At 36.8% G+C, this 72,089-nt stretch overlaps 3 protein-coding genes across 4 annotated transcripts; all 3 read right to left on the bottom strand.

The window, feature by feature from the left end:
* Nucleotides 1–10,581: 10,581 nt before the first annotated feature.
* LOC136205705 (uncharacterized) lies at nucleotides 10,582–13,177 on the bottom strand. Its single transcript, XM_065996427.1, has 3 exons — nucleotides 12,871–13,177; nucleotides 12,611–12,732; nucleotides 10,582–10,930 (listed from the first exon to the last, which is right to left on the bottom strand). The coding sequence occupies exons 1-3, from the start codon at nucleotides 13,145–13,147 to the stop codon at nucleotides 10,766–10,768; spliced, it is 564 nt and encodes a 187-aa protein (XP_065852499.1). The 5' UTR covers nucleotides 13,148–13,177; the 3' UTR covers nucleotides 10,582–10,765.
* A 2,166-nt stretch (nucleotides 13,178–15,343) lies between these two features.
* Nucleotides 15,344–16,425, bottom strand: LOC136205713 (glutathione S-transferase F9-like). The gene is made up of 3 exons (XM_065996438.1): nucleotides 16,226–16,425; nucleotides 16,093–16,141; nucleotides 15,344–16,013 (listed from the first exon to the last, which is right to left on the bottom strand). Exons 1-3 carry the CDS (start codon nucleotides 16,367–16,369, stop codon nucleotides 15,553–15,555), a joined length of 654 nt encoding a protein of 217 aa, XP_065852510.1. The 5' UTR covers nucleotides 16,370–16,425; the 3' UTR covers nucleotides 15,344–15,552.
* Nucleotides 16,426–33,614: 17,189 nt separating this feature from the next.
* Nucleotides 33,615–43,952, bottom strand: LOC136205720 (translation initiation factor IF3-1, mitochondrial). 2 transcript variants are annotated; one of them, XM_065996461.1, is made up of 10 exons: nucleotides 43,130–43,952; nucleotides 43,017–43,055; nucleotides 41,499–41,810; nucleotides 41,239–41,329; nucleotides 40,468–40,535; nucleotides 40,081–40,179; nucleotides 38,703–38,759; nucleotides 36,047–36,115; nucleotides 35,374–35,535; nucleotides 33,615–35,269 (listed from the first exon to the last, which is right to left on the bottom strand). In XM_065996461.1, the coding sequence occupies exons 3-10, from the start codon at nucleotides 41,703–41,705 to the stop codon at nucleotides 34,124–34,126; spliced, it is 1,899 nt and encodes a 632-aa protein (XP_065852533.1). In that variant the 5' UTR covers nucleotides 41,706–41,810; nucleotides 43,017–43,055; nucleotides 43,130–43,952; the 3' UTR covers nucleotides 33,615–34,123. The 2 variants fall into 2 exon arrangements, with proteins under 2 accessions (XP_065852533.1, XP_065852524.1); XM_065996452.1 differs by lacking the exon at nucleotides 43,017–43,055.
* Between the last annotated feature and the right edge of the window lie 28,137 nt (nucleotides 43,953–72,089).

Consider the following 72,089-nt stretch of genomic DNA (forward strand, 5'->3'; position numbering starts at 1 on the left):
TGCAAGAGTAATTGGAGTGCCGCTTAGTTTTGACAAGAACACAATCAACGGGGAGTTCGTTCACTTTGCAAGGATCTTGATTGATATAGATCTTTCCAAGCCATTACAGAAGGAGATTAGAGTTGACACTGATAATCTAATGGTTTGGACACAAGTATTTTATGAAAACTTGTCGGGTTTTTGTTCGGAATGCAGTTCTGTGGGACATGTGATAGCCAATTGCAGAAGAGTGCAGGACAAAGGGAAGCCGGATAGCAAAGCCCCTCTTGATAAAGGCAAAGCAATAGCACGATAGGAAACAAGGAAGGAGCCTCCTAGACGCCAATTTTGGCAACGTATAGATGGTGCCGAGGGTTCCAAAAATCCTACCTTGGATCATACGGAACCGCAAGCCTTGAAGGCGCAGCCGATGCCGCCACTCTCTCTTGCGATGGAGGGTGAACTCTCTTCTCCTCCAGTCGACCCAAACAAACCTCCTAGAGTTGACCCTATTCAGAAGCAGACAATTGATAATGACTCCTCGGATTGCGATGAGACGGAATCGGTGTATCACGGAGTAATGGATACTGCTATAGCTAATGATGGGCAGATGGTTATTTTTGAGCCTCCGAAAGCCATTGAGCATCCAATGCCTTTACAATCAATTCATAGCACTGATGAAGCTCCTCTTCAGGAGGTGACTGCGACTGCAAAATCTAACTGGGTAGATGAATGCGATTTTGAAGAGGAGTCAACCAAACCTGATAAAGATGATAATGATTGGACCCCAGTTACTTCGAAAAAGAAGAAGCGCAACAAGAATAGGAATCAGCAGCAGCAGTTGGTTCCTCTGCGGACTTCAGGTAGAACTACCCAGTCACCTCTCCGTCTCCGATGATTGCAGGGGAATTGCTAATGCCTCCACTCAGCGACAGCTGCGTAACATCTGTTTTGCTCACAAACCTGATGTTCTGTGTCTTGCGGAGCCAATGGTTAGTTTCAGTTCTCTTCCTCCTACCTTATGGATGAATTTGAATATGGATTTAGTTTTTATAAATCCACATAATTCTTTGTGGATATTTGTCACATGCGATACTCCCGTTTCTTTAATTGCTAGACATGGACAACATATTACTTTTAAAGTTACGGTTGACGATATGGAAGTTTCTCTCTCTATTGTTTATGCTACTAACTGCCATGTTGCTCGACGTGATCTTTGGGATAGTTTGATTTCAGTTGCTCAAGTTTGTTCTGGCCCTTGGGCAATGATTGGTGACTTCAATGTGGTGCGTGGTTCCCATGAGAAATTAGGGCTTCCCCCTAACCGTTTTGCTTGTGACGATTTTAATAATTGCATTGCTCAGTGTGATATGTCTGATATTGTTACTAGAGGTGCGTTTTATACTTGGTCTAATGGTAGAAGAGGTGACCAACGTGTTGAATGTAAGCTTGACAGGGCGGTTGGGAACTTTAATTTTTCAATGTTTGGACCTCTGTGCACTGTGTTGCTCTACCTAGACACTGTTCCGATCACACACCATTGCTTCTGGATTGTGCGGTCAACACTAATATTATCCCTCGGTTTCGGTTTCTTCAAATGTGGGTCACTGACCCGTCTTTGCGGGATAATATTGTTTCTAGTTGGACCGAACCCACCTCTCCTTTGCATCCCATGCAGCATTTGAGCTATAAGCTTCGACGACTTAGACCGATTATTTGGGATTGGAACAAAAACAGCTTTGGCCATTTGTGCATCAAAATTGATTCTACTGCTAGGGCTCTCTCCGAGGTTTAGGAACGAATAGCCAGAGAAGGTTTTTCTGATTCACTTCATCAGCAGGAGCTGCAGGCTCATGCTAACTATGAAGCGTCCCTTTTACAACAGGAAATTTTCTACAAGGAGCAAAGTAGAACCAAATGGCTTAAGGAAGGAGACCGTAACACAAATTTTTTTCATCTGAAAGTGGTTAGGCGCAAATCCAAGATGGGGATTCGTCATCTGAGAATCAACGATGAGCTTTGTTATGATAGTAGTATAATCGAACAACATATCCTGGGGTACTATTCGGAACTGTTTACTGCCCCTGATATGGGGAATCAGGATTTTACTATTGTCAGGGACATTATACCTAATTTGGTGTCTGCTGCTGATAATGATATGCTTACAGCTATTCCTAACCCTGAGGAAGTTAAGACTATTGTTTTTCAAATGGATGATCAGAGTGCCCCTAGTCCTGATGGTTTCACTGGGGCTTTCTTTAAAACTTATTGGGATATTGTCGGTGCCGATGTTTCCGCTGCAGTTCATAGTTTTTTCTATACTGGTTGGATGTCTATGGGTTGGAATTCTAATCTCATGGTACTTTTACCTAAGGTGTCTGATGCAATTACAATTGACCAGTTCCGCCCCATTGTCCTGAGCAATTTCTGCTTTAAAATTGTGACTAAAATCCTGGCTGCTAGACTTGCTATCATTGCTGAATCTATTGTTTCTCCTCAACAATTCGGGTTTATTAGAGGTCGTTCTATTTCTGATTGCATCTCTGGAGTCTCTGAAGGGGTTAACCTTTTAAATAAATCCACGTTTGGGGGCAATATGGCTGTTAAGGTGGACATCAGGAAAGCGTTTGATACTATGGATTGGGATTTCTTGAGGGAGGTTCTGGGTTCTTATGGCTTCAGTGATAAATTCAGAAATTGGGTGCAGAGCATTTTTAATTCCTCTAGAACCTCTATCCTAATTAATGGGGCTGCCAAGGGTTATTTCTCCTACACTCGTGGTGTTCGATAGGGGGACCCTCTTTCTCCTTTGCTTTTCTGCATCGCAGAAGACTTTCTAAGTAGGCTTATCACGCAGAGAGTGGATATTGGGACAATTCAGCCGTGTATGTATTCCAGGAATATAAGTTTTCCTAGCCACCTTTTATATGCAGATGATGTCATTTTGTTCCTGAGGGCCACTAAACGCAATGTTAGAGCAATGACAGATATTTTTCATATCTATTCTACTCTTTCCGGTCAGAACATTAATTTGAATAAGTCCACTTTCTTTGTGGGGAACACTCTCTCTTCCTCTCGGGCTCTTGAGCTCCGGAATCTGATGGGTATGTCTCAAGGAAGCTTTCTGTTCAATTATTTGGGGGTCCCTCTCTTTCTAGGTGCACCTAAAAAGTGTTGGTTACAATCTACTGCAGACAAAGTTATTTCTCGTTTTGGGAATTGGAAAGGTAAATCTCTCTCCATGGGTGGCAGGCTTGTCCTTATTAATTCGGTAATTAGCAGCTCCTTGCTTCATTCATTTGCTGTTTATCGTTGGCCCCGTTCTCTTCTTAAGAGAATTAATCAGGCTATGCGAAATTTCTTGTGGTCTGGGGATATTCATTCTAAAAAGCTAATCTCGGTTACTTGGAGTACGGTTTGCACTCCTCGGTCTGCCGACGGTTTAAATGTCCCCAATATTACCGACGTCAATACGGCTATGCTCCATAAATTATCTTGGCGGGTTCTTCATGAGGACAACTTGATTCCTAAACTGTTAAGGGGTCGGCTTCTTACTGGAACCATTGGGGTCTCTCTTCGTTTCAGTCTCATTGCTGTACGGAATAATATTTTTTGGACCATCGGTGTCAATTCAAGACTTTGTTTCTAGACTGATAATTGGATTGTCCCTAATATTGCTACTCAATTGCAAATTCCTCTCTCTGCGCAAAAGGCTTTGAAGGACAAGGTCTCAGATTTTATTGCTGATGGCACTTGGAGACCTAACCTGCCGGTCAGCGCCAATATTGCTCTCTCTGTTAACCAGGTCCGACTTGGTAGTCAGGAAGACGATGTCTGCGCTTGGAAACTCAGCTCAAATAGGGTTTCTACGGTGAAATCTGCTATGTCTATCATCCGTCCTGCCCGTTCAGTTGATTGGGCGCGTTTCCTTTGGAAAGAATTTTTGCCACCTTCAAGATCTATTGCTTCGTGTTGCCCTCTATGCGAAAGGAGTGAGGAGTCTATCGCTCATATTTTTCTTCATTGTCCGTTTTCTTCACAGGTTTGGCTGAGTATCGGAGATGCTTTTGGGACCTCTGTTAATTGCACCTCGACTATTAAAACTTTAATTATTTCGGCGAACCTAGCAAATTTCAGCAGTCAAATTTTTCAATTATGGAATTCGGCCATTGTTAACGGTTTCTGGACTCTATGGAAGGTTAGAAATGACATCGTCTTTAATGATGTTAAACCTTCTATTATTTCCACACTGAAGACTATTTGGAAGTGTGTGAAGGAGGCTAGCATCGGGATGAAGGGATATATGCACAATACCGTTCTTGATAAGAAAATCCTGGACAATTTCGGTGTCAAGGGAATTGCTCGGCCGGTTCTTACTATTTTCTCTCTGAAATGGCTGCCCCCTCCTCAGCGGTGGATTAAAGTTAACACCGACGGGGCAGCAGGCTTGATGGGAGCAGGCGCTGGCGGAATTTTTCGAACTTGCCGTGGTTTTCCTTTAACTTGTTTTGCGCATCCTTTGGGACAACAATAAGCTTTCATGGCAGAGCTGAAAGCGATGACCATTTCTATCCTCAAAGCAGCTGAGCGGAATTGGTTTCCTTTGTGCATTGAGAGTGACTCAATCTATGCGGTTAAGTTACTGAAATCGAGATCGAGAAATGTTCATTGGAGCCTTCTTTCGGATTGGTTGATTTGTCTTGACATTATTCGTACTCGTGCAGTTCGAATTTCTCATGTGTTTAGGGAGGGGAATGCAGTTGCAGATTGTCTCTCCAAGTTTGCTGTCACAGCTACCGCTGACTGTTGGTGGAACTCTTTTCCTTACTTTTGCTCTAATACTGTGTTTAGAGATGCAAATAGGACATAATATTTTCGCTTTGTTAAGTAGGCATTTGCTTACATTGTACTGTACTTTTCTTTTCTTTTTCTCTTTAATAAAGCTTTTTTGGTTTCTTGGTTGGGGTTTGGTTGCTTGGTTAATGTCAACCTAGTTGGGATTAACCTTCTTCCTTCCCTCCTTGAAACTCAGTTTCACTAAAAAAAAAAAATCAACTTTTTTACAACATGAATTTTCAAAAGCAATTAATCTTCTAGCTGCTCGAAACTCACAGCAACAACCAATTCTCAAACAATCAGTAGAGAATTGATCAAATGTTCATTTGTTACCATTTTTCGGTTCAATACTAAATATGAGATAGAAAGTGTTTGGTAAAATTTCGAAACACCTGCTTTTTTACATAAAAAAAACAAGGGTAATTAATTTATTAGTCCCTATATTTTAACAAAACACACTGTTTAGTCCCTGTATTTTCAAAAACACATGATACAGTCCCTAACTTTTTTCCTAATGAACTGTTTAGTCCCTAACGTTTTTCTCAGTGAACTGTTTAGTCCCTACCGTTAGACTCTCATGAAGATTTTGTTAGTCAATTTGGATTTGCGTTCTTCTTTTTTTTATTTTCCTTTCCGTTACACTCTAATGCATCTGAAATCAACTTTGAGTATTCTTCTTCTTGATGTTCTTCTTAATCGTTCAAATTCGTAAGCATTGGATCTGTTCTTTTTCTTGTTCTCCATACAAATAGCTTCTTTTTCTAAATTGGATTTTCTCTTATGAAGTTTGAAGGTAAATAGTAAAGGGTAATTTAGTCATTTCCGAAGTCATAAACAGTAAAAAATCTAAGAAACAGACGGAAGGACTAAACAGTTCACTGAAAAAAAGGTTAGGGACCTTACCATGTGTTTTTCAAAATATAGGGACTAAACAGTGTGTTTTGTCAAAATATAGGGACTAATAAATTAATTACCCAAAAAACAAGTGAAAAGTACAAAAATAAACATTGTGTTACATCCATTTTTGAACAACACCCATGTGGTTTAAAAGTTTGCAAAGTGGTGCCATGTATCTCATTCCGTTAGCAAACACATACCAAATTGACTAACGGTGTTAAAAGTCAAAGGGCAAAGAGTTAATTTGGTCCTTATATTTATTTATTTTTATAAATTGACCCCTTTATTATCTAATTATCACAAACAAACCCTAAAATAAAAAATAAAAATCAAATATACCATCTTCTCCAACTCTCTTTAATTTCTTAATTTTTTTTCTTCTTTCTCTCTCATCTCTCTTAATTTCTCTCTCTAAAATAAAGCTATCCCCATCAACACTTTCAAAATTTCTATATATATATACATTTATTAATCTCCCCTTCAAACACTTACATACATTTGGTCCATAATTAAATAAAACTCTCTCTGAAATTTAAACTAAGAGAGAACCAGACCAATTTCGGAAGACCATACAAGCAAGAGGGAATCAGACCAGTAAATAAGTTATCAGATAAGTCAAATCTAACTACACTTGAAAGATTACATGCTTCGATAGGAATGCTTCTGTGATAAGTTTAACCAATTGAGTTTCGTGAGATTAAAAATGGAAGATGGCAACATACCACTGAAATTGCTGCTTTCAAAAGATATATGGAGTAGATTCCTGAGATTCCCGAAAACATTTGATATCTCCCCTGTCCAATTGTTATTCGAAAGATCTAGCCTGATTAGCTGTTCGAGGTTACCAAAAGACACAGAAATTGAACCAGTGAAACCGCAGTTATCAAGGTCCAACACCACCAGGGACGTGAGATTACCAATTGAATTCGGTAATTCTCCGGCGAAACCGGTGCTGCTGAGACTCAAAAGTTGTAGAGGAACACTCCAGTTTGACTTTGGTAAATGGCCTTGTAAATCAGTGTTAAGAATTAGATTCAGATACAGAAGATTCGGAGACCAGAGAACTGTTTCAGGAAATTCACCATAATTATGGACTAAATGTATGCAAGTGTTTGAAGGGGAGATTAATAAATGTATATATATATATAGAAATTTTGAAAGTGTTGATGGGGATAGTTTTATTTTAGAGAGAGAAATTAAAAGAGATAAGAGAGAAAGAAGAAAAAAAATTAAGAAATTAAAGAGAGTTGGAGAAGATGGTATATTTGATTTTTATTTTTTATTTTAAGGTTTGTTTGTGATAATTAGATAATAAAGGGGTCAATTTATAAAAATAAATAAATATAAGGACCAAATTAACTCTTTTTCCTTTGACTTTTAACACCGTTAGTCAATTTGGTATGTGTTTGCTAACGGAATGAAGTACATGGCACCACTTTGTAAACTTTTAAACCACATGAGTATTGTTCGAAAATAGGTGTAACCACAAGGTTTATTTTTGTACTTTTCCCAAAAAACAACAACTAATATCTAATGACTATCAGCAGTAACAAACAACAAGCAGCAAATATGAACAACTGAAACAAACGGACCCGATTCGTCCATTGAGTTTTTTTCCCCTAAATTAACTGACGAGAAAAGCATATATATAATTCTACTTGTAATGATCGCGATGGTGAAGGAAAGAATTTAACATGATTATGCATCTTATTTTTTTAATCATCTGATAATTGTCATTTAAGTTAGGGAAAATTACAAAACTAGGTCAAATGGGAGACCCATTTACATATTTAACTCATTTACTCAACCTACTACATATCTAGACTGTTTTTGTGTGACTTTCCCATAATACCCGTAACCTTCCCAGTTCCCACAACGCGAACGGCCGCTCCCCCCCTTTTCCTTGGTTACGTAAAAAGTTGGCTCCTCCATTAATGATTTCAAGACTTTTGATCTTCCTATCTTCCTTTAAATTGCACGAAATCTGCACCATTTCGCCAAATCACAATGAATTTCTCTTTTTCCTCTCTTCATCTCTTGATTCTGCAACTTCCTAATCCTAGAAAACGAAGCCATGGTTCTTCATCTTCCTGATCCTGCTCGTTACTTGGTTTCTTTCTTCTTGTTACCATCAAAGAAATGGTTATTCTAGGTTATTTCAATCGTTTTTCCCGGTTTATCATATTGTTATTGTCGCTTTTAAGGGTGAAAGGCACGAAAAATGTAAGTATCTACTGTTTTAACTGCGTTTTTTCATGAATACACTTCGCGTAGTTGATGATTTCGCGAAGATCTGCGAAGAGAAAGAGCTTGAAACGTGACGATCTACTTCGTGAATCGATTAGTTCGCGAAGTCTGCTAGTAGAAAGTTCATGATTTCCCTCGCAGACTTCGCGAAAGCATCTATATGCGACGTAGATCGTCACGTTTCAGACCTCGCATACCTCGCAAAAACATCGATTAGTGAAGTAAAATCACCTCTTTCCCTGCACATTTACATTCGCATGCTTCGCTAATCCTCATTTCCCGAAGCCAAAATCGTCTTTTTCCCTGCCTAACACGATTAATTTTTTCTGAAGGTGGTTGATTACATAACATCCATTTCTAGAAGGCGGCGTCCTCGGATGCAGAGGAGATAACTTTCCTTCCTGTACAAGGAGAAATTTCCCTCAAGATTGGCACATTCACTCCTAAAATGGTTGGTTAGGAGAGATTGTGCCAATCTTGGTGTGCACCATGGGACACGTCCATCCCAAAAGGTCCGGACTTCCATTTCTCATCCCAAAAGATCTGGACTTCCTGTAGAGAGAGAAATTACTCATCCGCTTCAAAATTGGTACCGGATTAATTAGTTCACTTTGAAGTGATTTGTTAGGAGTTTATTGTGGCAATCTTGTTGTAAATTTTGATAATATTATGATTTTAATGTTGTTATTGTGGCAATCTTGTTGTAAATTTTGATAATGTTATGATTTTAATGTTAGAATCCGTTGTTGTTTGACATTTTTTTTTTGTTATATATCACTTCGCGAATTAGCTTCAAAACACATTCAGGCTTCGCATATGCTAATTAAATTCATCAAGTAAACCAAACATTAGCTTCGCAGGCTTCGCATATGCTAATGAAATTCATCAAGTAAACCAAACATTAGCTTCGCAGGCTTCACATATGCTAATTAAATTCATCAAGTAAACCCAAACATTAGTTTCGCAAGCTTCACATAATATCGAATCTGCGAAGTCAGACGGGAGGAGGCGAGACGCACGTAAATATTGAGGGTATTATGGGAAAGTCACACAAAATCAGTCTAGATATGTAGTAAGTTGAGTAAATGGGTTAAATATGTAAATAGACCTCCCATTTGACCCATTTTTATAATTAACCCTTTAAGTTAAGACCAGAATACATATAAAATTAAGCACTTTTACTAATACTCACGTATATGATCATTGTTATCACTCACCATAAATTGCATCTTGTGGATATTTGTTTAAGTCTTCTAATTAGCTTTTGCTTAGTTTTCCTTGTTTCGAATTTTCTTATAATCCATGTTTTCTTTGTCGGCTTAATACATGCTCCATTAACTTGTTGAAGAACCTTTAAAGTGTCTAAATATCTCTCTCAACTTGTATACAATGTAATCAATTTGTGACTCGGTTGTAGAAAAGTAAGTTAAATGTGAAATATATATTACACGCGTCTTAGAATGTTATTACATAATTCACAGAATAAATTAAAATGGAAATTCTTACTTGCTCAATTATAAAACTTGTCTTCTTTAATATTAGAACGACATACTCCGACCTTACTTGTTTTTTTTAAGATGCGGATAATACATCTTCCGCACTTAACTTATATTTTTTTTGCAACCGAATGATCAATTGGTTATATTTTACGCAAGTTTAGGAGGCTAACTAAACATTTTATGTATATTGAGGGCACCATCGGGATAATTTGAAAATTCAGGAGCCAATCAAGTTTTTTGGACAAATTCAGAAAGCAAAAGATATATTAAACATTTTGAGGCTTCGTCCTGCCTTTGAGTATCTTAATTTCTCCCATATTTTTAGGGAGCAAAACCGCGTGGCGGATCGCTTAGCAGCTGCTGGGCATGGGAGAATGTTAGGTGTTTCTACCCTCTCTGTTCCTCCTTCTTTTCTTTTGCCTTCTCTCCTAGAGGATAGGATTGGGGTCAGCCTTCCTAGACTGATCCCGGTGTAGGTTTTTTGTTGGTTTTGTTTTTTTTTCCTTTCCTTTCTTACAAAAAAAAAAAAAAAAAACATTTTTTTCCATTTTTCATATTTTACCTTTTTCTTTTTGTTTTTGATGTTTTTACTAGTTCTCTTTCTCTAGTTTTTTCCTATTTTTACCGTTTTTTAGTTTTTCATATATTTACCATTTCTTCCATTGTTTCACATTTTTTAAATATTTTTTCATGTTTTTACTTTTTTTTTTCATTTTTCCCATGTTTTTATTGTTTTCGTGTTTTTACTTTTTTTTTTTTTCATTTTTTGCATTTTAACTGTTATTAATGTCTTGCATGTTTTTACCATTTTCACTTTTTTTTTTTTTTTACATTTTTACTGTTTTCCACATTTTCCTCGAATAATGTATATTAAATATTTATATAATTAATGCGAATAATTAAAGTTTTAAAATAAACTAGTTGTTTCATCTTATTTCATTCTATCAACCAAAAAATAAGAATAATTATTTCCAAAGAATACACATTCTATTAATTGGCAATACATATATTTTATTCCATTCCATGAACCAAACGACACCATAGTGATTTAAGAAGTAACTAAAAGTTTGTTGGAGTTGAATTTCGTTACAAACTACTCAAGATTTAATTTAAGAGCCTAATATAATGAGTGTCTCTCCTCTTACTGTTGGTAGATAAATAATAAATAAAGAGTAAGTATGAAAAATATTGCTAGAGAGTAAACTTGATAATGCTCTAAGAATCAATTGTCTCTTAATACTATTTTTAGAATGAAGTAAATTTAGTTTGAACCTCAAAGCAAATATGGAAACAGCAGCATGAAATAATTAGGCCACAGATTTTTTCTTCTCTTCGTCAATCTTCTGTAGCTCTACTAATCTCTGAGCCCATTCTCTTTCTCTAGCCACTGCAGCCATCTTACGCTCTACTCTCTTGGTCATTTTCTTCCTGTTAGCTTCTTGTAACTGAGCCTTTCTCTTCTTTGCTTCCGACTGTAGATATTCAAGACCCATACATCAGTTTCTCAATAATATCTACTTAAATTCTCATGTTAGATAAGTACATATCATCAAGATCAATTCCTGAACTTGACATAAGGGTTTGAGTGGAAGTATAAACCATTGTTAGTATATTGTATATAGGATGTTTATATATTAGCGTCTGTACAAATAGTTCTACTTACCTTAGCTTTACCTTTATATTAATTGTTTTGTATATATATTTGTTTACTGTGATTAACAAAGTTATCAGATCATTTGTATCCATATTCGTACACCCATGCGTACAAAGACAATCAATCCTATTCCTATCCTAGTAAACAAAAAATACTTTTAAGTTTTCACCTATGTTTTCATAGAAAGAAACAGAGGATGGTAGGTATATACAAAGAGAAACAGAAAAGCAAGATTGTATGAGGATTACGTTTCATTTCTGACTTTAATCTTGTGACTGTGAGCATTTGTTTGTATTCACATACATGCACTCATTTACGAAATAAACAGGGATAGGCCTATGGCTATTGGGGTGGAGCGATTTAGACCAAACATACAAACTGATGCAATCTGAAGCCTACGTTCACTAACAGAGCAATTTCAAGCCTCATTTAGCGCCATGTCATGCCTTCTTTGTCTACGTTGCATCCCAACTTAACACATCATCCATATCACATGAGATGCACACATGCCAAACCCTTCCTCCTCTCATCTTCATGGATCTGATCCATCCTCCTCTCTCCTCTCTTCCCTTTTTCTTTGCAATCTCTCATCTAGAACATGGAACCCTAATCTTATCTCCCTCTATATTCATCTATTGCGATTGCATAAAGCCCTAACCTCGAGATGAAGGTTTACTGTTTTATGCAATCACCAACCTAAATTAGTTTTGACTTAGAGTTAATGATGTCAAAATATTCCTTTTTGGTGTCTATTAAACACAAATTGCAATTGTGGCCAAGGACAAATTTCTGGCCACAATTGAAGCATAGACCTTTGTCATGAACGAGTTGTTGCTGTTTAGAGTCCTAATTAGTAGTCATGCATTAACTAGTTTCCATCTAGGATCTGTTTCAAATCACACCATTTTGTACCTTAGGTCAAAATCCGCTCTCCTGAATAACCGTAAGGCTAATTCCCTAATAAATAAATAACAGCTTGAAGAACATAGCCTAATAGTCTCCTACTATTTCTAGAACATAATCAACAGCTCATGTTTGCATGTATATGTGAAATCAACCTAAATAGTTAATGCCTATCGGGATTTATATCATTGGCCATTAGAGCTGACAGCATTTAACAGATTGTCAACAACCAATGTAAGTCTGTTGTAATTTTCATCAAATTATTTCTCGAGGTTATTAAGGTACTACAAATTCTAAATCACATTTAAATTCTTTTTGTTCATTCAAGTACACATATAGCTCCTATATTCATCCACTGGTCCAGAAGCTCACAAACTACTGTGATATCAGAACTGCAAAAACTAAAACTACAACTGCAATCTATCATTCATTCTCAGTAATCAAATCTCATATATCCTTATATCAGCTCTCTCTTAAACATAACTGAAGATATGTCAGTCAAACAAATATAATGACTTCATCAACAACAACCATAACAAGAGCACCACTTTTTAATCAAACAGCGATCATTTATTGATATAAGAGGAAGACAAACCTTCACAAAGGCGTGGTGCAGCTTAATGCGCTTTTTTTCATTCCTTCTCTTCACACTCCCTTTATTCGGATTATTGGGTTGAATAGGTTGACCCTGTTCATGCTTAAGCCAAGCATACGGTCCTACATTCAATTAGGTATTTAAATCCAGAAACACTCTAAATCACTTTCATAACCCCATTCTCATTACAAAATTAAATAAATAAAATGAATCAAAGAGCAGTTCAAATTGAGAATTTAAATTAGACTAATAAGCAGTACCTGGAGGCTTTAAGCTCGATCTTTTCCGACGAGACTTATCAAGGGGTCTACGCTTTGGGAAGCGGGAATCAGTCAAGCTGTCAAAATGGTTCGACTCAGAGAAAATGCTGAAATGGCGCCAACTCCGGGTGATGAAGGAGCTGTCACGTAGGAGTCGGAAGTCGATTATCGGAGACGGAGAAGAGCGAGAAAACGATGTCGTTGAGAGAGTAGTAGTACGCGATATTAGGGTTGTCGACAGTGAACGAACTGTGCTTCTTAGAGCTCGAAATCCCATTTTTGAAGCGATGGCAGATTGATGGACTGGAAGCGAGACGAGGAGGAAGAGAGTGACAACTCTATGGGCCTAATGGGCCTTCTTGCATATTGATTTCAAAATAACGGGCCTTCTTGCATATTGATTTCAAAATAACGGGCCTTCTTGCATACTGACTCTTCAACTGTACAGGTTTTTCAAATAGTTTTTGTATTGAATTAATGAGAAAATTACACAGAAATTCATCTTTTAAAAACTATTTCCAACTATATCAAGCATTAATTTTGGATTATATCAAACTAGTAAAATCAGTAATTTTAATATATTTTAAGGATTAGAATTTATAAATTAGAAATCTAGAATATATTTTCTAGGGTTTATGATTTATGAATTGGAGTCTAGATTTCTTAAATTATGATGAAAAATTATAATATAGAGAGAATAATGACATATTAAGAATTAAATTTGGTGATTGACTTAGTTGTAATTTTATACTTAATTAAGATATTCATGTATTTGACTCATTATTAATTGGTTGTGAATTGGTTTTAACGGATTAATTGTTTTATCCAAAGTTCTCCAATCCGACCAATTCCACGTAATTATCAATATGATTTTCATATGTCATATGCCTTGAACCCTCCGATGTACTATAATCCCGACGATTATTTTCCTCCCATGAGCGTGTATTCATCCAATGATATCAAGATACTATACTTGTACCCCATATCTACAAGAACCGTATATGGTTCTTGAAAATACGAGAAGAGACAGTTTCATATCATCCATCGTGCCAAAAGAATCTCCAAATACCGGTTTCGTTGCTGAGTCTGATGTTCCGGTAGTGTAGGAACCAAATGCAAACAATAAAAAATCAACGAAAATGAAGTGGAACAATGTACGTGATGTACATTTATGCAGAGTTGGCAGATCATAACCACATATGCAATTGTGGAAACAGATCAAACGAGGAGGAAAGGTTATTGGAAGAAAATTGCAAATGGATCATAATTTATAGATGTAGGATGATTTACTTCTAAAAATTCAAAATTTTCATTATTACTTCCAAGATTTTAAAATTTTCATCGTATTAGAAACACAATTTCCATAGAGTTTTAAACTCTGACAAAAATAACAATTACCAAATTAAATCAGTAAAGTATTTAATTTAAGAATTAAATTCAATTGAAAGTAGGATCTAAAAGTTACTTGTATAAATGCGTATATAAAAGCATTTTGAAATTAATAATAAATAAGTTAAGTTTTACCCGTTAAGGTTCGTGAAACTTTTGAAATCATCCTAAAAAGACATGTCATCTTTTATTACTTAATATTGTGTGTTGTTTTTGTGGGTTAAGGTGCAAAAATACCCCAAACGTTTTGGGTCAGGAGCAATTTTACCCCTAACGTTTGTAACCAAGAGCAATTTTACCCCTAACGTTAATAATTTGGGTCAATTTCAGACATTATTATAGAACACATACATTTTTGTTCTTTATTTTGCACAAATTGCATATCAATTCATTCTAAAAAAAGGATTTCATGTTTTTTGTAATTTAATAATAGAATTGGAGATTAATATTTATAAATTCGGTGATTTTTTTGAATTTTTTTGTCTAATTCGTACAAAAGACATTATATTTTTTTATATTTTTTATATTTTTTTCACATCCCAACATATGTTTGTGATTTGTTACTGATAAAATGACACGCGTATGAAGTGTAGATGATAATATTCAAGGATGAGACGACAGTTTGATGAATTATTTATCAAATTGACCCAATTTATCAATGTTAGGGGTAAAATTGCTCTTGGGTACAAACGTTAGAGGTAAAATTGCACCATTTTAGACGTTAGGGGTAAAATCGCTCCTGACCCAAAACGTTAGGGGTATTTTTGCACCTTAACCCTGTTTTTTTTTTTCATTTTCAATTTGAATTTTGCGAGAAGTTCATAAAAACTCCTTATGGTATAGTGGTCTAATACTTTTCAGGATGTGTTTCAATTTGCAAAAACTGCTGTGTTGTTCCATTTTGTGATAAGGTCTACTCTCCTTTTATTAATGATTGTCAAAAAAAAAAAAAAAAAAAAAATACCTTCCTAAATTAGCACATGAAAGATTTAGAAATGAAAACAATAGAATTATCAGCTGCAAATGGAATTGAATAATACATAATAGGCAGCAAAAACAATAACATTATCAGTCACAAATGCAATCAAACAAAATAAGGAGCACACCATTTATTTATGTACATTAAGGATAATCTCATTCATCCATTAAGCAGTTGAGAGCTGGTTCAGCACATAAAAGAAATAAGTAAAAATAAAACACACCATTTATATATCTTTCTATACTAATTAAGTATATATATAACCAAGCGTAATAATTCCACCAATCAAAAGAGCGCACTTGCTGCTTCTCGGCTCATTCATCGAAAGGAGTAGTTGAGAGATGGAGGACCTTCTTCCAAGATGGTCTGTTGCTAATATCATCCCACCAAGCACTGAGGTGCTTTCTATTCCTTATCATATACTCCTTTTTCATTGGACCAACTAAGTAGTGAGTAAAGGGCAAATGACTCAGATCTGCAAGGCTAAAGAAATCCCCACCTAAGTATTTGGTCTTTGATAATCTTTCCTCATATACATCTAAAACCTTTCCTAGTTTTTCTTCACTATCTTTGATTAATTTCTCATCTGCTGTAAAACCTAATGCTGAGGCAAACAAAATGTGAAGGGTCATATCGTAAATAGGAGGATGGAAGTTTTGTGCTTCAACCTCTAGCCATTGTTCAACAACTCCTCTCTCTTCTATTGTTTTTCCAAGCAAATCACTGCCCTGTGATTTGAATTTTTCCGAGTAGTATCTCATGATTGCTCGCGATTCTATCAAATTCAATGGTTATTACGATTATTCAATTGATCTGAAAATTAGAGAGAGAGATAGAGTGATTAAGGATTTTACCGAAGAGTGTGAAATCTCCATCTTCAATTACGGGAACTGCTCCGAAAGGCTATTCGGTTGGAGAACAGATGAGGAAATGAATTTCAGAAGAAAAACGTTAGGGTAAAAGAAAAAGAAGAGAAAAAGGGGAAACCTGTAACTTGAGGAATTCTGGAGTTCGATTATCTCCTTTGATGAGATCAACAGGAACAGTCTCAAATTCGATTCCCTTCTCAACAAGGCAAACCATGACGCGCTTAGGAGAAGCATAAGCCGGACCGTACACCTTCACCACCATTTTTTTGGTTATCTTATCTCTCTAAAGTGACGAGTGAGGAAACACTATACTATATATTTATTTTTAGAAACCTATACTATATATATATTTGGGTAAATAATTATAACGTCTTGTAATACACTACTTAGTTTTTTATATTTTTTTAAAAAAAATTATATAGTCTTGTCAAAAAAAAAAAATATATAGTGTTCTAATTTTTTTGTTAACTCCTGGGTCTTTATGCTTGGGTCAATGGTTAAATTATACTAAATAAATTTTAAAATATCAAAATTATCCTTTACTTTATGTTTTAATAAGGCAAAAAGCATATTTAAGTCCCTGAACTTTATCTGTTTTAAGGATCAAGCCCCTGATCAATTATTTTTCCACATTGAGCTCCTGAATATTGATTTTGTTATGGTTTAGGCCCTTATTTAACTTTTTTTTCGAGTTTAGGAGATGAGAAGATCGATTTGGCAATTCTAATGTTGAAAATCACAAAATGGGAGAGAAGAAAATCGAGTTTGGAAGAATATACTGAAAATTAGTTTCTATAATTTCGTTTTAATTTTTAATTTTTATCTCTCCTAGTCAAAGAAATCTTTTTTTTATTTATCCATGTCAACAAGCCGAATCGCCCTAACGATGTATGCAGTCCAAACTCGACAGAAAAGTTAAATAATGGCCTAAACCATAACAAAATCAATGTTCAGGGGCTCAATGTGGAAAAATAATTGATCAGAGGCTTGATCCTTAAAACAGATAAAGTTCAGGGACTTAAATATGCTTTTTGCCTTTTAATAATAAAACATCTAATTTTTCTATTTTCTATATTTTTTCTCTTTTTTCCTACATAATCACGATCTTTCCATTATAAACTCCAATATAAAGTAATTGATTTATTAATTTTTATAAAATTATAGAACTTTAATTTAATAACGTAAAATCTTCTTTCAAAAAAAAAAAATTAATAACGTAAAATCTATTGACTAAAAAAATAAATGAAAAATATTTCAAAAATTATTAAAATATGAGTAAGACTATTATTGTAAAAAGGTTTTACAATTCTAATAAATTTTACGAATGAAGAAAAAAATATATGAATTTTAAAAAATTATAATAATATTTAATGTTAGTTTAAAGATATTATATCAAAAAAATAATTACAATTTAAGAAAATTAATAATACATTTTTCAAGTATATTAATTTCGGTGTATATATAGTTCAAAAATTTCATTAAAATTAATTAGATTAAATTTGAAACTAAAAGATTAATTTTTTAATATATATAACTAGGAGTAAATTTGGACTTTCATTTACAAAAACAGATGGAAGGATTAAAGAATTGATTACGATAAAACTTAAAGACCTTATAATAATATGATGGACTTACTAGCGTGTTAAGTAAAAATGTAAGGACCTTATAATTATTTACCCTATATATTTTAGGAATACTATATACTTTTTTTTTTTTTTGATGAAGGAATACTATATACTTGAAATACGTAGTATGTATATTATATATATATAAAAAAGGTTTTATTGTATAATTTCATTCAATAACAATTATTCCTCCAAAAAAAAAAATCTAGCCGCCAAGAACATTTTTTCTTTGTTTAGGTTTAGAAGATTTTTTCTGAAGATTTTTGCTGACTTTTGGGGTATGAAAAACTCATTCTTTATTTTATTTTGTTTTCTTTATTTGAATAATTTTTTCATTATGCTAGATTTAATAGTTCTTCTTTATTTGTAACATCCTTATACTGGTCGCAATATGTCTCTCTATATGAATGCTATCATATTTTTTTCATAAAAAACAGAAGTTTTTTTTTATATCATCAGATACATGTGGCTCATTGAAATATCACAATGTCATTTTTAGAGAAAAAGACCATGAATTCGATTCTAGGTGTAATGTGTTTCTCACCATTCGATTTTGTCTGCTTTACGGAGTACGAGGTCTCCCACATTCAAGTTTACAAGTTTGGCATTCTTGTCATGATAAGATGCGATCCGCTGCTTATAAGCCGCCATGCGTACGTATGCCTTTTCTCGCCTTTCCTCCACTTGATTAAGACTTTCTTTCAACTTTTGGTTGTTTTCATCCTCGCAATAGAATACAACTCTGTCACTGGGGACCTGTATTTCGACCGGAATTACAGCTTCGACGCCGTGACAAAGGGCGAACGACGTCTCACCTGTGGCTGTTCTGGGAGTGGTGCGATACGCCCATAGGACGCTCGTTAACTGATCCGCCCATTTCTTGTCATGCTCTCCCAATCTTTTCTTTATTCCTTTAACGGTCATTCGGTTCGTAACTTCAGTCATACCATTTGACTGAGGATAATAAACTGAGGCGAATCTGTTCAGAATGCCCAATTCTTCACAGAAAGTTTTAAACTCTGCACAGTTGAATTGCGTTCCATTGTCAGCGATAATCGTATGAGGAACTCCATACCTTCCTACGATGTTATCTTTGACGAACTCCACCATTCGTTCGGCATTGATAGAGGAGACAGCCTCAGCCTCTACCCATTTGGTGAAATGATCCACAGCCACTACAACATACTTCCATTGTCTTCTAGTGGGAGGAAATGGTCCAACTATATCAATACCCCAGGCCGCAAAGGGTCGACCTTCGATGATGGGCCTTTGAAGGTGTTTAGCGGTGTGTGATTCATTTGCATGAATCTGACAATTATGGCAAGATTCCACCAATTTTTGTGCATCAAGTTCCGCTGTTGGCCAATAAAATCCTGCTAACCTGGATTTCTTCAAGATGGAGGCGGATGCCTCATGGGCTCCACATGTTCCTTCATGTAGCTCCTTGAGCACTTGTTGTCCCTCTTCTGGCAAAATGCATTTTAACCAAGGGTGGCTAAAAGACTTTCTGTAGAGGCAACCATTTATCATGGAAAAATAGGCCGCCTTCCTGACTATCCGTCGAGCTTCTTCCTTGTCCATAGGTAGCGTTCCATCTATCAGATATTGGTGGATTGTAGATCTCCAATCATTTTCTACTATTGTGAGTATGGTTACCTCCTCCAAGGCGAATGCGGGGGCTGCTTTGACTTCGAATGGGCATTGTCGATCCGCCCAGTTCTCCTTGCTGGAAGCCATTTTAGCTAAGTGATCCTCTTCTGTGTTTGATCCTCGAGGTACATGAATCAGTTCCCACTTAGTTTCTTTGGCTTCAAGGTGATCCAGCAATTTTTTGACCTCAGCAACGTATTTGGCCAAAACATCATCTTTTACCTCGTAATTTTTGATCACCTAGTTGACCATTAACTTGGAATCACTATAGATCACAATCCGCTCGGGAGTGATTTCTTTCAGCAGGCGTAGCCCCAATATTAAGGCCTCATATTCCGCCGCATTGTTAGTTGCAAGGAAATCCAATTTTACTGCGTACCGTAGCTTTATATATTTGGGACCTTTGATCACGATGCCTATTCCTGCACCGTCTGCTGAGGAGGTTCCATCCGTATACATCGTCCATTCCTCGACTTTAGATTTGGGGAAATTCATCCCCTCTTCAGTGAATTCATTCACAAAGTCTGCTAAGACTTGACTCTTCAAGGCTGATCTGCTCTCATATCGTACATCAAATTCTCCAAGGCGGATTGCCCACTCCATCAATCTCCCCGAAGTTTCTGGTTTTTGCAATACCTTCCTCATGGGTACACTTGTATGAACTATGACAGTATGTGCTTGAAAGTAAGGCCTGAGGTGTATGGAGGTGGTGACGACGGCCAGTGCCATTTTGTCCAGCTTGGAATATCGGGTTTCAACATCTTTTAATACTTTGCTCACGTAATAGATAGGATATTGCTGGCCCTCTTCTTCCCTTATCATGACCGTGCAGACAGCCTTATCTGTAACTGAAACATACATGTAGAGATTCTCACCTTTCAAGGGACGACTCATAAGGGGTGGTTCCGTGAGAAACCGTTTGATCCCCTGGAAAGCTTTTTCGCAGTCCTCGCTCCATTCAAACGCCTTTTGCTTCTTGATTACTTCATAAAAGGGCTGGCATCGTCGGGCTGAACATGAGATAAACCTGCCTAAGGCTACGATACGCCCATTAAGACATTGTACTTCCCTAATATTCTGTGGCGCTTTCATCTCCAAAACCGCTTTGATTTTATCAGGGTTTCGGCTCACTCCTTTCTGGCTAATCATGAACCCCAAGAACTTTCCATATGTCGCCTCAAAGGTACATTTCTCCGGGTTCAACTTAATGTTGTGATATCGGAGTACACCCAGTACCTCCTTTATGTCATCCGCATGTTTCTCCACAGTGGTACTTTTGATGATCATATCGTCCACATAGACAGAAAAGTTTTCACCTTTGCTTTCTGCAAATATTTTGTTCATCATCCGCTGATAGGTTGCACCTGCATTCTTAAGCCCAAAGGGCATGACTTTGAAGCAATAGGTGGCTTGGTGAGTCACGAACGAAGTTTTGATCCTATCCGAAGGCTCCATTGGGATCTGGTGATAACTCGACTTTACGTCAGTGAAGGAGTACATGGCGTGTCCCGCGGTTCCATCTACTAGGATATCAATGCATGGCAAGGGGTAGTTGTCTTTGGGACAAGCTTTGTTGAGATCTGTAAAGTCAATACACATGCGGTATGATCCGCCAGCTTTCTTGACTAGAACCACATTCGCCAGCCATTGTGTATAAAGTACCTCTTCGATGGCATCTGCCCGTATGAGCTTGGTGATCTCTTCTTCTATCACCTTCTGCCTCCCAGGGCCATGGTTTCTTCGTTTTTGGGCCACCGGTACCGCGTCTTTGTCGATGTTGAGTTTGTGAGTGATCACATCTGGACTAATCCCGGGGAGAATCTCATCTTTCCATGCAAAGACATCTTCTGACTCATGGAGAACCTTGGTGATAGCTTCCTTAATTTCTCCCTTTAGCCCTTTAGCCATCTGTACCTACTTTTCATCCGCCATGAGGTACATCTCTGTTTCGCCCAAGGCCATTGTGACAAGCTCTTCCTCATCCTCATCCTTAGACTGTGGGCGAATCATTAACGATGCTGAATACGTCTCCTGAGCCACTTTTTGGCTTCCTCTGATCATTACACCTCCTTTGGCCGTGGGGATGTAAAGAGTTAAGTGGCGTATGGAGATAAGAGCTGCTGCCTTGGAGATAAAGGGTCGCCCAAGGATGATATTGTAAGCTAATTGGCCATCCAGGATGGAGAATTCCAGATCGCCTTTCCAGATTTGATGTTCATCTGCTAACTCACAATCTAATGTTACCTGGCCCTTTGTTTGGACGGTGTGTCCTGTTACTCCCAGAATGTCCACTATGGTGGTTTCCACTTGGATTGGGTCGACCATGAGTTTGGAAAATGCCCCTCTTGTGATGACATTGCACGAACTCCCAGTATCAATCATCACTCTCTTCATCTCCCAACCTTCCACCATCATAGTAATGACCAGAGCATCTGCATGTGGAGAGATCTCCGGACCGGTATCCACAAAAGGGCGATTAAGTGATGCCCTCTAGAGCAGTGGTTTTTGCCTTTTTCAACACAGGTTGGTACCCAGGTCCACCTGCTATGACATTGATGGTCCCTTTTGCCTTCTTCTTCTGATCATCTCTGGATCTATCACCATCTCCCTTCTTGCCATCATTTTGGACGAACCGGTCCAACTTTCCTCTTTCGATAAGCCTTTTTATCTCTCTGGCTAATTCCCAGCATGCGTCAGTGTCATGGCCATTCTTCCTGTGGTATTTGCAATAATTTTTGGGATTTTTCCCAGTGTTGGTGTACTCCCCCCCTTTTGGTTCGGGGTATGAAATGCTCCGCTTGTACTGACTGTTCTCAATCCACATGAGCACTTTGATTTTAGAGGCATTGAGCGGCGTAAATGTCGACACAAATGCTGATTTGTTCTTAGAGCCTCTTCGCCGACCCCTAGAGGATGAGTCTTGGTGCTTGTCTTTTTCCTTATCTCGATGGCGAGATTCACCTCTGTCCTTCTTGGGTGGAGACAATGACTCCCTGCGAATGTCATCTACCTCCATGAAGTCCTTGCATCTTTCAATTAATTCCGCCATGCTTCTGGGCTTCTTTTGAATTAAATCTTCCTGCAAGTTTTTACACGTGGTGTTTTTTGCTAGAGCCTCCGCTGCCATGGAGACATCCACATCAATAATTCGTATACACAATTTGTTGAAATTGTCTACATACTCTCGAAGAGGTTCATTCGCCTTCTGCTTTAATTCAAAAAGCTTCCGTGACTTTACCACTAGAGGAATACATCCGGCGAATTTAGCACAAAACTCTCTACTCAATTGATCCCAACTGTCGATTGATCCAGAAGGTAAAGATTGGAACCAATCATAGGCGGGGCCTCCTAAGGTGGTGATAAACATCCGGCATAAGACTGCCTCACTTGCACGGTTAAGGCTGAACAACATTCGGTACTTTCTTGCATGGGCCTCCGGGTTGTCCGCACCCATGTAAACGGGTATATTAGGTATTTTAAAATGCCTCTCCGTTTCTTCAGCTTCGATCCATGCTGTAAAGGGCGAATCACGATTAGCGAATAGATTATGTCGGGCATTCTCTTCATTAATGCGAAGCACCGCAGCTATAACATGATCATCAAAATTCTCTGGACCCACCCTCGGCGGTCTTCTAGGAGGAGATCTACTTAGAGAAGATGAGGAGCTAGACCCGGATGATGGATCTGATGGCGAATGCCCCCCTCCACCACCCTGTCCTCTAGGAGGAGCTTGGCCGTTATCCCCTTTGTGGTCTCCCGGAGGAGCGTGTCTATCCTCTCCCTGGTGTGGTGGTGGCGGAGGCCTATCTGATCGTGGCGTCTCTACTGGCCTTTTGCTCTGTCTGCGACCGGTAGATGGGGGTGATCTACCCCGACGGGAAGATCTCTGTCTCGGGGGCGAAGGTGATTTCGACCGCCTGCTTTTCCCCTTTCTCCGCTTTTTGTGCTTTCGACCTTCTGATCCGCCTTCGGGGAGAGTCGACCGCGGGCGGCTTGGGTTACCTGATCCGCCCAGATTTATCCCTTGGCCTGCGGATCCCCCAAGGGGAGTTTGGTTATTCCCACGACTTCCTCCCGCTCCATCAGAAAATAATTGCCGATTGAGTGGCGGATTATTGCCTGCTACGGTAGTAGTCACCATGGAATCCGTGGGCTGAATTTGGAAGAATGAAGAATTATGGGCGTTTGATCCTATAGTGGCTTGTTGCCATTGAGATGACGTAGGATTTGTGCGCCGAAGCTCTGGTACTATCATGAACGACCTTAGGCGTCTTTCCATCTCAGGGCCAAACGCTCTTCCTATGGATTCCGCACATGTTTCAACGAATGTATCCGGCGACATACTCCTTCCATCTTGCACCGCAGGAGTGCTCATATCAATGCGTCCAGCGCTTGTTTCAGGTTGACTTGATGGTGTTACCAATGGTGTATCAATCCCCGAGGAGGGGTTCTGTTCTCCATTCGTCATATTTTTTTTAACGTGAACGAAAACCCTTTATTTGATTAAGGTTCCACCTTCACCGCACCAATTGATGACTAGTGGAGAATTTTCGATTGACTTCCGTCTCTGTGGGGGTGTCGTTGGGTTCGACGGAGCTCCGATGCCAAAGTCAGTATAGAAGAACAAGAGAGCAAACTGAATTGACAAAGGGTGAGTGTATATGTACCTTGATAGCTCGAGATACTAGCTATATATAGTCATGAAGTTGTAACCTTTAGTAACTAGAAAGTCTCCATTAATGCTCCATTAATGGCGGTTTCGGGTTTCCTTTAAACATGTCCGTTAGGAAATTGATTGCTTATTAATGGTCTTTATTGCGGGACCAGTTCAGCTGTTTCAATAGCGGATTGGGCGGTTATGGCGATTCGCCTCGTAGGTTCGCCCGCGGATCTCTTGTGGTGAGATGTTGGTGATCCGCCTGTCGGATCCCTTTGCTTAATGCACCGTGATACTCCGGTATTAGGTGATCAACACGTGGCGCTCTAGGCGAATATCCCTTTTGATCCTTGGGATAATATCATTATGTTATCATTTATGTTGCTGGATGAAGCAGAAAGTATGTTTGAGGAGAATGATTTACCTGTATGAATGAATACATTTGTTGAGAATATTTTTATGAAGTACAGAGTGAGGAAGGAAAAGAGGATGAGCCAGCGTTCCGAGCGAATGGCAACAAGTCAGCATTCAGGAAAATTATTTAAAGAATCTGATGAGGATAATGATTTTTTTAATCTTCCTGGTTTTTGGGAAGAATATAATGTTGTTGATGAAGAATACAACAAGCATGTAGAGAGAAAGAGAGCTGAAGGTTTAGAAAAAGAGAGAGGAGGAGCAGAGAAGGAGAAGAAGAAGAAGAAGAGAGGAGTAGTGAAGAAAGTTAGAGGGAAAGTAGAGTCAGCTGAAGGACTGAAGTTGAAAATAAAGATGAATTCTGCTCCTCAATTTGAGTTGTTAAGCCAGTCCTTAGCTGATGAAGCTGTTTCATCTGAAATGTAATTTATTTTGTTGGAATAATTCGTTATTTTTGTTTTAGAGCAACTTAATTAATATTTGTGAATTAATTGATATTTTATGTTGTTTGTAGGCCTGGTGCTTTAGTTTGTATAAATGAACATCAAGGCGATGAGGTTGTTGATTGTACTGGTGAAATTGTGTAAGTGATTATGTGTGGAACAAATGGTTCAGTTGTTTAGAACCTTTCTTATTTATGTGTGGAACAATGTATTTTTTTTGTTATATATTTGAGTTGTTTTATATTTTCAACAGTGATATCGATGATGGAATTGAGACAGAGATGTCCGATGATGATGATGATGATGATATAGACTTGGAGTCTTTGCCTGAAGATGTTCCAGATGAATTTGCAGATATGTGCAGATGGGTTAACAAGTATGTATGTCATGGGAGGACAGTTTTCACCACTTTTGAAGATTACATTTTTGGTCATGCGGTGAATGCATGAGGTAATAGGGTGTGGCCCAATTGTTTAGTACATGAGGTATTTTTTTAATCTATGATTCCATGTTTGTATTAGTGATTATATTTTTTTTTTGAATGGCATGTTTACTGTATATGTTTTGTGTGTGTGTTGTACATGCACCTCCATAATGTGATTCTGAATAACGATAGATTGGATACCACCTTCTCCCTTGTTGATCCAAACAGAACTAATAAATTTGAAAGAGTTAATACGATAGAGGAGAAGATCAAGTTTTTGACAGAGAGATATGAACAGTGCGACATCAAATGTTTGTATCTGATACCGCGAAACAAACAGTATGCATTATTTATCTATACTGATGATTTATTTTATTTGGTTAATAATGTATTTTAGTTGTACTAATGTGTTTGTTTTCTTAAGGTATCATTGGACTTTGACTGTCGTTGATCTTGAGAGGAAACGTGTTTTTCTGTTGGATCCATTGAAATCTCGTTTGGGCGTGGAAAAAGATCAATAGAGATTTGTTGTTGATGAGTATGTTTAATAATCAAATGCCTTTTTATAATGTATTTTATTTTTTGAATGCAATAGTTTGACATATATATGAATTTTTTTTGTAGATCTATTAATTCTTTTTATCATCAGAAGTTTTTGGTACAATGGATTTGCCTTGTGCTACGTCTTTAATTTGTATGTATATTTGTATATTTGTATATTTTTGTTTTATTGTTTTTAAGTCGTTTGTATTTTATTTTGCAGAATATTCCAACTCAGACGGATACCACAAGCTGTGGTGATTATGTAATGAAATACATGCGTGATATAGTGTTTGAGAAAGTGTTGAAGATTGATAATATTGTAAGTGTTTATTCTTTGAACAATTGGTGTTTCTTCTTTGAACAATTGGTGTTTATTCTTGGAACAATTAGTTTTAATATATGACATGTTGAAGTTATAGTTTTGATGCATATTTTTAATTGTGATATTCTTTTTAGTGTGATAAGGATCGTAGGAGGTTAGGATACAGTATAGATGTGTTAAACGAATTACGTCGAGATTTGGGAGAAATTGTTTTGAAATGTGGTGTTGATAATGAAAATGGTGAAGGAGGGCGTGTAAAGATGACTGTTAAGGAATCTAAGTACCTCCGTTCTCCTTTTATTTCTCGGCATCCAAAGTTGCTGGAGAACATCGATAGTCGTAAAAGGAGAATTGTTGAATTTGCACTTAGTCCTGGTGAAAGCAGGTAAGAAGTTGAAGTTATGTTGTTAGATGAATTTATATGTTATTTTGGCATATACTGATAGTTTTTTTCTTTGTTTTGAAGTGATGTATTTTTTAGTGATGGACAAACGTTTATTGATAAACATGAGATATTATCACTTTCTGGCAATGATCATCTTGTCAATAATGTTGTGAATGCCTGGAGTTCAATTTTGAACAGTGAAGAATTGAAGAAATATAATGGAAAACTGAAAAGATTTTTTCTCACAACCACTTTATATACATCATCCATTTAATAAACATCATTTTATTAAACAAATTGTGTTGGAACATAGTACTAATTATGTTGGAATGAGAAATGAATTTAGATCACATTAAAGTAATTAAAAAGAATGTAACTATTTCTGATGGAACAATTTAATATTTATTACGGAACAACATATGTATTCGGTTTGAACAATATAGTTAAAGGAATGGAACAGATTATGTATACCGTTGGAAGAATATAAGAGTATATCCAATGGATCAGTAAGTTTGCTTTTGAGGCTTCTTCCTGTAAAATAGAAAATGAAATGATATAGTTACATTTGTTTCAGTAATAATGGATCAATAAGTAATCACTGTTTGTTTGAATATAATATGTTTCATTAAAGTTGTAATTGTTAATAAAATGAATACATATTTATTTTAATCTGATTTTAATTCATCCTCTTTGCAATAATAAATAAATGAGGAAATAATTACTGATTCTGATAATTTATTATTAAATTTCAATTAATATAGGAAATAATACCAATAGTTTAAGAGACTGATTAACAGATTTATTTTAGTTTGCATTTAATAAAAAATTTGATATATGTAATAATCTTAAGACTGCTGAGATTCCCAATATACATTTATTTTGAATGAAATGGCGTGTTTCATTGTAGAAAAAGTAGAATTTGAAGAGACTCAATAAATTAAAGCTGTTGAGATTCCCAATAGATAATCATTTGAATGAAAGAAAACGTGTTTGACAGTAGGAAGTTGAAGAGACTAAATAATATTCTATAAATAGTATCGTTCTCTCTATTGTTCGTATTTTTTTAGTAGAAGTTGAATTGAAGCAAAGATGTCAGGAAGCAGTTCGAGTTCTTTGAAGAGAAAGAGGTTTTCTTTTCCTGTTGAACAATCAGTACGTAAAGCAGGGAGTGAAATTCCTGATGAGCTATTTAAAGTTATTGAAGATATGGAGGAAACTTTTATGGAAGGGGATATTGACGACATCATAAAGAAGCTGAAGGGCATGAAGGCTTTCATGTCTTTATTTTGTGACTCAATGATGTCTTTCATTGAGAAAGGAGAGGAGGAGAAAGCGGAGTTGAAGGAGGAGCTGGAGGAAGTGAAAATGAATCTGAAGAACAAGATTCAGCAATATAACAATGAGATTTTAAGTCCTGATAATGATTTTATTTAATATTTTTTTTATTGTGAACAATTGTTTTGATTTTTATGTTTGCATGTTTTTTATGTTTATGTTTTTATGTATTTTTTTATTTAATGATATATTTTGTTATGTTTTTACTTATTTCTCCCAGAAGTTGCTTTTTTTTACTGCTATATATTATTGATGTCCATATATTATTAATGTAAACACATGTTGTTCGAAATTAAAACACAGGTTTTTGAAATGAAGTCAAATAAGTAAATATACTGCTAGAGGAAAGAAAGTTTAGACATAGGGAATTTACCTTATTTTTTTGCTTTTTCTGGACAGTTTCTAATGTCGTGGTGGCACAATTGATTACAACCTTTGCACATCCTTTGTTTTTTCTGTGTTTGTTCAATTGCTTTCTCTTTTTCTCCCTTCAATCTTTTCTCACTGTTTGTAACATGAATCCCAGTTCCTTTGTTTTTTGAAATTTTAGGTTTTTTGATTATAACTTTAGAGGGCCGACTTGTTCCAACCAACATCTCTATGTCTTGAATTTTAGTAGAATTGTTGATGTTCTTTCTTTTCTTTGCTTCCAACTTTGTCCTCAATGCTTAAATGTTTCTTGTGAGATTATTTAGGTCCTCTTCATCCCCTTAAGCCAAGCACACAGTCATGTGAATCTCAGACCATAAGTTATTCAACATTATTTTCTTACCCATTGTTCTAGCACATTCTTCTATAACATTATTTTGCAATGTTATCTCTGGTAAGATTTTCCATCTGTTTAGGACATACTGCTCAGGAATTCTCTCCAGCATTCTATCTTTCCATACGAACACCATATGTCTACAAGGAATTCCTGCTCTATTGAACATCTTGCACGAACATCTTGTGTCACTGTTGTCTGTATTATAAACAACCTGATATGTTGTTTTTTTTTACCTTTTTCCCTTACAATGATTATGCATTTATCATTGTATTTCTGTATATCATCAACTCCACAGTTAAAGGAAGCATCTAGCACTTGTTTTTAAAATTCATAAAAGATTGTTCTTGTAAATACTTCTGATCCATGTTTTTCAATAGGAATTGGTGTTTGAGATATAGGTATTGAATGTTTGGAATCATTGTCATTTTTACCTTGTGCATGTCTTTGTGCTTCCATTGCACCCTCAAACCGGAGGAGGAATTCTATGAGAGTTAAATGACTTTTTGTGAAAGAAGTGAAGAAGTGATTTTCACTTTCTGACCTTGATGTTGTTCTCATTAAGCCGACTAGGAATGAGTCTCTGAAATAAGCAGGAATCCATGTTGATCTTATATCATACATGTGTTTCAGCCATCCATGTTTTTCTAAATTGAATTCCAAAATTATTCCCATCCATTTTTCCTCAAACTCTTCTGGTTCCAATTCTACACTCCACACGCAAAAATTTATCTTTGTGATAAAATTTATTTCTTGCATTATTTGTCGTCCTGTATTAGTAACAAAAGAGTTTTAGAAGAAATTGAATGTATGTATATTGAACAACACATATATTCTGTAGGAACAATTTATGTATTATTATGGAACAACACATGTATTATTTGGGAACATTTTATTTATTAAATGGATAATAGAAAATAAAGGGCATAGAATGATTTTTCATACCTATTTTGTCTGACATCTTCTTCATAATGTGCCACATGCAAAATCTGTGTTATATTTTTTTTAAAACATTTTTTATTGCAACTATCATTGCTGGATCTTGGTCTGTTATCAAGCAAGTCGGCTCATTATTGTCCATTTCTTTGAGAAATATTCTAAAAACCCACTCAAATGATGTAATATCTTCGTTAGCCACAAAACAAGATGCAAATGTAATACATTTTTTGTGGTTGTCAGCCCTAGTAAATGGTCCAAATATCATATTGTACCTGTTCAGTGTAGCATAAAAATAAGTTTTTTGTTTGAAGAACATGACATTTGTATTGGAACAACATAAGTTTTTTGTTGCAACACCAGTATATGAAGAGCAGAAACCAATAATTTTATGTCAAAGATTATTATGTAGTACATGTTTGTGCTATATGTGGTGTCAAATGAGACCATATCACCATAAAAAGCATAGTTTCTGATACATACATGGTCTGCCCATAAAGCTTTACAGAATCTGCCATCTTGATCTACTTCAAATTCGAAAAATAATGCACTCCATAACTCCTTTTTTTTCTATATCTACGAACATTTGTGCATTTGAATCCTTAATATAGGCTTTCAAGTCTATCTGAAAGTTTTTAAAATCTATCTTCGATGCACCAATATTTTCATATCCTCCATAAAGTTCCTTTGCTTGTCTATAAGTTTTCAGAGGACCAACATTCATCTATTCAACCAAATGAGATTTTTTATTTTTAGATGAAATGAGCAAAATTATATAACTAATCAGTTTAGTATTTACAATGGATAACTATTATGAAGAAGATGGTTTACCTTTGCATTATTAACTACCATCTTTTTTAGTAGAAGGTTCATGTTCCTGCCCTCCTTTTGATATTGTACACATCCTGGAGTGTAAAGAATATGATTATGTTCTTCTTTGAACTGTGTAACTTCATAGATTCCATTGTCAGAAAGTTTGATAATCATTTTAGCACTGCATCCTATACGACTGAGTGTCCTTTTTTTGGTTTTTACATCACTGGATGTCGCTTTTTTCTGTGATATTTGTAACCTTCTTTATTACATATAAAAAATTGTTCTTTTATAACACCTTGTTTTTTTCTTGATGTTGATACCCTACTACTAAATCCAGCAGCACATGCATATGATTTGTAGAATTCTTGAGCTTTATCATAATTCTGAAATATCATTCCAAGAGCAGGTTTTAACTCATTTGAACAATTAGGCACCCATAATTTTGTTCCGTTAGGACTGAGTCTTGTAATTACTTCTGGTGTGTAAGGTACAATTGCAGTAGAAGAGTAACTAGGCGAAAGCAAATCTACAAAACAGGTAAGAGAATCGAGATTAGGACAAAGATGTACTTGAAACAAATGGTACATTATTTCGGAACAAACCATACATTTATTTGGAACAATTGAGCCATTCATTTGGAACCAATGATATAGTTACATGTCAACTCTGAAATCAGCTATTATTCAATAAACTTCCATTGTGTCACATTTTTATATCTTTAACCAAATATCCTAAAACTAATCATAGCTATTATTCAATGATATAGTTACATGTAACAAGTGGTACAATTTGTTAGAATTTAGACTACAGTTTTTGTGAATAATTAGTGTAAGAAATCTATTATCAAGACAGTGAATAAATTGTTAATGTAAACAGATGTCAATATTTTCAATATATAGCAGATATAATTCATTCGGAACAAACCATACATTTAGTAGGAACAAACCATATATTTAGTAGGAACAAATGGTAAATTCAGTTGGAACAAATGATATAGTTACATTGAACAACTGGTACATTCAGTCTACAGCCTTTGTGAATAATTAGTGTAAGAAATCTATTATTAATGTGAATAGATCTCAATATTTTCAATATATATCAGATAAATTTCGAGTTGCAGATATAAGCAAAATACCAGAAGATGATGTTGTTCTGTGTGTCATTTTGGACTGATTATGGTCTTCATATTCCATATTTTGGTGTTCGGATTCCATATTCAGAGTAAATTATATGAATACAGATGAGAAATCGATCGATAATGTTGAGGATAAGAGAATCGACCAGTAATGTTGAGAGAATAAAATCGATCGATAACTCAGAGGAGAAAAAAATCGATCAATAATGGTGAGGAGAAGAAAATCAGAGATTAATCTGAATACAGATTACAAATCGATCGACAATGGTGAGTAGAAGAAAATCGATCAAGCATGGTGAAGAATGAACTTTGATTCGCGCGTTTTTTGTGTGAGGAAGGCAGGAGAATGAAGTTGACGCGTGTTTTTTTAATTGAATTTTGTTGCCAAAACTACGTAGTTTTGTTATGTCACACAATAAGCTTCTTGTCGCACCGTAAGCTCTTGTCACACTGGATCTCATCCCTATATATATATATATATATATATATAGTAAAACATCGATAAATAATAATTTTCTTTGGTCCCGACTTGGACTAATAGGATAAATAATAACCTCGTTAAATGCATAAGATAATAATTTAAAAAAATTCATTAAGACTCACTGAAAATATAAAATAATAATTCATTAAATACATATATAATTCATAAAATAAAGCACTTCCTAAACCTTTTTATTTCAAATTTTATGCTTTTTTAAAATATGTCTGTATAGGCAATTGTTTCTTCTTTTCATGTGAACGGAACTCAATTTCATCTTTAACTTTTTGGATGACATAAACTATATTCGACAATAAACCTGTCACAGGATTCACTATCGTCTGATGATACTTACGGTTGCAATCTGTCATCTAAAATAACTTAGACGACAGTAACCAAATTGCTACTTATATGACAAATTATTTAATAATAACTGTCACCGAATTTAAGTTCTCATAAGACTGTGTTTAAATAATGTGTCATATTTATAATTAAAATAAATTATACATAAAATAATAATTTGTGGCAACTTTTGGAGTCGCTTAGCATTTGAGCATTTTCTAAAAGAAGGTTGCCAAAAAGAATATTAATGAAAGAAAAAATAAAATAATATATTTTAAAATAATGTGTTAAATTTTGACAAATTTTAAAGTTGCAAAGTTGCTTGCATTTGGAAATACTCTAAATAATTGGTCACTAAGGTTGGTCGAAACTTTTGAGATCATCCTAAAAGAGGCATGTCATCTTTTATTACTTAATATTGTGTGTTATTTTATTTTTTCATTTTGAATAGGTTTCTCTATTGAATTTTGTGAGAAGTTGATCAAAACTCCTTGTGATATAGTGGTTTGACACTTTTCAGGGTGTAAAAACTGCTGTGTTGTGTTGTGTTGTGTTGTGTTGTTCCATTTTGTGATGAAGGTCTACAGTCTGTCCTTTTATTGAGGATTGACTAGGCAAATTTGTATTGTTACTGTTATAACTTATATTGCATTTTCTAAACAAGTCCATAAGGTATGTTAGACGAAGCCTTGAATGAAGGAAAAGAGATTTCTGGCACATAGGTACTGAATTGATACACAAATTCAATGTGTCAATACCTCGAAATTCTGCTTCAGCCAACTTGCAAATTCATTGTCCTACATCAGCTGTGGAAATTGACTCCAAATATCTGCTGTAAATTGACTACACCGACTTTAACAGAGAACTTCCCTTCTTATCCAAGCTCCCTGTGAACTTTATTTATTTATGTATATTAAGGAATCAAGGATAATCTCATTTATCCATTAAGCAGTTAAGAGCTGGATCCGGACACAAAAGAAATAAGTAAAAATAAAACACCATTTATATATCTATCTATACTAATTAAGTATAACAAACCTTAGGTGTAATACACGTCAAAAGAGCACGCGTAACATGATATAAGAGATTATCAGAATTCCAAAGATAAAAACGTGTCAACTAAAGATGTAAACACTATCCCCATAATTATCTTAATCAGATAGACCTTAATCATATTCATATTCATATTGTGCTGATAAATGTAAACACCCATCACCATTTCAATCCAGTGCAACACTATAATTACAAGTCAATCCCTATTATTATCTTAATCAGATCAACCAAATCCAACCTTAGAATTACAAGATACATAAGAGGATTATCTCAAGTTCCTGACAAAACTTCATTTCCAAATTCCATCAAATTTGGCTCAGTTGTTTGTAGTTAATCATCCAACATTTAAAAATTGAAAAATTCCAAAATTTTATGGAACACAGAGCCTAACTCAGACGATTGAGACTTGATACAAATACCAAGAGACAATAATAAGATATAACAAATGCGAAAAAAGCGCTGCGAAGGGCTCTCCAACCATCAATTGGTTGGCATCTAAGACATTATTAGCACATTGTAGGAAAGATGCTGGCCTCACCACAAATCAATATAGGCCTCCGTATATTTCCTTCTTCACCAAAGGAATAGCTATCGGCTCAATCTGATTCTCCGGTACTAAGATCTATAAATTGCTATGTACTTCAGATATAGATAAGTATATATTATTACTAATGGATGATCTTTGCACCCGCAGATCACTTGGATATCCTATTTGGATTCACACTAGGGCCATCTTTACTGAATACCCCCCATTTTGGTTGTTCTCTGCCATCATCTCTGGGTCCTTGGCTGCCTCCAAATCCTCCTGTGTTTGAATTCCCGCCCAAATTATTCGGTTTTTCTTCAGTGTTGTTATTGACTTGTGATGCTACACCTTGTTTTCCAAGAGTACTTGACTTCATATTGCTAAATATCCCATAGCTAGAAGGCTGAGCATTGGGAGGATTAGGAAGATTATTTCTAAAAGTAGAAGAATCAGTTTGAACTGGTTTCCTTTCTCCCATTGCAGTAGAGGGATTTATGCCCAACTGTGTTTTCCCAGTTGCGAACTGTGGTGGCGTTATCCTGAACGAATCTATCCTATAAGGGGCTCTATTCTCCCTTGGCGGAGTAGGTGGCCGTTCTCTCCCACTTTGATTTGAGAACTGTGGTGGTGTAATCCTGACAGATTCCGTCCTATTAGGGGCACTATTATCCCTTGACAGAGTCGGTGGGAACTGTTCTCTCCCAATTTGATTTGAGAACTGTGGTGGTGTAATCCTGAATGAGTTCGTCCTATCAGGGACACTGTTATCCCTTGACGGAGTTGGTGGGAACTGTTCTCTCCCTCTTTGATTTGAGAACTGTGGTGGTGTAATCCTGGATGAGTCCGTCCTATCAGGGGCTCTATTATCCCTTGGTGGAGTGGGTGGGTACCGTTCTCTCAGTTCACTTCTTTTATACCTGTTTTCAGCTTCAAATGACTGATGTGGCGAGGAAGGAACTCCCACTTCTGGCGAAACTGGAATATTTTGTGTGTAATTAAGACTAGGCTCCTTGCCATCACCTTTGACATCAAATACTGTGTCAAAATCATCAACTGAATCAGCAACAGACCAAGCATTTTCACTATCTTCATTAGTAAGACTCTCATCTTCAGTTTCGGCGCCAGATTCTACAGAATCTTCTTCAACCATATCTGAACTTCCAATAGGACCAGAATGGCTAGTGGAGACTTTTCCAGCAACCTTCATTTTTTTTGCACCACCTTTCTTTGGTCCAAACTTAGCATGCCTAACTACAACAAATGCTTGTTTTTTCTCTGCCCTTGGTCCACTCTCCAAAATATATTCATCTCCAATCTGTAGAAAGTTGAAGATCAATAGCAAGTATTATCACTTAATACCACGTAAGAACAATCAATGGCAGAAAAACAAGATAAAAAATGAAGAAAAATAAGCAGTACCAAAGCTGTGAGACGGGATAGAACTTCTTTCAATCTCTCTTTTTCTTCTTCTTCTTCTTGTCTTCTAATCTCTGCTATTTCCTGCTCAGTTAACTCCTCACCACCAGAGCTCTTCCACGACGCTGCTCTACCACCCTTTTTTGGTGAACCTACAGCCATACACTGACCCACAGAATTTTTTCTTTTTTCAATTTCAAGAATAAAGAGAGGCTTCCTAATTTCTTTGATAATTAATAGTTCACTGTAAATATTAGAAGCATCTATAATCAAAGCACAATTTAACATGAGTTTCTACAGTAAACCAAAAATACTTTATCAGACATTCAAATAAAATATTAACTTCCAATTCCATTTTCACGAATATAAAGTGACTTAATATGCACACTATTTTTTGCTACTTTCAACCAAGTTTCTGAAATTGATACAAACGTGAAATATCATAATGAAAATTGGTTAAAATTGATAAACCAAATAAATGCATGGATTATTGTAGACATTTATTTTTATATAGAAACAAGATCAATATGTCAAACTAACAAAACATGAAATAAAAACCAACTTTTCCATATGTTCCATTAATCATGTAAACTAGAAGCATCCAATAATGCGAAGATGTTTTATGATAGAAGCCAGTAGTAATGGAACATGCTCTAGTATAGAAGAGAGAAAATACCTTGACTCGATAACCACGCTCCATCAACCTCACAACAGAATCTGCTTTCATTTTTAAGTCTTTTAGTTCCTGAAAGCAGAAGGCTTAATTAATTTCAGAACTTCAATAATCCACAAGACAGGACTTTAGGATCTCTTGATTGCTCTTTTATTCAAATGTAAAATATCACAATTAATTTCAGAACTTCAATTATCCACGGGACAGAACTTTAGGATCTCTTGATTGCTCTTTTATTCAATTTTAAAATATCATAGATGGTCTACTGATATTGCAAAGATAATGATACAGAACAAGTTAGTAGTAGGCCAGTCTTGGCCCATTTTACTCCTGCTCCCTAAAGTGTGTGTGGGGAGTTTATACTAGAAGGCCCAAGGGTAGAAGGGCAAAGGGGTGTGAGCTGGCAAACTTAGTTATTGCCTTGGGAGAAGAAAAGTTAGTTATATTACTGTGTGTGTAGGGGTGAGGTGTGACTGATGGTCCCATTTTTGGGCTCTTAGTTTTTCAGCTTTGAGAGAGAGACCTTCCCTAGAAATCTTCTTTTGAGTATTCTGTTACGTATCAGCGTAAGAGTAAAGGGATCAAATAAGATATTTGCCTTCAAGTTAGTTTAATTAGTTATCAGCATCTTTATTTGCTCTTATATGTATTTTTGGTTTCAATCTATTTCTGCTGAGTCATATTTGTCCTGTAGCTAGCTGTTAGAAAGGTATCATTCTATTTCTGCAGTGAGTCACATTTGTCCTGTAGCTAGTTGTTAGAAAGCTGTTTTTCCAGCTGGCACAACTGTGGAAATGGTACTATCTGTTGCATCAGGTAGTCCTTTCTTATTCTATAAATGTAGTGCTTTGTAAGGATGAAGGATCATTGAAGAATATACAAATATCCTACTTATTCCTTTCTACTTCTGTCTATCTTTCTCCCTATTCTCCTATCTTTCCCTTTATTCCATTCTAATTCTATTTCTCAGAGCTATAATCTGACATATTCCTTCTATCAATATATCAGTTCTTCTTCATCTTTCTATTTTCTGGTGTTTCGCTTGCTTATTGTTTGTTGCTGTGTTTTGGTTTGAGTTTCTCAACGGACAATTGGACATCAATTAAGCAGTCAGCATCTGTAAACAAAATTTCATTGAACTAATTTTAAGTACCACTGGAACTACTGTTCATGCATGAATCAAACAATTAAGGACTTTTTGATATCTAGTCTGTTTTTAGTTTTCTATTTCAACTTTTTTGAAAAAATATAACTAGGAAAAATATTTGAAGAAACAAGGAGAAACTATTCTTTTTCTTTTACTCTGTTCATGCATGAATCAAACAATTAAGGACTTTTTGATATCTAGTCTGTTTTTAGTTTTCTATTTCAACTTTTTTGAAAAAATATAACTAGGAAAAATATAAGAAACAAGGAGAAACTATTCTTTTTCTTTTACTCTTCACAGTTATTTTGCCTAATTGGTTTTCTGTTCAAGTCATCAAGTCATTGCACCCAAAATTAATCCTTTTCCTCATTAAAATTATTTCAAATTATGAAAACGGAAACCTAAAAAATAATAATAATAATAACAATACTGTGAATCATTACTTTAATTGCAGAATACTGTGAAGGGTGCTTAGAAAGTTGATAGGTTATGATAAAGTTCAATTTCTATCAGCGGGTTCTTCATAGATATTGAACATGGGAAAGTACAAAAAAAAGATCTGTACCCTAGCCTTCTGACATTTTAAGCACTGCAATTTGATCTGTAATAAACTAGTACACTCGGTATTTTACTTTCTGTCAAATGCTAAAATTTCACATCTTATAATCAATTACGACGACATCATTGGTATGTTCAATCATTTATAAGAATCTCAATTAACGTTGGATGAGCAACAAATCAGGTTTTGGTAAGACCACAAAAAGATACAAATCAAACTACAATACTTAAAGCAGAAAACTAGAGAGAGAATTTTTCACTCAAAATTTTTTACAACATGAACAATAGAGATTACTTGTAGAGACTAGAGAGAGAGAGAAAGAGAGTCGAGTACATAACATCAACAACGCAAGAGGCTTTCTTGTAACTTCGAGTATATGATTAGGAATGTCTATTGTCACCGAAGAACCACAAAATTAGTTATGCAAATTTTGCAGGATTAGATCCCATTTTTTAACTTTAAATCAGTTTGGGTCTACCATGATGTATTCATGTCTCACTTCAAACATATCCTACCTATCCTAAAATGTCATCTGTTATTGTTCCTTATATCCTAAATTCTTGAGGCGAAAGCTTGATACGAATAAACGCATTTTTGTTCTACGTCTCCGAGCTATATATCCTCGTCTAATTCTGGTCATTGATTGATGAATAACTAATTGATTTCTTTTCTTTCAGTTATTCTTTTCCCCCTTTATCTATAATAACAAAAACAGATTTTTCCAACGGCTTTTGCTACTATATAACAAAGTATATTTGACAGTAATGTTGCTCCAAATAATGGTTAGCACCAATAAATGTAGAAGGATGTAAGGTTGGCATTGAATTTCAATTCCTACCATAAAAGCAAAAGGCGAATACAAAAAAGAAAAAAAAAAACCAAACAGAAACAATAAAGAATTAAAGAAAAATTGGCCATATTCTGACAAAAGGATTCTTTGAGAAGGAACTTACAGTTTTCTCCAAAAATCGAACTTCTTTGCAACTGCCTTTTTTTAATGTCACCTCTTTCTGCATGACAAGTAACCGGTAGAATATTAACACAGTGGACTATCCAGAGGGAAAAAAGCATCTAGCAAGATACAAGCCATAGCCCAAGGATTTATAAAAGTGAAAACTAGTTCTAGATTTCTCGAACAGAATTGTCAGGTCAAGGTTTCCTATAATACCAGAAAAGATCAGTAAAATGATCATTTATCAACTTTCCACCAATGGATTGCTCATAAAAATCAACATGCAATGATCAAGTGAGGAAGGAAAAAGTAAGAAGTAGAAAATTTAAAAAAAAAGTATTGCTTGCCTAACTAAACCTATATTTTATTTCTATCATCATTGAAATGTTAGGCGTACACTAATTTCCTCATTGTAAATCATCAAATATTTTCACAACTAGGTGACTTTTGTTCAGATTAATTAAAGAAAATGCAATAAATTAATTTTATTTGACGCGCACTTTGAATATTTTTTTACCAAAATGAAATTATAAAAAAAAGAACAATTTCAAAAAAGTAAAGGAGAAGATCCACGAATGAGCATGTTTCAAATAATAACACTTTAATCATTGACCAACCATTAGAATATCATTACTTGTTACAAGTATTCCTTGCATTCAAATGATAACAATCAAATATTCAATGTGTAACTAAATATTTGATAATCAAGAGGGATCCACAATAAAAGATTTCAACATGACAGAAATTTGCAAGATTCCAAAATAACACATCAACGATGAAACCAATCAATGAGACCAGTGAGTTTATAGGTTACCAAGCTAGTACTTTGCAGAACATTTCACATTAGCTGGTTTACATGGAACCGTTGCATTCATCATGCTTTCATTACTTGGTAATTTTGCATCACCAATCTACTTTCAGCATAGTGAAAAAGATGAAGAGTTCCAAATTTGCAGAGAATATCATACAAAGAATAATATCATCAAACAGAAGAAAAAAAGAAGAGCACAAATACAGAACCTAAATTTTTCACAGTTGAATAAAAATCAATCAAGTCAATTTGAAATCAAAATTAATGAATGATATGCACAACAAGGGGTGTGTGAAAGAGAGAGAAAGAGGCAGTAGAGGTGGAGGGAGAGGAATGGTGTTATCATGTGAGATGGAGACATCACTTTGTTTTGGAGCCTTGCACCCAGCAGAAAGCATAATTATTATTTTATTCCCCGTTTCTACACATCATAACATGTTTTTAAGTGTGTGAGACTATGCATTTTTCAGTTATCAACAGTATCCTAGATACATGTGATCCTGATTATTTTTCATAAAATCCAAATTCCAAAAATACACTGAAAATTTGTTTGACAATGCATTTTTACCTTTTCTTTAGCACGGTCCTTTTCCTGCATTTTTCGTTTGTACTGCTCTCTTTTGAAGTCCATAATTTTACAGACAGGTGGATCAACACTTCCTTGAACCTGTAAGAAGATAGCAATGCTTATAACTTTTTTAGATTACCGACAGTTTAATATGAAGAGACACATGGATACTTTTCAGATATGAAGGGAAAGGATTTCTCAAAACACTCGTCTTTACTAAATTAAACAGTTTAGACAGCTGCTTCGTGATTCATCAAATATGTCCGTAATCTGCAGAATGCATTTCTTATAGGAAATTTAACAAAAAGGTCGTTCAACATTTATGAGCTGAGGAAGACATGTACCTGTACTTATGAAATAACAAAAACCTACACTTACAGAAATTACCTGAACTAAATCAAGGTTGAGTCTCCTTGCACGTTCTCTCGCTTCTCGTAATGAGATAACAAAATGCCCTGCATAAAAATCAGTTATAAACATGCATTAAAAAGAGTTTATGTTGTTTCATAGTATACATATTTACCTTTTATATGTCATTATAACTATTACAGAAATTTTTTGACACAATATGGAATGTATTTTTCAAATTATCTACCATATATCGGCATTGATTTACATCTTCCAAGGAAACCTCGATGCAATTGTAATAGTCATTACATACTTAACGTTGACTTAAAATTAATGCAAACAAATCCTCGTTACATTTTAAATCACAATTTAATTGATTCTCAATTCGACCTGCATGTTTTGTGTGCCTTTCTAAAAAATAACAAATATAGACTGACAGCAGAGCCAAACAGAGCTTGCAAAATACTCACTTCTACGTTCAAATGCATCAATAGTTAAAACTAGCAGACCAGGAGGCTAGCTGGTGGTGGTGGCTACAGAAGAACAAACAGAGTGAATGACAGTACAGTTAAATTAAAAAGTCACACAACTTAACAAGCATTTTTCATTATGGCCATTAAAATTGTGCACGCCATTTTTAGATCTAAATTCTAACATTTCAATGCATCTATAATCTTCTTTAGTTCTTTCTCAGCTCATTTAAAAAAAATAGAGAAAAAAAATTCAAATCATGAAGTTAATGAATTCAGATAAGAGCAAAATCAATAGCCAACTTCAAAACACAGAATTTCTCATCAAAAGAAAAATTACCTTCTTCAGTTACCAGCCTAACAGTCTGAGCTTTGATTTCGTCATTTAATAGTTTACCGCCATTGGCCTTCTCATCCTTCTTTGCCTTAGCCTAAAATAAAGAAATATATTATAATCACCAAGTAATAGTAATAAAAACCACATAATAAGAATCCAAGTGACCTACATTTGCCCAAAATATATATGAAGTCACCTCTCAAAGCAATAAAAAAGGAGAATGAGAAACCCATGAATTAGTAAACTTGAGTTCCACGTATTACCTGAAATGAAGTAGCAAAAAACCTCACATTGTTGAAAAGATCAGTGGATCTTCTGGAAAAGTCTCGAATTGGGCTTGCTATTGCACATATTGGGTTTCTCACAATGTAATTAGACAAAGAAGCATGAGGTGTTTGAACATAGCATCTGCTTAATTGATGTGACAAAAATTTAAGCTTGGATTGGTTAATTCTATGCCACAAAGCCATATCTTTCAATTGAAAGTACCAAACAGTTGCATTATATATGGTAAATTTGGGATCCCCCTAGCTGCAGAAACCTTGCTTCTTCAGTCAGAACAGAGACACAGACAACTGCACCAAAGTTAGCCACAATTAAAAAAACAGGAGATATTCAAAAAGAAAAGTAGGAACTGGAAAAAGAACATCAGCACGTGCAAATTGAGATGCTCAGAAAAATTGAAGAACAAGAAACAAAGATTATAAAATATCAACAGTCACAAAAATATCAAACTCTGGACTTTCTAATAACAGAAGTGAAGTACCCAGAAAGAACATGTTTACATGTGAATGAAATCTGAAGTTAATTTAAAGGAATAAGGTACCAAAATAAGCCTATGGTTTTTGGGGAAGTATCAATTTAGGCTCCACGTACGAAATAGCACCAATATAGGCTTAACGTTTAAAAAATGGTACCAATTTAGGCCTCGATAATGGAACGAGACACGTCATTGATATTACTCTGTTAGGCCTATTTTGGGCCCTTATCCCAATAAGAAAATAAACATGTGGATGGAAATGTGGGTGATTTACATCTATAGTTCCTAAATTTTCCAGTTTATAACATAACCATAAAATTTAAACTCATAACAAGAAACTCTCTGAACTTTAATTTTTTTTCAATGGCTTCTCTTATGGACAGAATTCAGTTCCAAAATTCATTGCAATAGTGACATGGCTCCGCAGACATCCAACACAATATGCCAACATGACATAAACAGTAATTGATTTTTTTTCTTCTTTAAAGGGAAAAAGCCACAATCCCAATAAACCGTAGTCAGAGAAACCTTCTTCTAATCTGCAAGTGAAATGGAGATGGATTTTGGTTGTTGTTGTTGACAAAGTTAAGAATAAGAGCATGCTCAAAGGAAACCTAACAGCACATAGCTGCAGTAAGAGTATCCAATGATTCAGACTGTTGGTTTCAATCCAATGAACCAAATAGTAAAGTAAGGACTCTAATTTCAACTCATTGGTAAAAAAAAAGATAGCAGTATGGGTTTATGAATTGACTTCAATCAATCAGACAACGAACACACAAGTGAACTGAGAATTTAGATAAAGGAAATATTTCAGTAATTCTATTATACAAATGGAAGAAAAAAAAAAATCATTCCAATTCAAGAGACTTATCAACCCTAGTATATATAGTCTTCCTCGTAAGCATATAAACAACTCTTCATTGTATTTTATATAAGTTACCAGATACAAGATACTACCCAATCAATTCAACCCTAACAACTATATATATAACACAAAAAAAAAAAAAATAATAATAACCTTTTGGTACTGTTACCATAGATAACACTGCAACCATGGCTGCGGAGTTGCTGATAAGTATTAGAGAGAAGATAAATCAGAGTAAAGAGAGAAATACTTAATAGAAATCTTACAAATTATGATTGTGGTTCTAGTCCTCTGGAATTATGGAATGAACAGAGTTCGGAGTGGAGAGTCCAAAGAGAAATTCGGTTGGAGGTTTTGTTATAGTCCCAATCAAAGTCTGAGTTCAGATCCAAGTGAAATAAGAAATTCGTAATTGATTCAAACTAAACCTAGAAAAGGACAAAGAAAATAAAGAACCAAATATATAGAATGGAAACGGCGGCAGGCTGTGAGATCTCTTGGACGGCAGTTTACGATGAGAGAAATGTCCCACCGGGCGGCAGTCTGGAGGAGAGCAACGGATGGGCGTAAAGCTCTAATGTGGAAGCCGCAGTGGAGATGTTTCAAAAATAAAAAATGAAGGCTTAATATACAAACCGCTCCCTAAACTTGACCAGAATTGCAGATTCGCTCCCTTAACCTTTAAAAAGTATTTCATCACCTCTCAAACTTGCTTATATTGTATAAACACAAAAATCCAGGTGGCATTTTGCGTGGGGTTTGAAAGAGTAATGGCGCGTGAAGAGAGCCAGCATTTCCTACCTTTATATAGCAATATCTTTTTTTCCTTTAAAACCTCAAACTCTAAAAATCCAACTTCCTCTCCTGCTAACAGAGCAGAGAACACACCGATTGAATCCATGATCTCTTGCAAGCAGATCAATTTAAAATTGGGTGTATCGATAAGGAACTGAAGAGGAGAAGTAGTGAAATTGAGTGGAAGATGAAGGAAAAAAAAAGGTAAAGATGTGTGATTTGTTCCAGATTTGAATCGATTTGGGTATAGCTGGCAGGAATATTTGAAGAGGAGAATCAAAAGGAACAAGAGGAGCTTCTAGATTTTTACAGAAAAATAAGGGAAGATTAACTCCCTTTTTGGTCCATTTAATTTTTGAGGTTTTTATCTTTCAATTCCAATTCCAATTTTAGGATTTTTAGTATTCTGTCAAGTCATTTTCCACATCAACGGCGTGTGTATTTCACGATCTCTAAATTTAGTTTTCTGTCAAGTCATTTAGGATTAATAGTTCATGTAAATTTGTGTTTATTTTAGTACTATATAAATAAGTTTTGTAAAAGTTAAGAAACCAAGCTGTAATTCTGTACAAGTTAAGGGAGCAGGTGCTATATTGGAGAAGAAAGGGTAGGTTACAACACTGGATCAATTCTCCAAGGGACCATTCCAGCTAGTAGGGTCGTAATAGAGTCGAGCCAAGCTTTGGCCTATTTAAGTTTGACTTGTCAAAAAATTTACTAGCTCTAAATTTGTTTATGAACTACTCATGAGCTATTCACAAGCTTATTCATGAGTTTTGCTTGCAAGTGGCTCGTTAATTCAGATCATGAATTTCGTTCGCGAACAACTCAGTAATTATGTTCGTCAATTATATTATTTAAACTTTCTTTACGGAACTACATAGTTTTAGAACCTATAAAACTAAATTTTATATAAAACTAAGTTGTTTTACATTTTCCTTTTATAGAAATGTTACTATTAAAAAAATAATTGAATGAGGCTTGCTCATTAACGTGTTCACGAACATTATAATCACGAATTTGTTCATGAACCTATAATTGAGTGTGCTCAAGCTCGGCTCGGCTCATTTACAGCCCTACCGACAAGCTATAAGTCTAAGGTGATATTTGGGGCAATTAATATCTATAGTCATTAAAGTCTGAATAGTATCCTCAAAAGGTTACAGAAAAATTTAATTTGTTCCAATCAAATAACTTAAGTTTGCTTTTGTCCCAATAAAATCACTTTGAATGTTTTTCAGTTATTTTTTTTTTTTGTTAAAAGTGCTGACGTGACATCTCAACATCACGTCAGTACCACCTGGCATATTAAAAAAATATAACAACATATTTTAATTCACAATCGATATGTTACATCGGTTAATTTGTAGTTGAAATTTTAATTGATAATCCTTATTTATTTAGGTTAATTTATCGTTAATTTTTTTAGTATACCACATGGTGTTGAGATATGTTATTAGATGTCACGCAATCAATTTCGGCGAAAAATTGATAGGAAAACGTCCAAAGTGACTCTATTGGGAGAAAACAAAGTTAAGTGATTTTATTGAAATAAATTATACTTTTATGATTTTTTGAGAACATTATCCAAACTTTTGTGACTATCAATATTAATTAGCTGTGATCTTTGAAAAAAAAAATAAAATTAATTTGATAATAATCTATATATAATATAAAACAGTAACGATGGGACTGAGGTGTCACTTCCTCCTTTTTTAGTGATAAAAAATTTAATATATTAATTTTAATTTTATTATGTATATTTATCTATAAAAAGATTATTTTATCCCATATATCTAAGAGTACTACAGAATTTAAATTAATCCCTAAAATCTCTCTAATTCTCTATATATCTATATATAATATAAAACAGTAACGATGGAACTGAGGTGTCACTTCCTCCTTTTTTACTGATAAAAAATATAATATAATATATAATATATTAGTTTTTATTTTATTATTATATTTATCTATAAAAATATTATTTAAAGTAAATGTGAAAATCAAATAATAATATTTAATTTATATAACACATTTATGTCATTAATTGTAATTATTAGATTGTATTTTTATTAATATTTATATATTAAGATGAATCCGTGCATCGCACGGGCCAAAAACTAGTTAGTACTTAAAAGTGCTCAATGGTATAAAATGTATTAAATTATTTAAAAAAACTAAAAAACGTGTTAAATTAAAAAAAATTTAATTTAATTTTTTTTGGTAAGAAAGGAAAGGGAAAACAAAACAAACCAAAAAGCCTACACCGGGATCAGTCTAGGAAGGCTGACCCCAACCCTATCCTCTAGGAGAGAAGACAAAAGAAAAGAAGGAGGAACAGAGAGGGTAGAAACACCTAACATTCCCCCATGTCCAGCAGCTGCTAAGCGATCCGCCACGCGGTTTTGCTCCCTATAAACATGGGAGAAATTAAGAGTCTCAAAGGCAGGACGAAGCCTCAAAATAGCTTTGATGAGATTCTGGCTCTTCAGACAAACAGCCTGGCTATCCGAAATCCTGTTAATAGCCTCCAAATTATCAGACTCCACCAAGAGCCTTTTAACACCCATGCGAATGGCGAGTTTAATACCCGACAAAATTCCCCAGAGCTCCGCAGAAAAGGAGGAGCCCGTTCCCAAGTTATGGGTAAACCCCGCCATCCAAACGCCACCAGCATCCCGAAGAACTCCTCCAGCAGCAATTCTGCCATTGCTAAGGCAGGAGCCATCAGTATTCAACTTGACAAACCCTTCTCTGGGCTTACTCCAGCCAACTAAAAGGATCTCTTTATCCGGGGAGGGGCGAACAAGGGGCTCTCTTTCAAAGCTTTTTGTAATAACAGAGAGCTTTTTCGAGAAGAAAAACAGTAAATCAGGAATAAGGACAGTCTTACCAGCAAATAATTCTTCATTCCTCCATTTCCAGATTTGGTGACAAGTAATAGCAAAGAGGATGGCACCGTGCTCCATATTGGCCAACAAATTCGCATTGGCTCCTTGAGAGAACCAGTCACCTTCAGAAAAAGCCATGAAGGAAGGGAGGATGTGATGAGGGAGGATCCCTTCCCAAATCTTTTTACTATTTGGGCAATCCCTCAAAGCATGGCACAAGGTTTCCACATTGCCCATGCATCTACTACAGGCACTGGACTCAGCCAAGTGCCTTCTGTGCCTATCCGCATTCGTGAGGAGCCTGTCTTTGACACCCAGCCAAAGGAAACTTCTGATACGGTAAGGGATCTTGAGGGACCATATGGACTTCCAAATCTCCAAAGGAGGATCAGCCCTATTAGGGGTAAAAGCTTCATAGGCCGATTTACAAGAATAAGTACCATTATTAGTCAAGGCCCAGCAGTGTCTGTCCTTATCCTCCTCTTGATTGCTAATCTTCACTCCTCGAATGTTAAGGAGGGTCTCCAGACTAAAGAAAGAGTCGAACTTCGACCAGATCTAGTCTCCCTCCGAGTCCACCACATCAGCAACTTTCCAGGAAAGGAGATCAGCCGGCGGAGGGGCACTACACACTTCAATCAGCGGTTTATCACCAATCCAGGTGTCATACCAGAAACTGATAGATCTACCATTACCCACCTCCAGGCCAATCCCCGTACAGAATTCAGCAAACACGGCACTAAGCCCTTTCCAAAGGAAGGAACAGCTGACAACCCTCTCCTTCGGGCCACCAAAGATTCTATCTTTCCGATACTTCCCACACAAGAGACGGACCCAAAGGGAGGAGGGGCATTGCCACATTCTCCAAAGAAGCTTCAGTAACAGGACTTTATTATTGTCCTTAGCTTGCCTTATACCAAGACCCCCCTGCCTTTAGGCTGGCAGGCTTCCTTCCAAGGGACCAGGTGAACCTTTCTCCCATCTCCAGACTCACCCCACAGGAAACGCCGATTAATCTTATCCAGGTCATTAAGGACAGGCTCAGGGAGCTTACAGGCTTGCATGATGTGGTTCGGAGCAGCGCAGTTAACCGACTGGATTAAAGTAAGGCGACCTGCAAGGGAAAGAGAATTAGCTTTCCAGCTAGCACCCAAACCGTTAGTTTTGTCCAAAATGTCTTTAAAAGAGGCTTTGGAGATCCTGTCACTGTGAAGAGGAATCCCAAGATACTTCCCCAACGAGTTAGTCAGAGGGATGCCAGAGAGCTCACTCAGTCTTCTGCACAAGCTGTTGTCCATATTCTTGGAACAAAGCATACAAGACTTTTGGATGTTAATCTTCTGGCCAGAAGCCTCACAAAAACAGTCAAGGATATCCATTACCGCCTTAATTTGCTCCTCATTACCCTCAACGAAAAGCATGACATCATCAACAAAGAGTAAATGGGTGATAGGGGGGCAATGTCTGTTGATAGAAACAGGGTGGAGAGTCCCTTTGCACATTAAAAAAAAAAAAAAATTAAAAAAAATTTAATTGATGTTGTTGAACTTAAAATTTTAAATTGAAAATTTTAATATAAGTTATTATTTTTTGAATTAAGTGAAATTTTTAAGTTTTTCCAAAATAGTTAAATAAGTTTTTGAAACTCTAATTCTCGTTTGTTAACGTCATTGCTTGATGAGAAAGAATTAAAAATGTCTCGCTTTTGATGAGGGTTTTATCTTTATCTTTTTTACACCGATTGTCAATTTTACAGCCATCATGTCGATTAATCCCGACGATTCAACGCTAATCACGCTAGCTTCGGAAGTTGGATTATGGGAATCAACACATGGATGAAGTTATTTCTCTAATAGATTTATGGGTTCAGGTGTATGAAGTCCCCCTAGGTTTTATGCCAGAACGGGTGGCTGTTAGTATCGGGAATTTTCTAGGTAACTTTGTTGATTCTAACCCTAATAACTCCATATGGGCCAACCGACTGTATATGTGGATTCGGGTTTCTCTGAATGTGCTGCAGCCACTGAAACGGAAAATGAAGATTGCCAAAGCTGGCAGTGAGTTTTCATGGGTGTTTTTTAAGTATGAATGTTTACCTACATTCTGCTTCTATTGCGGCTTGATTGGTCATGCAAATATATATTGATTTACGCTTCCGGACCACCCCAATCCCAATCAAGTGGAAAAACTATATGGGCCTGCTCTCCGAGCGCAAACGAGGCGTATGTTATCCCAGCCATAGTCTAGATGGCTTCTTGATGGGCCGCCACTTACTGTTATACCTGACTTAATCCTCAACATGAAGGAAAACATTCCACCTGTCCCTAGGGTCGTTTTTTCATCGACGGGAGCTACGACATCATTGTCAAAGAAAAATGAGATATCAACGTCAAGGGTTGCCATGGGTATTAATAGTTTGTTAGTTTCGACGACAATGCATGTTCTGGAGCATGGTACTAGGTTCGATAGCACCTCGGTGGTAAATGATGAGGGTGTCTTTGTTGCCGAGGCTAAACAACGATGGCAGGATCAAACGAATACTGGGTCAAATGACGAGTCTGGATAGCCCCCAAAGGGACCAATGGATTGTGATGATGGTGTCAGGGAGTCAAATATAGGAAGTCGGCGGGTTTTGGTGCTCAGACCCACCATATTTTATGAGTACCCTAACTTGAAACTACCGGGGAATGGGCAATGCCCGCACAATTTGCATATTATCGGCCTTGGTTGGTAAACTTCAGCCTAAGTTTATTTGCTTAGTGGAAGTTAAATGTAGCAGAACAAAAATTGAAGTGATTAAACACAAGTTGTCGTATACTAGTTTGTTCTTTGTGGATCCTATCAAAAGGGCCGGTCCAGGGCCTTGATTTTTGGGGCGCAGGCCCAGGGCCCATATATTTAAGGGGCCCCAAAATTTTTTTTTAATATAATATATAGGTAAAAAAAATTAAATCGTAACCTACTTGTGTTGTATCGCCACGTTGCTGCTGTTTGCGATAGGCTCTTTCTTTCTTCCTGTTTTCTGCTTCTTTCTTCCTTGAATCAGATTTTCTTCCTTGCTATTTGCGTTTTCGTCATTCTGGTTTCTCCTACTTGCTGCTGCGCATCTTCTTCTGCCTTCGGTTCCGTTCTGTTTTACCGCTGCGTTTTGCCGTCTCTTCCGTTTACTGCGTTTCTACTGTGAGTTTTTGCTGCGTCTTCATAAATTAGGATTGTTTGTTTATTTTAAAGTCTTATTTTTATATGATATATGATTTTGATGCTTGCTTTGCTTTTATGATATGATTGATGAATATTGATTTTTTTTCCTATTTTTATATACCTAATTCGTATAGATCAGAAAATAAAAGGTTAAAATTGAGTTAGGGTTTTTATTACCCAGATAAAATTGAACTCAAGTCAAGAACAATGTTGAACTATTTATTTTGTATGATAAGTGTAGAACTTTGTCAAAGAAGCTGTAGAACTTTGTCTAAATGCTGGTGTGAAGGTAATTCTAAGATATAAAAGTCTATGTATTGACGATATGTATTGTGGGCTCTGTTTGTCGTTCTGCTGTTTAATGCAATATGTATTTTCTGTCATCACCATTTACTTTTGGTCGTTAAACCTGAAGAAATGTTCTCAAAAGAACAAATATTCAAAGAATACATCTGTTAATAAATCTAGGATTAAGATCATCAATCATCGTTCACATTCCTGTACAACTAAATATTTCACATTGAACACTACATTTCTAATTACTACAGGTTTTTTTTTCTTTCCTCATGTTACACTTTTGAGAAATGCTAGCATTCCTCTCCTTCCATTACCAGTAAACAGAAGCTTCTACAATCTGCTCTTTTAACAAATCAAATCACAGTCTTTGTGCCCTTCTAAATTCTTTGGCTTATTCCACCTCTTCGTAAATTTTTCCATCATATTGTTTTAGAAAACTGGTATTTGAAAATTTGCTTCACAGTTTTGTTGTACTATTACAGAACAGTAACACAAACAGTGTTCATGACAACGCCATGTTAGAAGTCTATCATTTAACAGTTAGCTTATTCCCACATAGTTTTTAGTACTGACCATATCACCATCAAAGTTTGTCACTAATTTCAATTTAAATGCATATATATACAAGAAGACTTCTTGTGTTGTTGCAATGCATTGATTATTTTCTCATTATTTTTTGGATGCCCTGCTGATATATAGTTGGAAAAATACATGTATTTTCTAATTTCTAATGTATTGAATGCTTTGCTTAATTACGTTTTTGTTTCTAGCTTGAGTAATGATGTAGTAATTTGACTTGATTTTATCTTTTGGTAATTTTATATGTTACTGTTAGGAGGTTGTTAGGGGGTGCCAATCTAGTTAGGATGTCCGACAACCTCTATTTTAACTTTTAAATAAATTTTATTTTTAAAATTTTTGTATTAAAGGGCCCAATTTTATTCTCTCGCCCCGGGCCTACAAAAGGTCATGAACGACCCTGCCTATCAATACTGGAGGTGGGTTAGCACTACTATGGAAGCATAGTGGAGTGGCTAATTTGTTGGGTTTCTCTAATGAATTTTGTGGATATTAAAGTCATTTTACAGGGTTTGTCGGAGTATCGGTTAACCGAATTTTATGGTTTTCCAGAGAGATCTCGATGGAAAAATTCTTAACAACTGATTAAGAGTGTTGGCCCCGTGTGATTAGTTCCAAGGGGGGGTTAGGAACTAATGTAACTTTTTCGCTTAATTATGCTGACTTAATCGATTCTTTAAGTTACTTGACTTAGTTTAGGTCAGCACGGCCGAGAAATGTAAGACAGCTTTAGTCAGATGCTGACTAGAACTGTTTTACTTGTGAGTTGGGAATTAACACTTGAGGTCAGCTTCCAACTCAGCACCAAGATTACTCAGTGTCAGCTTTTACAATTTATATCCTGAGCAATTTAATCAAGCAACACATATATAGATATATTGAGAGAGAGTTAGAAATTACTCAGCACGACTTATCCTGGTTTGGCCTCTCCGCCTACGTCCAGTCCCTAGAGTCCCTCCAGGCTTTTTCAATCCAATACTGCGCTCTTTAAAGGTAGAGCACAAACCATTTACAAGGCAGTTGAATATGCAAGAGTACCTTCATCTATTCGTTTACTCAACTCCTACTGAGCGCTATAACTAAACACTCAGATTTCTCTACTGCTGAGTACTTAAAACCGAGTACTCAGCACCACTCTCTCAACTTTACAATTGATACAAACTTGTTCTTTCTAGATGAAGAACACTTTAGATGATTACAAAATCAATCTAGCTTTTACACAGAAATGGAAATTTGGTGTAAGATCTTTTTCTTGTTTGAAGGTGCTTTGTATGTATGCTCTTTTTCTCTTTATATTTTTCAACAATCGGCTAAGGAACCAAGAATGAACTTGTCCTTTTATAGTTGAAGTCTGAAGCTCTAATGATTTGAATCTGGAATTATCCATTGGATTCAAACGGATCTATCGCGTCATTGTTCTGGTCAGCTTCAGATTTGCAGGCCAATCCTGTCGTCTGAAATTAGCAGGCGTCATGCTTGTCTTCTTCCGACAGATTCGTCTTCTAGCGCCAGTTCATCTTTTAGCTAACGGACAATTGACCCATGCATCTCGAAATTGACTCTAGGCGTAATTCCAAAGCTTCTGTTATTAGTGCAGACAGTTGTTGGATCTTGTCTTCTAGCAAACGGATCAATCGCGCTGTCCTGACGAACACTCAGCTTGACTTTATTGACGTTGCTTTTGTTCTTTGTTTCTGAGTCATATTCTTACTCAGCTTCTATGATCAGCTTCGTCTGCAAGCATTAGTTTAGAGGAAGACTTCTCTTCTTTGATACTGAGTTGCGTTCCACTCAGCTTCCTTGGTCAGCTTCATCTTCAAACGTTTATTCTGAAGATGACTTTTCTTCTATTATGCTGAGTTGCACTCCACTCAGCTTGTGCTGTGTTCTCATGCTGCCTTCGTCATGTCTTACTTTTTATTTCTGTTTTTATTTATACTTATACTCAAGATTGAACAAACATATTAGTACAATTAAATCAAAGAACTTAAATTTAATTTCCTCTTAATCATGGTTTAACTTAAATCATTTTGTCAAATCAAAATCATGTGGAAAGGTGTTTCAACAAACTCCCCCATTTTGATGTTGGCAAAATATTTAATTATGGAACTCAGCATTGAGATTCCCCATGATTGAAATTCTTTTTATACTTCTGAAGTTACTCCCCCGTAAGGGTTGCATCTATTGACTTAAATTAACTCTAAACCTTCTAAGATTTAATCGAGTAAAATTAAGACATGCCTATACTGACTTAGTTCAGTTCTAGACCTTCCAAGCTCTAATTCAGATGAGCCTAGGTCAGCTTTTAGAAGAGTTCAATACTTGACACATGTGTTTGCTCAGTTTGATACATAGTCCGTTTAGGTATCAGAGTTATGAAAGGATGTATCAGAGCTAATGTGTACTGAGTATAGTCATTTTAATTTTGTTTGTTTGTTCATTTAAGACAGATCAGCACAAAGCACAATAAGTAAGTAAGCATCACATAAGATTTGTCAATTTGAATAAAAGATGCATAAATATATATATATATATGGTCAGCATTAACAAAATAGAACACGTCAGATAAAAAACTACAAGTCAAAAGCTAAGACTAGCCAATATATTTCTTTCTGTTGACTTGAGCTTGGTTAGCTACCCCTTTGCCTTTGGCGTTTCTTTGTTGCTGACTCTGAGTTGCGGAACCAGATGCCTCCCCCGTTTTCTGTTGAGTTCCAGCAGCTTGCTTTTCTTTCTCCCCCATTTTTCCATCATCAGAAGAGGGAGGAATAAATGTCTCGCGAAGAACAGCACGAGCTAGTTTGCCTGAGTAGGCTTGGAGTTGACTCGTACTCTCCCGAAGACCATCGAAGACAGCCATGCCATCGTCTAGAGTGGCAGCAGGGATCCTAATGTTAGCACTCAGCATGCTCAAGAGATACTCCTGTGATTTCCCGATCCAAGTTATGGATTCTGACAGCTTGGCATATGATTGATGGTACATTTTGAGAATGCAGCATCGTAGAACTGACGTTGAGCGTTTGTATGCCGGACATGTTTAAGTGTGGCTTGAGAATACTGCAAAATCTCATTTGTTTTTACTTGGTCAGTATCCATTTCTTCTTTACTCAAGTTGAGAAGGTGAACAGCTTCGCTGATTTGTTCAATGGAACACTGGGAGGAGGAGGAGACTAATTCACGAGTCCCGGTCAGCTCAGAACTTAGCTGGGTAAAGAGTTGATGAACCTCAACAGAGGTTGCATAGATTGAGTTCGCAGCTGACAAAGTGTTGAGTTGGCCTTGGATAGCATTCATATGATGGACCATTATTAGCTGGAGTTCAGCCAGCTTCACGATAGATTCTTGCTTGGGTTATTGAGATTGAAAAGATGTCATGACACTCAGCAAGTCCTTGAGACCCTTGATTTCAGTTAAAAGCTGAGTGACAGAAGAGAGTTGAGTTGGCTCAACATTGACAGACCCAGCAGCATCGGCATTTGATTGATGAATATCTTGAATTAAGGCTTGAGCTGAGTCAATGATTCTTCGTCCTGACTCAGTAGCATGCAGGTAAGCATAAGATTCATCATGTTGTGGTTCAGATGCTGGAACTGGAATAGCACCTGATGGAGGAGGAGTTTGGTGTTGTCCAGACTTAGATGTGCCAGCTTGGTCAGCAGCTGGACTTTTGTTCAGGTGAGCAGCAGGAACTGACTGGTTTTCATTCTGCGTTGAAGGATTTGGAAGAGGAGGATCGGCAGAGATATTGACCTGCTCAGAGTCAGTCTGAAGTTGATTAGTTTTAGAAGGTTGAGGTAGTTCAGTGCTGACCTGAGCAGGATTTTCCTTTGCTAACTCATTGTCTTGAGTAGCAGGAACTTCGAGCATTTGCTCGGCAGAAACAGGACCTTTAGGAGCTTTAGGATCGGTTTGTTCCTCAGCTTGAGAAACAGAGGCTTGCTTTTTCTTAATTTGGTCCAAAGTTGGTTCAATGACGGTGTTGAAGAACTGGAACTGGAGTGTGGTAAGGTCAGAGATTGGTTCCCTTAGCGGAGAATCGTCTAGAAGATCAATGACTGGAGATTTTTGAGCCTTTCGTTTGAGTCGTTTGCCAGTGTTGGCTTTTGTTGGAGGAGAGGGATCGGTAGGAATGGAGTCAAGAGACTCAGAAGAGGAGTTCAGCCCTAGGTCAGTATTGAGATCACTCACAGCTTTGTCTTTCGCTGTGGACTCAGCATCAACTGTCTTGCTTTGCTCAGTTGGTTTTTCAGTCTGCTCAGCATCAACTGTTTGATTTTGCTCAGCATCAACATCCTTACTTGGCTCAACATCATCCATCCTTTCAACATCAAACTGACCTTCATCATTACCCAGTTCTTCTTCTTGGTCAGCAAGAGGTTTCTCAAGATCGATATCTTGACTTCTCACAAAGTGTGAGTCTTCAGAGACCAAAAAGTCAAGAGGAGGTGCATCAATTGGTTTTACCCTAGAAATTTTCTTCTTCTTTTGCAAAGGTTGCTCGGGGGTTTCCTCACTTTCTTCCTCAGGTTCCTTTCGTTTCTCTGCTGACTTAGGTTCCTCCTGACCTTGCTCAGTATCAACTTTCTTCCCGCGTGATACAAACCGGATTTTCTTTGGAGCAGAGTTAATATCTTTGGAAGAGGTTTAGTCAGCTTTCCTCTTTTTATCCTGCCTAGTGCGATCAGCAGGTTCCTTGCTTACCACCACTGTCTTTCCTTTCTTGGTGGGTATAGCTTGTGCTCCTTCCTCAGTATTAACTTCTTCCACATTCTCCTCAATAACTCCTTTTCCTTTCTTAGACTTGAGGGGTTGGTTGTATGCTAACCCAAACAGCAGTGCCGCTGTGATTTCAGTACCCCATGACTCAGCTTCACCAACCGTGTTTACCTGTTGGTCTTCAAGAATTCTCGTGATGAGGGATCCCATCCTTAGTTTCCCAGTACTCCGTTGGAATGCACCGACAAGAAAGACGGGCATATTGAGTGGTTGGTAGGTCAGCATGTGCCAGATAAAATTCTGCTCGAAATTTGAGGCTGATGAGGCGGAGTTGACTTTAGAGAATATGAAGTTGGTCAGGATGTAGTGAGCCATTTTTTGATTCTGACCTATACACGTGCTGGAAATTTTTCCTTTGTGGTCCTTCGGTTTACAAAACTCAACGGGGTAGTCAAGTTTGGCGTATGTGGTTCTGAATTCTTTACCTTTATTCGGCAGCTTTAGCAAAGTTGCTAGATAGGATGGAGTTATTGTGATGTCCTTGCCTGTGACCTTGGTGACTAGATGGTCAGCGTTGTCCTTATCCACTTTGAGATTCGAATAAAATTCCCTTACTAACCGGGGGTAAGTTTTACCGGACAGAGAAAAGAATTCTGACCACCCGTTTTTAGAGATCCATTCATAGAACGGTTTTTCAGCTGTTACAAAACTTGGGGAGAACCACCGGCAGCGAAGTACCTCACAATTCTTTACACAGTTGTAAACCTGAAGAAATTCCTTTTCCTTAGGTTGCTTGTTTTTCTTTTCCTTCTTCTTTTTCGAAGAGGTTGCTTGGTCAGCTTGAGGGTTCTTGCTCGGAGTATTGACATTGGATTGGTCATGATGACCATGTCCTTGAGACTCAATAGAAGTCTCTACGTATTTCTGCTGAGCAGGAGACGGAGGGTTTTCATCGGAGTGATTTTGGTCGTAATCGCCACCGGAGATATTCTGGGAATCATCAGACATGGCTTTTGAAAGATTTTTGAGAGGTTTTAGAATTTAAGAGATAGAGAGATTGAATGCTAGAAATTTTGAATGTAAAGAGGTATGAGTGGGAACTCGTCCACTATTTATAAGGATGCCAAGTTGATCTGAAGGGTTGGAATAGCCGTTTTACCTCGAGATGATCAATCGACAATTATTCTGGCATTTATGACACAATCGGCGCATGTGTTTTCTAATTATTGCGCCTACGTCATCCTAGGTGGCTATTAATGCGTGTGCTAGCATTTATTGTGCATGAGAGTTTTACTCAGTTTCAAGAATCCTAATCGTTTGAGATTCTAGGAAGTCAGTTTTACGTAGAAGGAATGTTTGTGTGCCTTGTAACCCAGTTTATGATAATCACTCAATATGTATGTCTACTCAGCATAGGGTGATATAGTTCATATTTAGCTCAGCATGCAACAGTTACTATTTTAGCACAAATCACTCAGCATGGTAATCACTCAACATTCAATTTAAACATAGAATTTTATTGAAGAGGATTAGACATACCGATAGCTTCCCTTAGTATGTTAAATTGCTCACGAGCCAGAGGCTTCGTAAAGATATCTGCAAGCTGTTCATTTGTTGGAACATAGGTCAGCTTGATCTCACCCTTGAGTACATGATCCCTTATGAAGTGATGCCTTATGCTGACATGCTTCATCCTGCTGTGTTGGATTGGATTTTTGGATAAGTCAATGGCACTCTTTGTCACATTTGACTTCGATGGTCTCTGTTTTTACACCATAATCCTCAAGCTATTGCTTAATCCATAGGACTTGTGCCACACAGCTTCCAGCAGCAATGTACTCAGCTTCAGTTGTTGACAGGGCCACTGACGATTGCTTCTTGCTGAACCAAGATACTAGACAGCTTCCAAGGAAGTGACACCCTCCTGAAGTACTCTTACGCTCTAGCTTATCTCGTCCATAGTCAGCATCAGTGTATCCAATGAGTGTAAAGTCATTTGTATTTGGATACCATAAACCTGCATTAACTGAGCTCTGCAAATATCTGAAAATTCTTTTTACAGCTATAAGGTGAGATTCCCTGGGGTCAGCTTGGTATCTTGCGCAATAACATACTGAGTACTGAATGTCAGGCCTACTAGCGGTAAGATAAAGTAGAGAGCCAATCATACCTCGATATAACTTACTGTCTACTTACTTACCTTTCAGCACAAAGGACAGTGTTAGTACCCATTGGGGTAGATATGGGCTTACATTCTTCCATATCAAATTTCTTTAGCATTTCTTTGGCATACTTAGACTGACTAATGAAGATGTCGTTCTTTCCTTGCTTGATTTGAAGTCCAAGGAAGAAGTTGAGTTCTCCCATCATTGACATCTCGAACTCAGTTTGCATCTATTTACTAAATTCTTTGCACATAGATTCGTCAGTAGCACCAAAGATTATATCATCTACGTAAATTTGTGCCAGCAGGGTATTTTTACCCTTTTTCTTAATGAATAATGTTGTGTCAGCTTTGCCTCTGACATAGTTCCTGGTCAGCAGGAAACTGGTCAACCTTTCATACCAAGCACGTGGTGCTTGTTTCAGGCCGTATATGGCCTTCTTGAGTTTATAAACGTGGTTTGGAAATTTTGGATCTTCAAACCCAAGAGGCTGACTAACATATACCTCTTCGTTTATAAATCCATTAAGAAAAGCACTTTTGACATCCATTTGATATAGTTTGAAGTTCATGAAACTAGCATATGCACACAATATACGTATAGCCTCTAAGCTAGCAACGGGAGCAAAGGTCTCACCATAGTCAATGCCCTCTTGCTGACTATAGCCTTGGGTTACAAGTCGGGCTTTGTTTCTAAAGACCCACTTAGTTCCTATGGTCTTTTGATTCCTAGGTTTTGGTACTAAATCCCATACCTCATTTCTTTTGAATTGATCAAGCTCTTCTTGCATAGCATTGATCCAGAATTCGTCGTGCTCAGCATCGGTGAAGTTCTTTGGTTCATAGACTAAGACGAACGCAACATTGCTAAGATATCTCCTGAGTTGATTTCTTGTCATCAAGTTGTTCTCAACAGCATCAAGAATGGACTTCTCCGAGTGTCCTCTTGGAATTTTAATTTCTTTGGGTAATGTTGAGTTGTCTGAAATAGGTGTTTCTATAATATCTGCAAGAGTAGGTTGGTCAGCAAAGGTAATTTCGGGTTCGTGTTTACCTATGATCAGCACTTGTGGTGATGACTCAGCGGCTCCATTTTGGTCAGCGGAAGCTGAGCTTGGGTCATCTTCGACGGACTGAGTTGTCTTTCCTGCAGGGTCAGTTTCGTCGAACTCAACATGTACAGACTCTTCTACAACCTGAGTTCGTTTATTATACACCCTATATGCTTTACTGTTAGTTGAGTACCCTAGAAAGATTGCTTCGTCAGCCTTAGCATCAAATTTAGCAAGGTTTTCTTTTGTGTTGAGTATAAAACATTTACACCCAAAGGCACGAAAGTAGCCAATGTTGGGCTTTCGTCCTTTCCAAAGTTCATAAGGGGTTTTCTTGAGTATAGGTCTAACTAAAGCCCTATTGAGTATATGACATGATGTGTGGACAGCTTCACCCCAGAAATACTTTGGAAGCCTATTTTCGCTCAGCATTGTCCTAGCAATTTCAACTATTGTTCTGTTCTTCCTTTCAACAACCTCATTTTGTTGAGGAGTCCTAGGAGCAGAAAAATTATGGTCAATGCCACTGACTTCACAGAATTCGTCAAACTGTTGGTTTTTGAATTCTCCGCCAATATCACTTCTAATATAAGCTACTTTTAGGTCTTTGTCAGTTTCAAGCCTTTTGACTAATGTGGAGAACATCTCAAATGTTTCATCCTTGCTACTCAGCAAGATTATCCAAGTATACCGAGAGAAATCGTCTACAATGACTAAGGAAAATTTCTTACCGCCCAAGCTGAGTGGCTGGACAGGTCCGAAAAAGTCTAAATGTAGTAATTCCAATGGACGCTTGGTTGAGACAATATTTTTATTTTGAAAAGACTTTTTAGTTTGTTTACCTTGCTGACAAGCATTACATAATTGATCTTTCTCAAATCTAAGTTTGGAATCCCTCAACTAATTGCTTTCTTGCTAGTTTGGCAAGGAGGTCCATGCTTACATGACCAAGTCTCCTATGCCATAGCCAGGAATTGTCTTCCTTTGACACTAAGCATATATTTTTTGAAAAATTCTTTTCTAAACTCAACATGTACACATTGTCAACACGAGGGGCAGTTAAAATCAAATTGTTTGTTTTTCCCTCGAGTATCCGACACTCAGTGGCATCAAATACAACCCTTCTACCGCTGTCACACAGCTGAGCTACGCTCAATAGGTTATATTTGAGACCCTTGACTAAGGAGACCGACTCAATAGTAGGGTTACCTCCGATAGTACCTGAACCGACTATCTTACCCTTTTTATTATCTCCGAAGCTTACACTTCCACCTCGTTTACGCTCAAGTGTGATGAATTGAGTTTCATCACCAGTCATGTGCCTCGAGCATGCGCTGTCAATATACCAAAGCTTTGACTTCTCCACGCACCTCAGGCTCACCTGCATTTTGAATCATTCATCTTTAGGTACCCAATTCTTTTTGGGTCCTCGTTGGTTAGCATAGACATGTGCTACATCATATTTTAATTTGTGACGACATATATTTATTGTGTGGCCAGCTTTACCACAGAAGTCACAATAGGTCACCCTTTGAGAGTGATTTTGTTTTTGGTCAGCACGATTGTGCTGAGCATGCCAACATACCTTAGTGGTATGGCCTTTCTTTCCGCATAAGTCACATTGGACATTCCGCCGAGTATACCAACACACATCAGTGGTGTGCCCTCTTTTCCCACAACAGTCACACTGAGTGAACCGTTTATGCTGACCAGTACCTTGATACTCAGCATTGGGATAAAACCCTTTCTTAGCCGATTTACTCAGCTGGTTCTGTATGGTTGTGATGTCCTTTCTCAGTTTCTTTGAATCTGATTAGACTTCAGAGACAAATCCATGCATTATTTTTAAGTTTTCATCTTACCTGGTGTTGTCCTGAAGGAGATGTCGGATGTCACTCAGTTTGACTTCCTCGATCTCATCACATCGCCTGCTGAGTGCTCTAATTTTCTTATTACATTTTTTGGTCAGTGTATAGGGATCACTCAGGGCATTAAACATTTCATTTCTGAGCAAGAGAAGAGATGTTACCTCATTGGAGTGGTCCTCTTGGTCAGTATCATCTGAGAGGTCAGCATGCTCAGATTGGCAGTGGTCAGCAGCGTTATCGGCCATGAAGCATATATTTGCTGTATCATTTGCATCAGCTTCAGATGAGGTTGACTCATCACTGTCACTCCATGTGGCCACCATTGCCTTTTTGCTTCCCTTCCTTTCTTTAAGTTAGGGCAGCTTGACTTAATGTGCCCAGTTTGATGACACTCGAAGCACGTGACAGGCTTGGAGCTGTCCTTTTTGTATTTTTCACTGGACTCAGCTTTGTACTTATCACTTCGTCTGAATGGCCTTTTGCTGTTCTTATCATTCTTTCTGAACAACTTCTTCATTTTTCTTGTAAACATGGCCATCTCCTCATCATCCCACGAGTCAGCTTCAGTTGAGTCAGCTTTCATGACAAGTGATTTTTGCTTCTTGTCTTCTGACTTCTCTTTGGCTTCAAAGTTTTTCATAGAGATCTCATGGGTCAGCAGAGATCCGATCAGCTCGTCATACTTGTACGTGGTCAAGTCCTGAGCTTCTTCCACAACTGTTTTCTTAGCTTGCCAGCTCTTGGGTAGACTTCTCAAGATCTTCTTCACTTGCTCTTCTTCTGTGAAGTTCTTGCCGAGTCTTTTCAGCTCATTTATGATGTTGGTGAATCTAGCATTCATTTCCGAGATGTCTTCGTTGTCATTCATCTCGAACAGCTCGTATAATCTCATATGTTGGTTCACCTTTGACTCACTGACCTTACTTGTGCCTTCATAGGTCACTTCGATCTTTTTCCATATTTCCTGTGTTGACTCGCAACCTGAAATCTTATTGTACTCTGCAGCATCTAAAGCACAGTTAAGCATATTGATAGCCGAGGCATTGTTTTGTAATTTTCTAAGGTCATCTTCTGACCACTTAGTTTCACTCTTGACAACTTTTTCGTTATCAACAGTTTTGTAAGGCACATATGGGCCTTGAACTATCGCAAGCCACGCACTCATGTTTGTAGCTTGAATAAAGTTTTTCATCATGTTTTTCCAAAAGGTATAGTTTGATCCGAAAAATAAGGGAGGCCGACTAATTGATAATCCCTCGGGGAGAATCTGTGTTGTCTGATTTCCTGGAAGGAAACGAGTGCTGTTCTCAGCCATTTATTGGGATCAGCTCAAGATAGTTATATCTTTGAGTAGTGAGCTACTTAGCTCTAATACCACTTGTTGGTCCCGTGTGATTAGTTCCAAGGGGGGGTTAGGAACTAATGTAACTTTTTTGCTTAATTATGCTGACTTAATCGATTCTTTAAGTTACTTGACTTAGTTTAGGTCAGCACGGTCGAGAAATGTAAGACAACTTTAGTCAGATGCTGACTAGAACTATTTTACTTGTGAGTTGAGAATTAACACTTGAGGTCAGCTTCCAACTCAGCACCAAGATTACTCAGTGTCAGCTTTTACAATTTATATCCTGAGCAATTTAATCAAGCAACACATATATAGATATATTGAGAGAGAGTTAGAAATTACTCAGCACGACTTATCCTGGTTCGGCCTCTCCGCCTACGTCCAGTCCCCAGAGTCCCTCCGGGCTTTTTCAATCCAATACCGAGCTCTTTAAAGGTAGAGCACAAACCGTTTACAAGGCAGTTGAATATGCAAGAGTACCTTCCTCTATTCGTCTACTCAACTCCTACTGAGCGCTATAACCAAACACTCAGATTTCTCTACCGCTGAGTACTTAAAACTGAGTACTCAGCACCACTTTCTCAACTTTACAATGGATACAAACTTGTTCTTTCTAGATGAAGAACACTTTAGATGATTACAAAATCAATCTAGCTTTTACATAGAAATGGAAATTTGGTGTAAGATCTTTTTCTTGTTTGAAGGTGCTTTGTATGTATGCTCTTTTTCTCTTTATATTTTTCGGCAATTGGCTAAGGAACCAAGAATGAACTTGTCCTTTTATAGTTGAAGTCTGAAGCTCTAATGATTTGAATCTGGAATTATCTGTTGGATTCAAACGGATCTATTGCGTCATTGTTCTGGTCAGCTTCAGATATGCAGGCCAATCCTGTCGTCTGAAATTAGCAGGCGTCAAGCTTGTCTTCTTCCGGCAGATTCGTCTTCTAGCGCCAGTTCGTCTTTTAGCTAACGGACAGTTGACCCATGCATCTCAAAATTGACTCTGGGCGTAATTCCAAAGCTTCTGTTATTGGTGCAGACAGTTGTCGGATCTTGTCTTCTAGCAAACGGATCAATCGCGTTGTCCTGACGAACACTCAGCTTGACTTTATTGACGTTGCTTTTGTTCTTTGTTTCTGAGTCATATTCTTACTCAGCTTCTGTGGTCAGCTTCGTCTGCAAGCATTAGTTTAGAGGAAGACTTCTCTTCTTTGATACTAAGTTGCATTCCACTCAGCTTCCTTGGTCAGCTTCATCTTCAAACGTTTGTTCTGAAGATGACTTTTCTTCTATTATGCTGAGTTGCACTCCACTCAGCTTGTGCTGTGTTCTCATGCTGACTTCGTCCTGTCTTACTTTTTTATTTCTGTTTTTATTTATACTTATACTCAACATTGAACAAACATATTAGTACAATTAAATCAAAGCACTTAAATTTAATTGCCTCTTAATCATGGTTTAACTTAAATCATTTTGTCAAATCAAAATCATGTGGAAAGGTGTTTCAACAAAGAGGTTGCCTGATAGTTCCACATTGCTATGGATCTTTATTGGTGATTTCAATGACATGTTGTCCTAAACTGACAAGGTTGGTGGTCGGCGACACCCCACTAGGCTTCTGACTGGTTTCTCAGATACTATTAGCGGGTGTGAGCTATTTGAATTGTCCATGCATGGGTACAAGTTCACATGGGAGAAGAGTCATGGGTTTGTGATGTGTGAAGAGGAAAAATTGGATCGCGCTTTTTCCTCATCTAATAGGCTGGCACTGTTTTCAGAGGCTAAGCTTACCAACATTGAAGCTCATTGTTCGGATCACTCTGCCCTTCACTTGGAGATTAAACTGACATGTTATTCCCGGTAAAGAAGGTTTCGCTTGAAAAATATGGTTTAGTGAGGAGAGGTGTCGTGATATATATATTGTGCATGAGCCATGGACTGTCAGCAACTCATTTGATGCCATTGACAGACAAACATGGTGCAATGAGAGGCTCCATACTTAGGGTGAGAATTTACGACATCAGTTTCGGGCAGAACTGGAGGATTGTCAGGCAAAAATTGCTCGACTTAAGAGGCGTACAAATCTGAATGTGCAAGGTCAGGTGTTAGATGCTCGAGGCCGGCTTGACTTCTTGCTTTTACATTAAGAAACATACGAGCATCAATGTGCTAAGAAGTTATAGTTAAAAGGAGGTAATTTTAATTCTAGCTACTTCCATAGAGCTGTTACTGGAAGACGTAAGAAGAATAATGTGGAACGCTTGAAGGATGACTCTGGGTTGTGATGCACGTGGGAATCAGGTTTGAGTTCAGTAATTCAATCTTATTTCCAATATTTATTTACTTCCAATGGTTGTGATGTATCATGTGTTCTCCTAAATATTGGTTCTAAGATTAGTGTGGAAACTAATGAGGAATTACTGAGTGAATTTACATCTGATGAAGTTTAGTTGGCTCTGTTTTCTATGCATCCTGATAAAAATTCGGGTCCCAATGGATTTAATCCTGGGTTTTATAAAAAAAACATTGGGATATTGTGGGTTCACAGGTGACGACTTATTGCTTGTTTTGGTTAAACTCTGGTATTCTGCCTAATAATATTCACGAGACCAAAATTGTACTTATCCCGAAGAAATCGGTCCCTGATGTGTCGGATCTAAGGCTTATAACTTTATGCAATATAATTTACAAAAGTATTTCTAAAGTTCTGGCCAATAGACTGAAGCAAGTTCTACAATTGATTATTTCTCCTTCACATAGTGCATTTATACTTGGCAGGTTAATATCTGATAATGTTATGCTTGCTTACGAGGTCAACCACCACATCCGTAAAAAGTCCAATAGACGATCGGGTATTGTTGCACTTAAACTTGATATATCAAAGGCATACAATCGAGTTGAATGGAAGTTTTTGGAATTGATGATGCTTCACTTGGGTTTTTCGTAGAGATGGGCTAGCCTGATGATGCAATGTGTGTGTAAGGCTACGTATAATGTGATCAATGGCTATCATTCCAGTGGACCGATTATCCCCCAGTAAGGGCTCAGATAGGGGGATCCTATCTCTCCTTACTTATTCATTATTTGTGCGGATGGGCTATCTATGTCCTTGGCAAAATTGGAGGAGCAGGATAGAATTTATGGTTGTGAAATTGCTCGAAACGCTTCGTCTATTTCTCATCTCTTTTTTTGCAGATGATAACTACTTTTTATTCATTGCCAAGAGCGTTGAAGCTACAACGGTAAAACAATGTTTGCTAGAGTATGAATGTGTTGGGTTAGGCCCTTATATGAATTTTTTTTGAGACCAAAATTATCTCAAAGTTTTAGTGTTAAAGGCCCACACTATCTTTATTTGGAGACTTACATTTCATTGAATTAAATTATTTAATTATTATTTTGTTTATATATATTAGAATAGGTCATTATACGTTTTTTTTTATCTGTTGTAGTGAAGAATTGAATTAGTTATTTAATTCAAAAGTGGGCTTGGTCTTCTCTGCTTTTGCTCCTAGTCTTTTGCCACGGTCCTTATTATGCTCCACTTGACCACTTCCTTTATACATAAAACTGTTTTTTTATGCCGTTGTATTTTGGGAAGCCTCATCCACTATAAATAGATGGAGGTTTTAGTCGAATAGGATACAGAGAAAAAGGAAAAAAGAAACACAGCTCTCATAGTTCTCATTCTTTTGTTTATTCCTTGATATCAATTTTTTTTTGGTTGAAGAACTATTGAGCAATTAATTTGAGTGTAGATAGATCGGGTTCGTACTGTGCAATACGAATTCGTATTACGAGTGGGCTGTTTTATCCTGGAGGCGACCGGAATTTAATCTGCTTGCACTTTCTGGCAGTTCCGCGAACGTCTTAAAGAAAGCGACATAGTCCGCGACTCTGCCCAATTTTTTGTTCGGTCAATTTTTGTATTTTCTTGTTCCAGTCTAAACAATTTTAAGACGATTCAATTACTGCTGATGGCTACCGAACAATCAAATGGGATTGCTGAGATTAACAAACCATTCCGGTTTGAAGGAGCTCATTTCCGAAGATGGAGACAGAAGATGCTGTTCTACCTCACAACAAAGAAGGTAGCTTCTGTTCTGACTTCTGAAAAACCAATTGTTCCTGAAGATGGTGATGAGGCAGATGTTCGTGCTGCTGAAAGATGGATAGAAAATGATTTTCTATGCAAAAACTATATTCTCAATGGGTTGACAGATGATCTGTATGATTATTACACTGCTGAAAAAAAATCTGCCAAAGAAATTTGGGAAGCACTGCAGAGGAAATATGACACTGAGGAGGCCGGATCGAAAAAGTACGCTGTAAGCCGCTACCTCAAATTTCAAATGACGGATGACAAGTCGGTGGAAATTCAATCTCATGAATTGCAAAAGATAGCACATGAAATCATTTCAGAAGGTATGCCTCTAAATGATCAATTTCAAGTTGCTGTCATTATTGACAAATTGCCTCCTTCGTGGAAAGATTTTAAAAATATTTTGAGGCACAAAACAAAAGAATTTTCGATGGAAAGTTTGATTACTCGCCTCCGAATTGAGGAGGAAGCTCGAAAACAAGATTTAAAAGAAGAAGTGCTTATTGTTTCTAATAGCACTAAAAGGTCCACTGCGGTTCTGAAACCCACTCAAAAGAATTTTAAGAATCAGAACCGCAAACCAATCCAAAACCGCAACACCCGAGTTAATTTGAATTGGAACCTTCAAAGGAACCAAAATAGGCCACAACAACAACCACCTAGAAATGATGCTGCTTTCCTATGCTTTAATTGTGGGAAACCAGGTCATATGGCACGTAAGTGCAGGAACAGGCCAAACACTACTCCTAGTGTTAACCTGACTGAAGAGCAACATAATTTTTTTGCTATGATTTCTGAGATCAACCTCATAGGTGGATCAGATGGGTGGTGGGTAGACACTGGTGCCTCTCGCCATGTTTGCTATGATAGAAGTATGTTCAAAACATACAGTGCTGTGATCGAAGATAAGAAAGTGTTATTGGGTGATTCCCATACCACTATTGTTGCTGGAATTGGTAGTGTGGAATTGAACTTCACATCTGGAAAAACCTTAACTTTGAAGGATGTGATGCATACTCCAGAAATGAGAAAAAATTTGGTTTCGGGCTATCTTCTCAACAAGGCTGGTTTTACTCAAACTATAGGAGCAGATTTATTTACTTTGACTAAGAACAATGTATTTGTAGGAAAAGGTTATGCTACTGAAGGCATGTTTAAGTTGAATGTTGAGATTAATAAAGTGAATGCTTCTGTTTACTCCTTGTGTACTTTTAATGTTTGGCATGCTCGTTTTTGTCATGTTAATAAGCGAATCATTAAAAATATGAGTAACTTAGGGTTAATTCCAAAATTGAATTTGAATGAATTTCTTAAATGTGATTATTGTAGTCAGGCAAAAATCACAAAAACACCTCATAAATCTGTCGTTAGGGATTCTGAACCTCTAGATTTAATTCATTCAGATATATGTGAATTAGATGGAAAATTGACTAGAAATGACAAACGGTACTTTATAACCTTCATTGATGATTGTTCTGACTTTACTTTTGTTTATCTTATGAAAAATAAAAGTGAAGCGTTTGACACATTTAAGCTGTTCATAGTTGAAATAGAAAATCAATACAATAGGAAAGTCAAGAGACTTCGTAGCGATAGAGGCACAGAATATGGTTCAAGCCTGTTTATTGATTTCTATAAAACACATGGCATTATACATGAAACCACAGCACCTTATTCACCAGAAATGAACGGAAAGGCTGAAAGGAAAAATAGGACACTTACTGAATCTGTAGTAGCTATTATGCTTAGTTCAGGTGCCGCCTCACATTGGTGGGGAGAAATCCTTTTGACTGTTTGCTATGTGCTAAATAGGGTCCCTAAATCCAGAAGCAAAATCTCTCCTTATGAGATCTTGAAAAATAAAACACCTAATCTATCATATTTTAGAACTTGGGGTTGTTTGGCTTATGTTAGGATTCCTGACCCTAAGAGAGTCAAACTTGCCAGTAGGGCTTATGAATGTGTGTTTATTGGATATGCTGTGAATAGCAAAACATATAGGTTCTATGATTTGAATGCAAAAGTCATCTTGGAGTCAAATGATGCTGACTTTTATGAAGATAGATTTCCCTTTAAATTGAGAAATAGTGGGGGTGCATCATCTAGTAGCATACCTGCTATTAGACCTATAGTGCAGAAAGAGATTGAAGAATCTGAACCTAGGAGAAGTAAGAGACCTAGAGTATCTAAAGACTTTGGTTCTGACTTTTATGCTTTCACAGTAGAAGAGGATCCAATTACTATACAAGAAGCCTTAACCTCATTAGATGCTGATTTATGGCAAGAAGCCATTAATGATGAAATGGACTCGCTTGAGTCAAACCAAACTTGGCACTTAGTAGACTTACCACTAGGTTGTAAACCAATAGGCTGTAAATGGATCCTTAAGAAGAAACTGAAACCTGATGGTTCAGTAGATAAGTTTAAGGCTCGCCTTGTAGCTAAAGGCTTTAGACAAAGAGAAAATGTTGATTTCTTTGATACTTATTCACCTGTCACTAGGATTACGTCTATACGTGTTTTGATTGCTATTGCTTCTGTGCACAATCTAGTGGTGAACCAAATGGATGTTAAAACTGCGTTTTTGAATGGTGAACTAGAAGAAGAGGTTTATATGGATCAACTTGAGGGCTTTGTAGTCTTTGGTCAAGCCCATAAGGTATGTAAGTTAGATAAGTCTTTATATGGGCTAAAACAAGCACCTAAGCAATGGCATGCAAAGTTTGACAACTTGATTATTTCAAATGGCTATAAGGTGAATGAAAGTGATAAGTGTATCTACTATAAATATGAAAATGGTCTTTGCACCATTATATGCCTATATGTTGATGACTTGCTTATTTTTGGATCTAATATTCATGTTGTAAATGCTGTTAAGTCAATGTTGTGTGAGAACTTTGACATGAAAGATTTAGGAGAAGCGAACGTCATTCTTGGCATAAAGATAACTAGGTCTGAAACTGGAATTTCTCTAGATCAATCTCACTACGTTGAGAAGATTCTAAAGAAATATAACTACTTTGATTGTAAACCTGCATGTACACCTTATGACCCCAGTATAAAACTTTTTAAGAACACTGGAGACAGTGTAAGACAATCAGAGTATGCTAGCATAATTGGCAGTCTTCGTTACGCCACTGATTGTACTAGACCCGACATCGCGTATGTCGTAGGACTGCTATGCAGATTTACTAGTAGACCTAGTGTGGAGCATTGGAATGCTATAGAAAGGGTCATGAGATACCTTAAAAGAACCATGAAACTTGGATTACATTATCAAAGGTTTCCAGCAGTCCTTGAAGGATATAGTGATGCTGACTGGAATACCTTATCAGATGATTCCAAGGCTACTAGTGGCTATATTTTCAATATAGCTGGTGGTGCTGTTTCATGGAAGTCTAAGAAACAGACTATTCTAGCTCAATCAACCATGGAATCAGAACTGATTGCACTAGCTGTGGCTAGTGAAGAAGCAGGTTGGTTGAGAAGTCTGTTAGCTGAGATTCCCCTATGGGAAAAACCGATTCCAGCTGTATTGATCCACTGCGATAGTACCGCGGCTATTGCTAAGATTCAGAATCGTTATTACAACGATAAGAAACGACAGATACGTCGTAAGCACAGCACTGTGAGAGAGCTACTCACTAAAGGAGCTGTTAGAGTGGATCACATACGCTCAGAAGAGAATTTAGCCGATCCTTTGACGAAAGGATTAGCTAGAGAGAAAGTCCATAATACGGCAAAGAGTATGGGACTTATGCCCCTACAGTGATGAGTTACACGCAATGGTAACCCAACCTATAGACTGGAGATCCCAAGAAATAGGTTCAATGGGTAATAACAAGTTGTGTTGTAATATGTGTCAGATCATGCAAATTGAAGCATGAATATCCTGAAGAGATTTGAGGTTGAGATAATAGAAACTCTTAATGAAGTCTATACTCCATTTGGAGTGAAGTACATAGCTACATGAGTACTTTTGATAGACTCACCTATATGAATGTGGAAGTGAGGCCGCTTCCTATGAGTTTAGGGCAAAACTCTAGAGCATTCATTATACCGGGATAGACGTGCACGGTCATAAACGCACGGGCTACGAGAACTACACTCTGAAAAGGTTATAGCGTGGTACAATGTCAGAGATAGAGTTCAAGACTACGAGTCACTTTAGTAAAATCTGAATTGTACTCACTACGCAAGGGTTCAAATCGAAAGATACCTTTGTCTATGTTTAATCTTATGTTTATGCTCAATAAATAAATTTTTAAAAATTCAAGTGGGGGATTGTTGGGTTAGGCCCTTATATGAATTTTTTTTGAGACCAAAATTATCTCAAAGTTTTAGTGTTAAAGGCCCACACCATCTTTATTTGGAGACTTACATTTCATTGAATTAAATTATTTAATTATTATTTTGTTTATATATATTAGAATAGGTCATCATAAGTTTTTTTTTTGTCTGTTGTAGTGAAGAATTGAATTAGTTATTTAATTCAAAAGTGGGCTTGGTCTTCTCTGCTTTTGCTCATAGTCTTTTGCCACGGTCCTTATTATGCTCCACTTGACCACTTCCTTTATACATAAAACTGTTTTTTTTATGCCGTTGTATTTTGGGAAGCCTCATCCACTATAAATAGATGGAGGTTTTAGTCGAATAGGATACAAAGAAAAAGGAAAAAAGAAACACAGCTCTCATAGTTCTCATTCTTTTGTTTATTCCTGGATATCAATTTTTTTTTGGTTGAAGAACTATTGAGCAATTAATTTGAGTGTAGATAGATCGGGTTCGTACTGTGCAATACGAATTCGTATTACGAGTGGGCTGTTTTATCCTGGAGGCGACCGGAATTTAATCTGCTTGCACTTTCTGGCAGTTCCGCGAACGTCTTAAAGAAAGCGACATAGTCCGCGACTCTGCCCAATTTTTTGTTCGGTCAATTTTTGTATTTTCTTGTTCCAGTCTAAACAGAATGTACTTCTAAGCAGAAAATTAAGTTTGACAAGTTGTCTATCTCATTCAGTAAACATTGTAGTGACATCACCAGCTCGATTCTTGGGGTTTTGGTTGCTGAGACACCGGAGAAATACTTGGGGCTACCGTTTGTTATTGGTAGGAATAAAGTACAAATTTTCAGTTATATCACTAATATGGTTGAGTCATGATTAAGGAGTTGGAAGGCACGGTTTTTGTCATATGTGGGGCAGGAGTTTTTTTATCAAATCCGTTTTGCAAGCGCTACCATCATATGTGATGAGTCTGTTTTTTGTTTTTGACGGGCTATGCATTAAACTGGAGTGTCGAATGAATGCTTTCTGGTGGGGTTCTGATATGGATGGCACAGGGGTATCTATTGGTAGTCATGGACCCATTTGTGTGAAGCTAAGAAGTTTGGTAGAATGGGGTTCAGACGACTTCATCAATTTCATCTTGCCTTGCTTGCCAAGCAGGGGTAGCATATGCTTACCTGCCCCGATTCATTAGTAGCCCGATTTTACAAAGCTCGGTACTTCCCAAATGGTTCGTTTCTTGAAGCAGAGATTACAAATAACCCCAGTTTTATTTTGTGTAGTATTATAGCAGCGCATGAGTTAATTAAATCAGGGGCACGGAAATTGGTGGGTAATGGTTCATCAATTAACATTCGACACAATCCTTGGTTGTCGGATGTGGTGAACCCGGTGGTGGAAAGTGACTATCTTGTTAATATGGAGCTTGATAAAGTGTTTGATTTAATTGTGACAAAACCAGTAACCTGTGACATTAATTCAATTCGGGGATTGTTATCCCTACGGGATCAGGTATGTATTATGCAAATCCCATTGAGTAGGAGACGACAGAATGAGGATTGGTACTGGAGTGGAGAACGACGAGGTTGTTACTCGATCAATAGCGGGTATCGCTTATTGCTGCAGCTTGATGAGTCCTCTATCCCATCATACCATTTGGTCGTCTAGAAATTGGTATGGAGTCTACAGGTTCCATCTAAGGTAAAGAATATGCTTTGGCGGTCTCTCACCAACTACTTGCTGGTACTAGTCGAACTCCGAAATCGACGAGTTCCGTTATTAGCCATCTGCCCTGTCTACGCAGTGCTCCCGGAAGATATCTATCATGCGCTGATTGGCTATTCAGTGGTACATAATGTCTTGTGGCTATCTTCGATTGGTGACGTTGGCTCATTATTTGGGAATCTGATGGAATTCTAGCAATTCCTTA

The sequence above is a fragment of the Euphorbia lathyris genome, chromosome 1 (genome assembly GCF_963576675.1).
Source record: "Euphorbia lathyris chromosome 1, ddEupLath1.1, whole genome shotgun sequence".
Taxonomy (NCBI): domain Eukaryota; kingdom Viridiplantae; phylum Streptophyta; class Magnoliopsida; order Malpighiales; family Euphorbiaceae; genus Euphorbia; species Euphorbia lathyris.

Excerpts from the sequence above, each read along its gene's own strand:
- LOC136205705 (XM_065996427.1), bottom strand. The coding sequence starts at position 13,147 with ATGGGATTTCGAGCTCTAAGAAGCACAGTTCGTTCACTGTCGACAACC. Across the intron at positions 12,733-12,870 it reads ATCGAGCTTAAAGCCTCCAG|GACCGTATGCTTGGCTTAAG; the intron begins GTACTGCTTATT and ends AATTGAATGTAG. Across the intron at positions 10,931-12,610 it reads TGCACCACGCCTTTGTGAAG|TCGGAAGCAAAGAAGAGAAA; the intron begins GTTTGTCTTCCT and ends GAATATCTACAG.
- LOC136205713 (XM_065996438.1), bottom strand. The coding sequence starts at position 16,369 with ATGGTGGTGAAGGTGTACGGTCCGGCTTATGCTTCTCCTAAGCGCGTC. Across the intron at positions 16,142-16,225 it reads CAGAATTCCTCAAGTTACAG|CCTTTCGGAGCAGTTCCCGT; the intron begins GTTTCCCCTTTT and ends CCAACCGAATAG. Across the intron at positions 16,014-16,092 it reads TGGAGATTTCACACTCTTCG|AATCGCGAGCAATCATGAGA; the intron begins GTAAAATCCTTA and ends TGAATTTGATAG.
- LOC136205720 (XM_065996452.1), bottom strand. The coding sequence starts at position 41,705 with ATGGCTTTGTGGCATAGAATTAACCAATCCAAGCTTAAATTTTTGTCA. Across the intron at positions 40,180-40,467 it reads TCAACCTTGATTTAGTTCAG|GTTCAAGGAAGTGTTGATCC; the intron begins GTAATTTCTGTA and ends ATCTTCTTACAG. Across the intron at positions 35,536-36,046 it reads AGCGTGGTTATCGAGTCAAG|TGTATGGCTGTAGGTTCACC; the intron begins GTATTTTCTCTC and ends TCTGTGGGTCAG.